Source organism: Eupeodes corollae, chromosome 1 (assembly GCF_945859685.1).
Source record: "Eupeodes corollae chromosome 1, idEupCoro1.1, whole genome shotgun sequence".
NCBI classification, from domain to species: Eukaryota; Metazoa; Arthropoda; class Insecta; order Diptera; family Syrphidae; genus Eupeodes; species Eupeodes corollae.
Window position 1 is genome coordinate 114,560,218 of NC_079147.1, and position 60,501 is coordinate 114,620,718.

Sequence of the window (60,501 nt, forward strand, 5' to 3'; positions counted from 1 at the left end):
GGAAGTTAAAATCTAGTGCAATCCAGCACACCCATCACTTTTTATGTAAAAATGATTTATTTGAATTCGTGTGAGAAATAAAAAACGCGTCTCTTAAATGGTTAACCATTCAGGTAAAACGGTTACTTAATAGAGATTGTTTATTGCTTCTGCAGGAGGTCGGTCTCCCTGCTACAAAACCTGACACAAAATCGGTTGTCAATTTAATTAGATGAAAGTAGTTTGAAGCCCTTAATATTATTATGGCGATCGTGAAGAATCAGGTAAGTTCGATCACCTTTATACTTTATCTGTATTTTATTATTAAATAACAATTATATGAAACATACACACTAGTCCGGTAATCGTATACAACATTTGGTTTGTATGTGGAAGGATTGATCATAGTTACCATGGATATATAAAAGCATTTTTCAGGTATCTGATGGTGCTCTAAGATCATAGATACACTTTACTTCCATGTTACGGAGTAGAGGCCATAATTCTTTTGGAACTTACTATTTAGATCGTTCTGCCAAAAAGCGTTATTTTAAATAAGTTACAAATGTTTTTGAGGCGTGGTGTTAACATTTCCATTTGCTTTAGCAGAAAATTAACGTCGTGTGTGGGTTGAATAAAAATAATTCCTTTAATTGATTCATCGACGAATTTAGAAATAAATAGCTCATAGGTCACTTAGTTAAATTATAATAGATTTAATATTAAAAACCAGCCAAAGAAAGCAAAAGAAAACTGTTTTTTTTTTCGACAGCATCAAAAAGGACAAAATCATACAAGTATTGAATGGCATTTTAAAAAAATTCAATAAAAAATCAAAAAACAGGACAACCGAGGAATGTAATCTCATATTATTGAATCAGAATAAGATTTTCAATTAAAAGCCTTGGGCGCGAACCATGCTGATAAACGTGTAGCAAAAATCCAATGTGTCAATACTAGGTCATGTGGACAGGTTCATGTCGTCTCATCGTATTGTTAAGTTTTCATCCCATCCTCGTAGAAGTAGCGCGGATAGTATCATATCTTAATATACAAAAAAAAAACACTTGCAACTTTTAAAAATAGTTGACGTTTATTTAGCAATTAATAAATAGCAAATTGATAAATCATTCTATAATTGGAGTGAAGGAAGCTATGCTTGTCGATTACATTTGACAATGTCAGCCAAAAGTCATTTTTGCGAATCTCAAATGAGACCAGAAGATGGCCAAATGCATTCGATTATTAACTTCCCATAGGAAGTTATTGTAATGGGCCCGATTTGTCAAATTTAAAGTTTTGACATTTCTCAATGTTTCAAGGTCCCTTCGTCGTCCATAGCTAAAGAACCAGAAGAGATATCGACATAAAATAAATTTTTTTATACATATAATAAGGCATATAAAGTTTCAAATGTTGGTTAACCCTTGATACCTCATAAACCAATGACGCTAGAGACTTGAACTTAATTGTATACTTTAAAACGTGATTCCATACAAGTATACTTTTGAAAAAAAAATCCAACTAACAGTTTTTTTTTATAAATTAAAAAAAATGAAAAAAATGTGTCACCTCCAAAGTCTTACGACTAAATTATGATTTTATCTCCAAAACAATTTTTTGCAACGAAGAATAATGTTTTTGACATCTGATAACATTTTGAAAAAAACTCTAATTGACAGTTTTTTTTTACAAAAAATAAAGACCTAAACAAAAAAATGAATACAAGTTGGTAAAAATTGATTTTCGTCTCAAATATCTTTTCAAAAATTTGAGATTATGGCTTCAAACTTATTTTATCTTGTAAGAAATATTATTTTCAACATTCGGTGAAATGCTGAAAAAAATCGAATGGACAGTTTTTTTTTACAAAAAATAAAAACATAATCAAACAAATTAATTAAAGTTTGTAAAAATGTATTTTCGACTCAAATATGTTTTTAATACTTTGAGATATTGGCTTTACACTTATTTTATCTTATAAAAAATATTGTTTTCAACATTCAGTAACATTTTCAGAAAATAGAATTGATAGTTTTTTTTACAAAACACTAAAAACCTAAAAGGTACAAAAAATGGTAAGAATTGATTTTCGAATCAAATGTCTTTTCTAAAGTTTGAGATTTTGGCTTTCAACTAATTTTCACTTTTAAGAAATGTTGTTTTAAACATTCAGAAAAATGTTGAGGAAAATCGAATTGACAGTTTAAAAAAAAAAACTAGAACTTCGTAAAAGTTTACGTTCGACTCAAAAAGCTTTTAAAAATTAAAAATATTGTTTTCAAACTTTTTATTTCACAAAATATATTGTTCTATATTATTTAATTTTTTTATAAAAATCCAACTGTCCGTTTTTTCATTAAAAAATACGAAAATTTGGTAAAAATTTATGTCGGTTCTTGATATCTCGCAAATTAAATTCATTCATCCAATTTGTTAAAATTTAAGAAATACTACTAAAATAGGCACAAATTTGTTTTCGGCTAAAAACCTTTTAAACAAAACCAGATTTTCAAACAAAACCATTTCTTTATATGAAAAATATTGTTGGTAATTTTACAATGTTTAAGAATAATTCAACTGACAACTTTTTTAACACAACACGAAAACCTACAAACTTTTAAGTAAGACAAACCAACAGACGGGATGGGAAGTTATCAGTGTGGGTCGTATGCCAGCCTCTTTTAGTCTGTTTCCAATTTTGCACGCCACCTGATCCGCAGTCTTCCTCTGCTGCGCTGTCCTGTTTGGCGTGGATTCGAAGCCTCTCCGGGCCGGGGCATTCATTTCCATACGTTTTACGTGACTCAGCTGAGTCCATCTCAGTCATTTTGTCTTTTTGGCTACGTCGCTAAACAGCTTTTTGTCCCTCTACTTACCTTCAAACCTACAGGACCGTAGATCACACGATGAACTTTTCTCTCGAAACGACAAAAGGTGCTTTCATTCAAGCTTCAAGCTTTACTACTCAATTGCTTTCTTAGCCCACGGAAACAGCGGTTAGCAAGAGTAATTCTTGTTTGATCTCAGCTCTGGTGTTATGTTCTGTTCTTATAGCGGAGCCTAGGTGGACAAAGTAATTAACTTCCTCAATGTTACAACTGTCGATGGTGACGTTTTGACCAAGAAGTGCCTCAGTGTTATACGTCATTTCCTGATGACAGCATGTACTTTGTTTTGTTTAAATAACCGCTGAACCCATTTTTGCCACCTCTACCATAAAAATCATCACGCTAAGTTCTTCCGATTATGTTAATGTCATCATCATATTCGAGTAATTGGACCGGCTTTTGAAATATAGGGCCACTGGCGTTGAAATCGAAGCTCTGCACTGCTTCCATCACCTTGTCTAAAGCCTTTTTTACATCAAAAGGTTTGATTAATTTGTTTCCAACCTTAATGGAGCAGCGTGAATTTTTCATGGTCATCCTGCTCATCCTTAGTTGTCTATATTGAATGGATCATCCTGTCTGGTAGTGGAATACGGCAGTCTTAGCAGTTTTACAGTCTGCAGAAATAGTCCTTAAATTACCTTAGCATTGCTGTGGTTCTATTTTCGTCACAAAACTTTCGAACTTTATTTATGTTTTCAAACCTCTCAACATCTTTCACCGCACGCTTCTCATGCTCTAGCTTTTTGCTTCTAAAAGTCGATGTTTTTCTCTTTTTTTCTGCTCATAAAGCTTTTGAAACCAGCGGTTTTTTGTTGGTTACTGTTTGAGGCCTCTCTTATGGTATCTTCAAAAGATGTTACTTATGGATCGGTCAGAGAAGGATCTAGGATACCCTTGCTATTGTAACCGTTCTACGATGGAAAAAAGTTTCATGTCATTTTCAATATCCATATCTCTTCACAAGGTAGTACCCGTGGCATGATGGTTAGTGCGTTGGGCTGTCATGCAAGGGGTCTGTGCCACCTAACTTTTTTCACGGGTACTGCCTCTTGCGAGGAATTGACAAATTCTCCAAAAGCTTTCTCAAATTTGCCATTCGGATTCGGCTTGAAACTGTAGGTCCCCTCCATCCCTGACAACAGTACTAGCACACAGGAATGGTTGAGAGTTGTAAGTCACTATGCCCTAGTTCTTAACGGACTGTTGCGCCACCCAAAAAAAAAATATCTCTTCACAAGATAGTTAAATGGACAATCCATTTTTAACAATTTCAACCAGCTTTTTGTGTTTAATATTAAGTTTTAGAGTCGAAAACCAATATTTAACAATTTTTAGTACATTCCGCTGTTTGTTCGTTCTTATATTTTGGTAAAAAAAATTGCCAATTGGATTTTTTCAATAATGTTACTAAATTTCAAAAACCTTATAATTTGTTGAAATTTTTGCTTAAAAAAACACCCACTTTTTGTTTTAAAGTCCTCTCTGCACATCTTGCTGCCTTTATATGGCCCACAAGAGAAGGTATACCAAAAGGACAATCCATATTTCGGATAAACGTACGAATAATGAAAAGTGCTTCGCGAAAAATCAAATAAACTTGTAGCTTTCTTCTGGAAAGTTAAGTCAGATTTAGCTTTAACTTTGCACATAAAGTTCGTACATAAGTGATTAGTTTCATTGGGGAGAGTAAAGTGGTCAAAAAAGTTAAGATAGTATTTTTTTATGTAAGAATTACTCGCGGGTAAATATATTTAAATATCAAGTGTTTAACAGTTGATCAAGCACGATCTATTAATAACACGTGTCAATGTGCAGACATAATTTAGGTCAGAGAAGAAAACCCTCAAGCTCGTCATAACATAATCTCAAAAATCTTTTCTTATGAAAAAAATCCTAATTAAATATTTCCATTGCCCGAACATAGAAATATATAAAATAAACACATTCTCTTAGGCAATATCAATGTTTGCAAAATGTTTTCTATATAATATACTATAAAAGTAATTAACAACTTCATGCTTTTCGAGGTTGTCGCTTTAGGCTGGCTTAAATCAAATGATGACTAAATTAATATATGTATTTTATTTTGTAAAACTCACCATTCTCTGTTGAAAACACTTGAAATCACTCATAATTATGCTGCGAGCTGCAAAATAGACATTTCGTTTATAATTTCTTAAATCATTTTATTTCATGTTAATATTTTGTACTTATGTTTTACGTAAACATAACACCTTTTTTTTACGGAATCATTTCTAGGTCTTTTCTTGGAAAGATATGGGATTTAAATAAAAAAATCAATGAAGAAGGATTTTATAAAACTTTAGTCGAACATATTACTTCAAGAATCAATAAATCAAAATTCGATCTGATAACACCAAGAAGATCAGTTTTACGACGTCGTAGGCTTTTTGAAATCCAACACCCGTTTCTCCTGCTTTACATAATTGTTTCATTAATTGAAAAATTATCTTTTAGCATGAAATCCATTTAAATTTAACTCTAAAAGGTGGTAGGACGTAATAGAAACCTAAAGAAATTGTTTTATTCTCTGAATGAAATATGTAATACCTTCAACTGCAAAGTGTGCGCCTAACTTTCTGTTATTTTAAAGCTATATAATCTTTCGTTCCATTCACATCACCTACGCTTAATCATGACACAGCGATAAAATGTCGGCAATATAATTTAACAATTAATACCTACTTGAATCGAACAACTCAATAAAATAGGGTACACGACTCAGTCGTTTGAACTTGCTGCTGTTATTCAATTGGCTATAGGTTTAAGTGGTCATATATAGTCTTTACAGATAATAACATCAAAGTAGATAAAAAGGCCTTCCAATAGCATTTTTTTTTTACACTTCAGAAAGTAGTAAGCTTATAGTAAGCGTCAAACTACGATCAAAGGCTCATTATAACTGCATGTGTGAGTTGTTAGTAATACGTTTTATTTTTAACTTTCCAAAGGAAGTTATTGTAATCGATCCGATTTGTAAAATTGAAAATTTTGACAATTATCGACGTTTCAAGGTCTCTAGAGTCGAAATAAAAGATTTTTAAAAAGATGTCTGTACGTGCGTGTATACGATGTACGTTCGCACGTTCGTACGATGCGACGTTTTTTCGTTGCCCATAGCCCAAGGACCAGTAGAGATATAGATTTCAAATAAATTTTGTTATACAGATAAAATGCCAGAAAGATGCAGAAAGGGCACTCAAGAAAATTGCGTGGGCGGTTTGTTTAATCAAATCAGTTTAAAAAAAGGTGAACATTTTGGTTAACCCTAAATATCTTACGAACCAAAAACTCTACAGACTTGAATTAAATTTAATATAATAACGTGATACCAAAGAAGTATATTTTTTGAAAAAAAATCAATTAACGCTTTTTTTATAAATCAACAAAACTGAAAACAAAAATTTGTCGCTTCGAAAATTTTACAATGATTTTATCTCCAAAACAATTTTGTGACACGAAAAATAAAGTTTTTAACATCTAGTATCATTTTGACAAAAATCGAATTGACATTTTTTTTATAAAAAATTAAAACCCTAAAAAAACATTACTCAAAGTTGGTAAACATTGATTTTTGACACAAATATCTTTTCAAAAATTTGAGATAATGGCTTTCAACTATTATCATCTTATAAGAAATATTGTTTTTAATATTCTGCAAAATTTTGAAAAATGTCGAATTGACAGTTTTTTTACAAAAAATAAAAACATAAACAAAAAAATTATAAAAGTTTTTAAAAATTTAATTTCAACTCAAATATCTTTTAAAAACCTTGAGATATTGGCTTTAAACTACTTATATCTTTAAAAAAATATTGTTGTCAATATTCAGTAAAATTTGAGAAAAATCCAATTGACAGTTTTTTTTTGCAAAAAAAAAATCGACTTGAGGTTTTCAAAAATTAAAAATATTGTCTTTAAAATTTTTTTATTTCACAGAAAATTCAATAATCCGCATTTTTTTTATAAAAATACAACAGTCCACTTTTTCATAAAAAAATTAAATCTACAAAAACTAGTAGGCAAATTTTTCTATCATCATTCCTTCTTAAGACCCTGGAAAGATTGATTGATATCCATTTAAGGGCACGTATCGTCTCAACATGCCTACTGTAAGGGTAAATCGGTGGAAACAGCGTTACACACTTTAGTACGCACCATCGAATATTCCCTCCATCATAAAGAGTTCACTTTGGTTGCTTTCCTTGACATGGAAGGTGCCTTTAACAACGTGGACACATCTGCAATCACATCTGCACTGACATCTCTAAATGTAGAGAGTTCGCTTCGGGAGTTAATTCATTTAATGCTCACTAGCAGAATAATTAACTCAAAACTGGGCAACTCTTCTTGCAGACGATTCGTTAGTAGAGGGACACCGCAAGGTAGTGTTCTATCCCCTCTCCTCTTGAACCTAGTGGTGAATGAAATCCTAACTAGTCTGGATGCGGAGGGTTCAGAGTGATAGCTTATGCGGACGACGTTGCTATAGCAGTTTCAGGAAAGCATCTTAATATCCTAAAAGAACTCTTACAAAATGCCTTAGACAGACTAATACTTTGGGCTGATCGGTGTGGACTGAGTGTTAACCCACACAAAACCGATCTGGTCTTATTTTCGAGGAGATACAAAATTCCATTTGTCAACCCTCCTTATATTAAAGGAATCCAATTAAAATTCTCAGACGAGGCTAAATACCTAGGTCTTGTCTTAGACAAAAAACTAAATTGGAAACGCAACGTACAGGAAAGAGTCAAAAAAGCTACTGTAGCTCTCTTTTCTTGCAAAAAAGCTATTGGTAATAAATGGTGTTTACAGCCCAGAATCACGCATTGGCTATACACATCGGTAATCAGACCGATTTTAACGTACGGTGTGGCAGTATGGTGGACTGCTTTAGAGAAAGGTATAAACAGGGATAAGTTAAATAAAGTCCAACGTTCAGCCTGCCTATGTATAAGCGGATCGCTTCGCACGACCCCGTCTGCAGCACTGGACACCTTGCTCTACCTTACACCTCTTGACATATTTAGCAAACAAATAGCTGCAAGCTCGGCTATTCGCCTCAATACTTCGTCGCAGTGGACTAACAACAACATTGGCCACTCCGTAATTCTAAGGTACTTAGAATCAATTCCAAAGCACACAGACTACACCATCCCCCAACTACAATTCGACAGGAATTTCCAGATTTCTATACCTACCAGATCTTTTTGGGAGGATAGGACATTCTTAGAGGATGAGTCAATCCACTTTTACACAGATGGCTCAAAAACCAAAGAAGGGGTTGGTGGTGGTGTGTACTCTGAACGACTGAAATTAAGTCTCTCATTCCGCCTTCCCAATCATTGTAGCGTGTTCCAGGCGGAACTTTTGGCGATTAAGGAAGTCTTGTCTTGGCTCAAAGAAAACGTGATATCAACATCTGATATCCGTATTTTCTCCGACAGCCAGGCCGCTATCAAATCTCTGGACTCTGTCTCTACAAACTCTATAACAGTCCATAACTGTCGATCATCTCTAATGGAGATGGCGCAGCAATTTAATATTCACCTATGCTGGATGCCGGGCCATAGAGACATTCCAGGTAACTGTAAGGCAGATGAACTCGCCAGGAACGGTACAGTACAGCCCATCCTACCACGTTTGGCAAGTACTGGCAAACCAATCGCTACTTGTAAACTGCTACTAATGCAAGACGCTGCGAGGAGGGCAGGCACCAGGTGGACCAACATCACCACGTGTCAAGCCACAAAAAACATCTGGCCAACACTGGATTTAGAACGTTCAAGGTGCTTGCTCTCTCTAAGCAGATCGCATATAAGCTCGATAATAGGTGTTATAACCGGACACTATCTAATAGGAAAGCACGCCACGAGACTAGGCGTATTCTCAAATGACTTTTGCAGAAGCTGTATGGACGAGGAAGAGGAAGAAACGGTTCTTCATCTTCTCTGCACATGCCCTGCTCTAGCTCGAAAACGCAAGAATTACCTAGGAGAATTCTTCTTTAACGATCTAAACGATCTAAATCATATCAGTATAATCAGCCTCTCACGTTTCGTAAGGAACTCTAACTGGTTCCATTGAGCTTAGGAGGAAGCCTCAAGATTCATGTGGTATCACAATGGGCCATTAAACTGGCCTAAGTGTGTCCGTTTCCATCTTGGACAGCCACTATAACCTAACCTATAACCTAACCTAGTACGCAAATTTGTAAAAATTGATATTCGGTGCTTGATATCTCTCAAATTAATTTCATTCATCCAATTTGTAAAAATTTAAGAAATGGTACTAAAATTGGTAAAAATTTGTTTTCGACTAAAAATCTATTTAACAATACCAGATTTTCAAACTTAACTATTTCTTTATATGAAAAATATTTGTTGTACTTTTTTAACCCAACACGAAAACCTACAAACTTTTAAGCAAGACAAATAGACAGCCGGGATGGGAAGTTATCAGTGTGGGTTGCATCCAAGCCTCTTTTTACTTAAGCTATTAAAAAAAAGTGGCACATTTACTGAATCCAATATCTCAAGAACTACAAGCGTTATAGACTTCAAATTAATTTTATATTACACATTGCGATAACTTTCTGTAAAACGTCATACCATACAAATTAATATAGCCACAAGAAATGGTTTTGGATCAAAAATAACTTTTTTGAAAAATATTACTATTTTTTGAAAAATTTGAATGGATGTTTTTTTTTACGAAAAATACCAACCTAAAACAATTTTAATAAGAAACATGAACTTTTAACTGTTAGTCACAAGGATGCGAACCAAAAAAATAATTTGTTCTAGTACCCGTGGCGTGATTATTATTGTATAGGACTCTACGACCTTAAAAACAGAGCCTTACTTCATCACTTTTACCTTCGAAATGATATAACACTATGGCAAAATGACTATCTTACAACAGCGGTATCATTCGGTCCATTGACGACTTCTTGGCAAATACCATAATCACCTAGCAAACGGGACCAAGTCCCTTGTAAATACCGAAGATTGAGCTGCTGCTCATCTTCAACTCAATAAAGAACAAAAAGTCAGTAAATGTCAGTGGTATATCCAAAGGTGTACTGACACATTTATCGATGTTATTTATACCACTTTAATAATGCACTGATTAATGCATATTATCCAGTGCATTGGAAGACCGCTGTGGTTCATCCTCTCCAGAAAAAGGGAAAGGATAACTCTAACCCATCAAATCCTCGGTCGTTAAGTCTTCTTCTCAGCATTAGCAAAAGTCTTCGAGAAGATCATTAATGGGGCTATGACGAAAAGGGTTCCGGACAGCAAAATAATTCCACATTAACAGCTCGGGCTCAAGAGGGTCAAGTCACAATTCACGCTGCGTCTAAACTCGTTTCTGGTATTCATTGGAATAAATCAAAACAACAATGCACAGGTGCCGTTCTGATTGATTTGAAAAAGGCTTTTGTCACCGTATGGTTAGAGGGTCTTTATCTAAAACTCTGCAAGCTTGGCATAAGCAAACCATTGGGGTATATAATTTATGATATGCTTAAGGGTGGAAAGTTTGTTTTCAAAAGTGGCGATGCACCACAAAATTCCAAATTAAAAATCGTATTTAACAGGGAGCGGTGAATTCGCCGATTCTCTTTAGCATTTACACCAGCGATCTGTTAAGTAGGTTCCAAACAGCGGGACTCAAAATAAATGTCGAGAAGTTTGGACATAATTCTGTTTCTGACTCCGTTGGCTAGGGCTACGAGGAAAGGGATACCGACATAATACCCAAGTTCAAAATTTCCAAAAACAAATTCTCAACACTTTAAGAAATCCACAAATCCCTTATTCCCAAGCGTAAAATACCCGAAAACAAAATCCCCAGGATCTAAATCCCCATGCACATAATCTACAAAAAAATCCCCGCCGTCAATAACTGTAGGTTTTTACCATTTGTGTGTAGGCCTTGATAATGTGTGGTGCATTTTCCTAAAAATAATTTTAATTTTAACGAAGTAGATTTACTTTGGTATAGAATCTACTCCGCTTTTCAAGGTCTACTTCTTGTTTTGAACAAAACAATCAATCAATACATGGAAATACAATAGCTAAACTACAGCGTATGGGTAAAATATAGCACTATTGTTTCTAACAAACTTTAAACGTCAGTAATTACGATCTGAAGGAATTTACTTTCTTCGTTTATTAAGTATTAGTTTAAGATTGGGATTAAATTTCATTTTCAATATAATAATTCAATAATGATTTGCCTCTTTTGGAAAAAACTAATTTAAGCTGAGAAACATTTTCTTATAAACCTACCTTTTCTAAAATGATCTGATTAGTTTTTTTTTTTAATTTAATAAGAAGTCCGAACCTTGGTCATCGTTATACTCATTACAAGTCTTTAAACACGGACTCACCAAATATGGTTGATCTGTACTTAAGGAGTTTGATTTTGTAGATTTTGAATTAGGGAGTTTTGGTTTTGGGGTTTTGGTTTTTGAGATTTTAGATTTGGGGATTTTGTTTTGGCGATTTTGTGTTGGGGATTTTTCCTATGGGGCTAGGGTACCCAAGCCACGAGGAAAAGCTGCAAGAATTGGCGCAAGATGGTCGTCGTTGATCTTCACGGGTAGCGATTAACGAGCAAAAGTGTAGTGAAGTACCTCGGCATCTTGGTTGATCAGTATTAATATTTCGACATACAACTTATCGTCAAAACGATTATCATTAACGATATCGTCAATATTTGATACACGTAACTCTATCACTATCGTCTCGTCAATCGTTTTCACTATATTTTAAATATTCTTGTACTATGACTGAAATGTCAAAATAAACTCAACGAAATATAATGTGTGTTTACTAACTTGAAAATGTTATAATACTTCGTTTTTCTCTTTCTAAAATTTTGAAAATTTGCAAAAAAATTATTGTTTCTAAACATGCCAACTATTTTGTGATGTTTGTTGTTATTGTTACTTTTTATGTTTTTATTTGTTGCCGCCAACGATAAAACTAAAATATCAAAATGTTTGTTTCATGTCTGATATTTGTTTAAATCAGCTGCAATAATAAACCCAATTTAGTCCAAGGGAAGGAAGATAAGGGTCCATTTTATTCACAATGAACATAACTTGGCTTCAAAACTACATTTTGCTTAACTACTTTGGATTAGTGCTTTGTGCAAGAGCGATACTTAAATCATTGCCTGTCGAATATACCAATGTACCTCCGCCCCCAAAGTTTCAAAAGTTACAGCAAATTTTAATATTGAAGGTACATACATATGTATGTAGAACGACATCCGCCTGGCGAAGTTATTGTTTCTAATATCATTATAAAGTCCTCTTTTGCAATTCCAAAACCACAATTGTTTTATTTATTTAACAACAATGAAGAGAGATTACTAATGTTTTCTTTATACAAAAAATGCTACATTAGGGTTAGAATAGATAGAAGAATCGATTTATCTCTTAATTTTCTTCGTAATCGAATTAATTGTTTTTTTTTTTGAGTTTTTATTTTCATTTTGTAACAAAACTAAACTACACCGAAATTTTTTTAATTCAATTTGCTTAGTTATCAATGAAAATTAATAGCAGACGATCCCTGCTTAGCTGTCATGCAAACGATATCGTTTTGACGATATCAGTTTGACGATTATCGTTTCACGTGAAGTGAGACTATCGTCGAAACGCTATCTTCTAAAGATTATTGTTTTACGGAATGAACCCCTGATTACTTCAGTAAAAACTAAATTCTTTAATTTGAATAAGAAAATCTTGAGTTTCAAGTACAAACAAAAACTCAATCCATAAATCTTAAAAAGACTGTAAATAAGTAAGAGTTTCTTCATCAATATCGCCTTATAATCTATAAGGTACAGGGTCCGGTAAAAAGATCTCCCATATCCTTCTTGTTGGAACCAGACTTCTATAAGGTTCCTAGTAAACTGATGTAAGTTTGGTTGGAGGAAGGTCTCAATCATGTGACAGAAGCGATCCGCATTAACTGTAACTTTCTGCCCATCTTCTTCGAAAAAATACGGACCTAACAGATCAAATTCAGTAACAGCACACCAAACACATATGGGATGTGAAGCGGTCGTTAATAAATTTCTTGAGGGTTTTCTGTTGCCCAGTATCAACGTATCCCGATTTGGAAATGGAAATGGGAAACGTCAGACGAAATTAAAACAGCACCAATAGGAATGTTTTGAAAAATGTCTTCACAAAACAGCTCTGAAGAACTACCATTGCGGATATATTCCTCTACGACAAATGCGCGATGCTCACCGTGTCACGCCATTATGATTACTAAAAACGGAACGTAGACCTTAATCTATCTATACCCGGAATAAATAGCTTTAAATAGAAACGTCTAAAAATACGGGAGGTTTTTTTTGCCGGACCCTGTATTTGATAAAAATCGTTTAAGAACCTGTAATTTCTCAAGTAATGTTCAATATCAGTTTCATGGCACCTTAATTGTAAAACAAATATTTAATTGTATATCAGATTCCATAAGTCAACTATAGATACTGATGAGCTTTTTAAATAAAAAATTATCTACGATAAAAAAGTACCTGGCGATCTCAATTATCTATTATTAAACTATCTATTATACGAAGCTGAGCCCGACAATCAAAGACGATGAAACGAACATTCTTTATGGCACTTGATGAGAACTTTTATGGTTCCATATTTTACTACCTTGTTTATGTCTTCAATATCTCAATAATACAACGAAATGCTCTCTTTTTAATTTTCTTTAACTCCGCTGAAGATCTTATGCAATCGATACCCAAACTGACCTTTCGGTGATCGTGGCCAAACGTATGTACTTCCCTCATAAATATCTAAAGAAGTTCCGCCATGAAAGGTGGTTAGCACTCTCACAATGTCTGTGTTTATAACATAGGTATATAGTTTGAACAATTTCTGCGTTAAGTGAATGGTCAAAGAGTGGTTTAACTTGGTCGGCTAGTGATGGTACGAGTATGAAGACCAATAGACTTCTTCTCCCTCCCTCTTCAAAAGCAGACATCGCTGTATTTATTTATTTTATTGGTGTGATGATGATGCTCAGCTAAGGAAACATATTATTTAGATTTTACCACTAAAGCAGTGCGAAGGTGCTTTGGAATATAAGTTGTGTTTGAGGTTGTTTATTACATATACATAACATTAACAAATTTGTATCTCGATATAAAAGTTAAGGTCGGAAATTATTAAAGATTTAGTTTGAATTAAGTTGTCAAAGAGTGCGTGCAATTATTTGACCGAGTTTCACAAAAGGAACAAAATATATATTTAAAAAAATGCAATCGTTCTTTGTGAGTTTATAAAAATAATTATAACCTTTAGTCAGCTAGAACCTAAAAACTTTTATTTTAATGTAGATTATTGCCTGTCTTATACCGTTTGCTGCTGCGGTTCCAGCATATAATTATCAGCCCCAAAATTTAAATACAAACACGTTTGGTCTACCGATTTCAAATAATCAGATTGCATCTCATCAAGGACATCAATTTCTGCAAGACGTCTTGCAGAGCTCACAAATTTTCTCAGGATTCTCCGAATCTCCAAGTCAGAACCATCTACAACAATCAATTAATTCAAACACACAATTCCTTGCTCCTAGTAACCAATTTCAACAAAACCAATTTACCCATCAACAAAATGCACCGATTGTAAGCAAGGACATTTTCGTTCATGTTCCGCCTCCAGAGGAGCCCGAGCAAAACCACCATGCTCAAAATGCCCCAATCCTCCCACCTCGAAAACACTATCGAATTGTTTTTATCAAAGCGCCAACAGAAAAATCAAGTGCGGCGTCTTTAAAAATTACTCAAGCACCCATTGAGGAAAAGACCATCATCTATGTTCTGAGTAAAAAAGAAGAACCTTTGGATCTGCAAGCGGTATTCAAGGATGTAGCACCAACTCAACCAAGTAAACCTGAAGTGTATTTCATAAAGTACAAGACACAAGAGGAAGCTGCTCATGCACAACAGTCAATCCAAGGTAAGTAACTAATGGGGCTATAAATGAATCTTTCAAGTTCATCATCATTAACATATCATAAAATAATCCAATAATATAAATTGACAATCACACTTTCGTTATTCAATCAAATTATGAGAATTAGATGTGCAAATTTTGGAACATAATTTATATTCTATTGAGTGGGTTTTAACTGCGTACAAGCTTTGATTTTTATATCCGTTTTTTTCGACCATTAACTGGAGGCGACTACTTAAAAAGCCAATAACTTAACAATTGTAAAAAAGTTATTGGCAAATTGAAGTCATTCATTTTGTTCTTGAAGCTATAGGATACTTTTTCAGTTAAAAGTATTACTTTTTAGAGAAATCATGATTTGAATATTGTTAATAGTCTTGATAAAACTATTTAATATTAGTTATATCATTTGGCTTCCATTTTAGCTGAAGAGCTGGGAACACAAATCACATTTCATATACTTTACCCCTACGCCAAGCTAACACTGATGTTATCATTATTATAGCTTAAGTCATTAACCTAGTTTCCAATTTTGTAGAAAAATCCCAGACTATTGTTTTGAATTTGACCTTGAGCCGACCAACGATTATAAAACGCTCATTCAAAGTTTCTTTTTTATTACCTTTTAGATTATAAAAATTCATTCATTTTTTTTTTCTAAAGACGCCTTCAAAAAATTAACTTGAAAATTATTAAAATTAACTTTAACGTCTCTCTCAGTTTTCAACAGTTCAGAATACTATTTTATAATTCTTTTAAACTGGGTTAACATAAAATTACCATTTTAAGTGGAAAAGGTTGTACAGTTAGTAAAGTTTATGAATAGATATTGGAATGCTTCTCTTGTAGCTTTTGAATGAGATTGAAATATAAAATACTTATTTGATATATTTACGCATGGGCGATTTGTCAAATTGAAAATTTTAAAATTTTTCGAGGTTTCAAAGTGCCTTGAGTCGAAATATTATTATTATTATTGTTATTATCTTTTTTAAGCATATAAAGTACAAATGTTTTAATATAAAAGATTTACGAGCATGGCTTAAAAGCCGTCTGCCGATTATATCTAAAATTATTACATAAAACTTACATTTATACATTAAATAAATAAATAAAATTAAATAAAATGTTGCCAGTTAACATAGACATATTTTAACAAAATATTATTAGAGTTTAAGACTTTATTTTAATCAGATCTAATTAAAACTTATCGAAACTAATATTAATATATTGCAAAAGGTGCATTTAAAAAAAGAACAAAATTAAACTAGTGTATTCAAATTTAAAAGATTGATGAATTAATCAATTAAAGAGTATTGGTAGATTAAGGGATTCAATATTAACTAAGAGATGGGTTTATAGTTTAGCTTAAACAAAATAATAGATTGATTCTAAAAGATATTTACATAAGTATTTCTGTAACAAACCAGATAAGAACTTTCCAACCACAATCACTATTTAGAATTGAGTAACTCTCTTCTGTGGAAAGCAGCTTTTCCTAAGGTATAAACCACGAATTTCTTGGAGTATTGGATATCTTGCTAGGAAGTTATAAACGTTTTCGATTTGATTAAGGTTGCAAAAATTACAATTATGACTTATATACACTATCTTGCTAGGAAGTTATAAACGTTTTCGATTTGATTAAGGTTGCAAAAATTACAATTATGATTTATATCAACCTATGAGGTCTGTAACAGTGATTCAGTTTGCAGTATATCGTTCTTGACATGCACTCTTTAGCACTGTAATTTTGAAATATTTTTTCGTCAATTGCTTAAAAAAGGCTAAATTAAATGTCGTATTATATTTAGCAGCCATTTCTTCCCAATCTTTGAACGGCCGCGTGTAACAACGTTGAAGTGCATTCATGAATACTTTTTTTTGAAGATTATTATCACACCTCTTTAAAGCTTTGACAATATAGTTTTCTTAAGAAAATTGGAGGTATTCCAGATTCGACAAAGGTGTGTTTAAAGGGACCTCAAATGCACGTTTGAAGAAATATCTCTGGATAACTTCAAAGCATAGAAGAGTGAACTTTTAATTGTTGCATCAAATACTTTTTACCATATCGGTTCGATACATTTGTTATTAAAAAAACTTGACCAAATGCGGTTAGTGGCTGATTTCGCAACTGATGTTTTATCTTTTATATGAGGTCCGATGTTTAAATTTTGTGTTATTGTACCTACGAGTAAGTATTTAAATTTTGTATTCTTTCCTCTTTTCTTTCGCCGTTAGGGTTCCAAGAACGGTATTTTCTGACATTATGATTATGAGATCTGTAAACCATAATCTTCGACTTGGAAGTGTTTATATGAAGATCCCAAGAGTTACAATACTGGTTAAGTGTGTTAATTTGCAGTTGAAGAGTTACCGGATTATCAGTAAGAATGACAAGGTCATCCGCATATAAAAGCACTTTAATAAACAAATCACCAAAATATACACCCCCTGGAACACTGTCTCCAATATCGTTAATAAACGTGAGAAGAGCAAAGGACTCAAAATGCAACCTTGGGGGACACCTACTTCTGTCTTAAATTTCTGCGAAGAGGTTCTACCATTAGAAACTACCGCTGTTGTATTTCAAAGAAGTTTCTCATATATTCTTAAAAATTTTGTTGATAATCCAACACCTGCTATTTTGAAAAGTAATAGTTTTCTATATTTATACTATCAAAGGTAGCTTTAGTATCAAAAAAAAAAATCATAAAGATTAATTTTGGTATCCAAAAAACGTTTAGCGACATTAGTTAGAGTAAAAATGTTATCAACTGTAAAGATGTTAGCTCGAAACCCAGCCTGAAAACAACTTATTTTGTTGTTTGTTTCAACCCAAGGTACAAGTCTAAGAATAGAGAACAGTCGTAATGAATAGAGAACAGAGATACCTCTGTAGTTTTCGGGGAGATTAGGATCTCCTTTTTTTATAGATCACTAAAATGGATGACTCTTTGAAATTCTTTGGTATTTCTTCGTTGTTCTAAAAATTGTTAGCTGGCATTTTTTTAAAACTCGGCTGGATACCATCTAAACTCGAAGCCTTATTGTTTTTAATTTTTTCCAAGCCAAAAAATAGTTCTGGTATTGAGAACGGAGTGTCTAGTTCTTCAATGTAAATAAAAGGTAACGCAAAACATATGTATGATTGGATAGGATCTACTTTTATAAGTTTTTCGAAATATATTTAAATACAATGATTATCTATAAAAATACACCTTTACATAAAACAGAAAAAACTTAAGTTTTGAACTGCATATCTACCTACTTCTTTAACTTACAAAAATTGCTCTTAAAATATTATATTAAGACTTTAGTAAACTTGATACGTCGAGAAATCTCGAAATTTTCTATTCGAAAAATCGGACCGATGACAATAACTTCCTATGTGAAGTTAAAAATACCAAAATTAATATAAAAGTGAAATGTTTAAAAACTTCATAAGTTATAAAAGTATTGTAATAAACTGTTAAGTTTATTTAAGAAAATGTGTTAGAAAAAAAGTATTAATTTTGTTATCTTGAATAATATTCTTTTTGTATAGGCGTCAATCAATAAATTAATTTGGTTTAAGCTTGATAACAAGCTTTTCTTATAAATAAAACTAAACAAAGTTTTGTACAATTTTTTTGTTCACAGACACAATATTTTACCAATTGTTTTAACTCTATGTTTTGTTGAATTAGGAATTTGTGAACTCATATATCGTTTTTTTCTTCACGAATGACTAAATAAATAGTATTGATATACTCTAATGCGTAAACTTACGATTTTGTTTTTGAACTCATTTCCCTATTTTTTCGGATCTTTTAATAGTTTATAAAAAAGCAAGAAACGACTAAGAAGCTCCATGCAAGTCAATTTGCTTCTTAAAAGTTTATGGCTTGAAAATTTACGGAACATATAAACAAAATTAAGATGGTGTTGTCTTTTTGTTTATTTATTTGTATTCAATTTAAAATAAATTTATTTCACTAAATTTAAGAAATGTATATTTTTATTTTATATTAAATTGAAGGTATGCCTCTCAATTTTAATTTATTTACAAGATGCTTTTCTTTTTAAATATATATGCTAACAACCTCTATCATACGTTTTTTTTCATTTTAGCACAATACGATAAACTCGGAGGGACTTCCGAAACAATCAATGAAGGTGTTTCTCCAATAACTTCAGTAATAGGATCTTTGTCAAATCAACAAAATATTCCTCAATCAGAAATTCAGCATGGACCAAATGAATCATTATCTTCATACTTGCCGCCAAATCAATGAAAAACAATTAATTTCCTAAAAGGGCTGTGATTTGTTGAAACAAAATTACCTTACGTACGGAAACTAATATATTGTTGGTTATCTTATGTGCACATTTATTGTATTTATCTCATCATTTTTGTTAAGTTTGTTTGTTGTCTATTTTTAAAATTGTTTATTTGTTTGTGTTACATTTATTTTATTATAAATACACATTGATACATACTTGTACGTACTTAAATTAATCATTGTCTTTATTTTTTAATCGTAAATCTTAGATGTGATTTAAGGTACTTTTTACTTTTTTTTACTATTTAGTTTGTTATCTTTAATGTTTAAATGAACAAATATCTATCAACCAAAATTCAAATATTTTCAAACTTGTTTTGAGTTCAACATCCTTCGAAATCTCAGATAAAAGAAATAATCTTCTGGAAAATGGTTGTGGCCGCCTAATAGCTCTGCACGGCCGGCACAGCTTGAAAACATACTTGTGCATTCCCTTTAATAACTCTAGGTCAAAAGTAGTCCTTGTTTTTTTTTCGAAACGTTAGTCAAACAGGACTTGAGTTAGAAACTGGTCACACTAATTCAATGAACTTAAGACGTTAATATCAAATATTAATTTATCTGTCTTGTTGTCTAAAGACTGCACAAGCATGGTTCATAAGCCAGATATCTGCTCTACTTTCGAAATGCTGATTTCAGATTGTACGTCGAAGAAGTGTGACGGGTGCTCACGAAACTTTTTATTTGTGTGACGGGATGTTCCACAAAAGTTTGTTAGACAGTTGATCTACGAAACAATTACGAGCAAAAAGACATTGTTTATATTATTATTATTAATTAAAATTAACATTATTTGTTTATGTTTGGACGAATGGGTCGTTATAAAGTGTGCAGTTGACTTAAGACAGTAAACGAATCCGTTAGTAGAGAATTTCAATTTTGAAAAAATTATTCTTAGATCAACGAAGATATAAAATTGAATATTTTGCTTGCAACTCTAATTCTACGCTTTTAGATTTTTCTTGGTAACTGCTAGAAAGCCCAGAAAGCACTTTTAATAGATTCTCCGCTATTGTAGCAGGCACTTTATTTGCATGACAAAAGTTGTCGTTCAATCAAGTTGGCATTGCGTTGTAATGATCGCGTTTCACTCGCCGCCGCCGGCCGTGTGAAAAATACAACAAAAATGAAATATTATTGCCGGTTTACTTCAACTGAACAACATTGTTGACCCGGCTTGCAAAGTAATTGGGAGTTATAGCTTATAGACCAAATCCATCTTTGGTAAATATGTGCACAATCACCACCATCGAAACACCTGTAACACCAACAAAGCAATTGACAATTTCACCTGAGACGGAAACAGAAACTACTGGCTAAATGGAATCGCCAATAGCAGGACAACATTTCAAAAGTGAAGAATTCGTACAAGGACCACAGCTGGGCTAAATTTTACTCAAATGTTGGAAAATCAAGCCAAAGTGCAAGAGGCTTTGTATCTTGAGGTAAAGCTTTCTTTTAACAAAATTGAAGAGCATCTTAAGCAAAGGGCAAGAAAAAGATTATATCTGGAAGAAGAGAAATTAAAAGTTTTTAAGCTTAAAACAAAACGCGAAGAAAATCAGAAGATGAAAGAAAACGAAATGAGATGATTAACGGAAATTGAGTACAAAAAAAAATAATCTCATGAATCTTAAATGTATTGTATTGTATGAATATAAGTCAACTTAGCTAACTAAAGTCATCTTACCTTAATTTACTACTATATCTAACTTACATTATGTATATCTTTGAATTAAATTATACAAAAAATTACCTTGCCTTACTCGAGCTACCTTACTTTATTTAACTTACTTCAATATTTTTTTTTAAGGATCTTATTTATGTACACATGTATCTATCTTTCCTTATTAAAAAAAGCACTGAATTTGAAATAAAGCCTTTATTTATGTTATCAAAATCTTTTTCATTCTTGTAACAATTGGTTCCTTATGTTCTGATTGTTTTCAACGGGGTTATCATGGTTGGTATCAGATTCCGGAGATATATGCTCTAGAACGTCAGGATTTGTATCTATTGGTGGAATTGTTTTGTACTAAATACAAATGTTGTGAATAGCTGAACATGCATTTATAATTTGGGTCGATTTCCACTGAGTGTAACACAGCAGTCTTGCACCGAGCAGGCATCTGAAGCGATCCCTTAGATTACCAATCGTTTTTTAGATTATATTTCTTGATTCCGAATACCTCATATTAAAGTCGCTGTAGTGTTTCCTTCTTGAGCGGATCTGAACGGTGTAATCTGAAAAGGCTCTAGGGGATAGCCGGAGTCACCTGCAAATTTAGATATCCAAAGTATCTTTCATTTAGTTAATTTTGCTGTATACCTAGTAGCCATGTATTTCTATCTCCACTCTCGAAATTCCTTTGTAAGATCCCCTGAAGCTCACTCGAATTTCATATAAAGGAATCATGACTAGCTCAGGCATGCCTGGCATCCGCATTTTTTGATCACAAACCTTAAATTTAAATTGTATGAAGACACAATTGAATCAATAAGGTAATACTAGTAAAATACAAATATAGTATTGAAGGCTTTTCCATTATAATAATGATGTTGGTCTTGTTTTTTTTTTTTGGTGCTTGAATTCTTATGTGGCAATTATTTAGGCATACAATTACTGCCGGAATCCTAGCCTTTTCATAAAAAAATGCCTTTGCTTCCCTTTTTTCTTGATCCGAATAGTGAGCATTTATCAAACGAGAGCAAAAGTGCACTTCTATAATTTCAAGCATCTCTTCAATGATCAGGCTCATCGTTGGCTACACCCTTTAGGTAGCTGCCTTCAGCAAAGAATCTTAATACAGCTGCAAGCTTTAATATTAGTTGCACCGATACACTCAAAAAATTTTCCTGGTAGGCAAAATCTGGTAGAAAATACCAGCCAAAAAACTGGTACAATAGTCCAGATTTCGTGGTAAATAACTCCAGATTTCATGGTAAAAACCAAAAAACCAGAAATCTGGTAGAATCTAACAAGTACCAGGAGACATTTTTTTTAACCAGATTTCCTGGTAGAAAAAAACCAGGAAAAAATGTGGTAAAATACTCCAGATTTCGTGGTAAATAACTCCAGATTTCCTGGTAAAAAGAAATCTGGTTTTATTTACCAGAAATCTGGTTTCCTGGTAAAATTTTTGACAGAAAATTTTCTGGTAAATACTACCAGCGTCCTGGTAGAAAGTATGTTTTTTCCTGGTAAATTGAAGATTATCTGGAATCTGGTAAATAGAACCAGGACATTTTTTTTTCTGGTATATTTTTCCTGGTACATAAAACCAGTCTTCTGGTTTTAATTACCAGAAATACTGGGAGTTTGGAAATTATCTTTTTTTCTGGTAAATAAAACCAGGAATTTTACTGCCTGGTATATTTTTTCCTGGTAGATAAAACCAGTCTTCTGGTACTTATTACCAGAAATACTGGGAGTCTATAGATTAAATGTTATCTGGAAAATAAAACCAGAATTTTTTCCGTCTGGTATATTTTTTCCTGGTAGATAAAACCATTCTTCTCGTACTTATTACCAGCAATATTGGAAGTCTTAAAATTATCTTTTATCTGGTAAATAAAACCAGGAATGTTATTGTCTGGTATATTTTTTCTTGGTAGATAAAACCAGGCTTCTGATACTTAATACCAGAAATTCTATGAGTTTAAGAACTATCTTTTTTCTGGAATTTTATTGTTTGGTATATATGTTCCACTTAGGTAAAAAACATATTTTAGTACAGTATGCCTATCAAGCCAGGAAAAAAATTCCTGTTATATTTTACCAGAATTCTGGTACCTACATTCTTACCAAAAAAAAAAATATTCCTAGTATATTTTACCAGACTTCTGGTATATTTTTTTTTTTTAGGAAAAAAATATTCCTGGTATATTCTACAAGACTTCTGGTATATTTTTACCAGGAAAAAATATGCCTGATATATTCTACCAGAATTTTGGTACATTTTTACCAGGAAAAAAATATTCCTGGTATATTATACAAGACTTATAATATACTTTTACCAGGAAAAAAAATTTTGCTGGTATATTCTACCAGAATTCTGATACATTTTTACCAGGAAATAAATATTCCTGGTATATTCTACATGACTTCTGGTATATTTTTACCAGGAAAAAAAATATTCTTGGTATATTCTACCAGAATTCTGGTACATTTTTAACAGGAAAAAATATTCCTGATATATTCTACCAGAATTCTGATACATTTTTACCAGGAAATAAATATTCCTGGTATATTCTACAAGACTTCTGGTATATTTTTACCAGGAAAAAATATTCCTGATATATTCTACCAGAATTCTGATACATTTTTACCAGGAAAAAAATATTCCTGGTGTATTCTACCAGAATTCTGGTACACCACGTTTGGCTTGTTTGCTGGTAGTATTCATCATTCCCGCCATAAATACGTACCTAATACAAAATATCCATCCAATAACGGGACATGCATATTCAGAGATGTTGAATGTGCTCTATGCAAGAATGAGTAATGAAATTGTTGACACAGAGATGTTAAATGTAACTTTTTTTGCTAGTTTTTTCAATTTTTATAAAATAAATAAAAGAATTTGCTTAGTTGTCTTTTTAAGTAATTATTTCTGTATTGCTTAAGGCACATTTCATTACTAAATTTGTTTGGCACAGAAATTTAGAAGATTGTATGCAATTTACCTATTATATTTCTTCGTGTTTTTATTTATCAATGGAACCCATACAAAATTCAGATATATAAAAAAGGCAAATCTTGTTTTGGTTTCTTTTTTTCGATTTTGGTTCTTATTTTTCTGTTCCTATGGGCGGAGTTGATTGATTTTCCAACTTAAATTAACCATGCAAACTTTCATGAAAATGGCAAATTTTTGTATGAAATCTAAAACTAATTAGGTGTCATTCAAATCATTGCAAAAAAGCGTTTTTAAATGTAACTTTTTTGAATAAAAACAAAAAAAAAGATGTCTTGAATAACATTACATGATTCCAGCCCAGTTTTTATTTATTTATTTATTTCATCAATTAGAGATCTTAACATCTAGTTTTCATAGAAAACTAACTAATTTATTTCATCAATTAGAGATCTTAACATCTAGTTTTCATAGAATGTTAAGGCCCAAATATAATAAGCATAGGAAAACACAAGCTTATGTCAAAAGCCTCATAAAAAAACTCAAAATGTTCAGACAACCTAAAACGAAAAACTTTTATGAGGTTATCTCAAATGGACTTTGAATACTGTTCAAGCGACCCAAAAAACACATGTTTAACATAATCACACGTAAAGATCAGAATTTTTGTTTTGTTAAGCTGTGACTTTTTTGAGGTTATCTCGAAACCCTGACTCGATGCTTTAAATTGACCTCGGATTCATTTTCAGCAACCCAAAAAAAACTATTAATACAAATATGCCTTTTATTTGGGTCTTTAAGTAATCTGTCGGTGTAAAAGAAAAACTATCCTATAAAATATCTACTCTTTAGTGTAAGCATTAGTTTTTCAACATTTACATAAATTTAGTTTATCAATTATTACTTAAAATTTTTCGAAAAACTACCTACGAATTGTGTATATAAAAAAGATTATTGTAAATTTTGTTGCCATGTAAAAAATATTAGGTATTCTTAAGAAAAATAAGAAAATTTAGAGTCATTCGTGAAAACACATTTTTTGTTGTGCTTAACTTTTATTAAATATAATTATATAATTGAGGAGGTGATTTTCAAAACCAGCTATTGGTAAAAAATGAGAATGGATGTAATCTGTCCGGTAGTATTCATCATTCCCGCCATTAAAACATACTACAAAATATCAATTCGATAACGGGACATGCATATGAATGTCTATGCAAGCACGAGTAAAGAGTTGACCCAGAGATGTTAAATGTAACATTTTTATTGGTATGGTTTTAAGGTTTTAAAAAATTAATAAAAGAGTTTGCTGATATCGTCTCAAAAAACAATTTATCCTGTATTGTATAACAAATTTTACTGTTGAATTTTTCTGCCGCACATATTTAGTAGATATTATGTGAGTTACTTCCTATTTTGCTTCATGTTCTTATTTATCAATAAAACTCATACAAAATTGACAAAATTATTTGCTATACACTCATAAGTATAGTTGACATTACGATGTATAAAAAACAAACCTTTAACGCACTAATTTATAGTTGATCGCTTTTTCAACGCGAATAAATAAAATTAAATTTTTATGAAAATTATATATTTTTTTATGAAAATGACAACTAATTAGGTGTCACTTTAAATTCTCGCAAAAAAGTATTTTTAAATTAATTTATCGTGCATAAAACACAAAAAAAGATATTTTGACTAGCAACTATAACATTATTACGATTCTACCAAGTCCTCAAAGATGTTAGGGCCAAAACATACTCAGCATAACGGCCATTCCAAAGTAACGGAGAAGCCATGTTGACCTTGTTTCCAGTTTATTTCGTCAAAGAAGAAATCATTTCTTTTGAAACCCTGTAGGGCTCATGATAAATTTGTTGTTCTAGAAGTTTCATGAAAAACTTAACAAACGTATCCAAATTATTCACAGATAAAGCGGTAACGGAGAAGACGCTTAGAATTCTTCTCCGTTGTCGTTTAATTTTCTAATTTTCAGTTAAAACATACTAAATAGGTTGTATTACTTTCTCAATTTCCTTTTTTTATTTTCAGTTCTGTCAAATATGTATTCTCTGAATTTAACCGACTACCAGAGAAAAATAAATTTTTGATAGCTCAAAATGTATCTTTTTTTTTCTTAAACAGTGTCGCAAAAGCATTTTAGACTAAATAATTTACCCAATTCAAACAAGCCTAAATATCAAATATAAATTTTTATATTTTAATATATTTTGTTTGTAAAAACTTCATAAAAAACATTCCTACATACCCCTACTAAGTTTGTTACTCATCTCTGTTTTCTTTTCAATGTGCAGGAAGATTTACATTTCTAATTTAACAACCCTGCGCATTGCACAATGTGCTTGGTATTGTAAAATCGAAACTTGTGTGTTATTTCAGTGCAAACATCGAAGAGAGCAGCACGCGGTTTTTATTTGCGGTAACTTATTCGTGATTTTCCAATAAAATTGTTGGCAAAATTGTATTTAATTATTAGCTCAAGTAAAATTAAAGAAAATATTGCAATATTACTTTATTATTAACAATGTAATATTGTAATTTTTTCTTTGTGCACAATTGTTTCTTCTTCAACCCCCATTTTTAAACTCACAAAAAAGCACGCGCTTTTCCTTTAGCGTTCATCTTCTTCGTTTGGCGTCTGCATTAACCAGGTTAGTACATATCTTACGAATATTTTTTTTAAAATCCCCATTTTTAAAACATTTATATTTTCATATTATTTTAATTATCTTCAACAATGAACAAGCTTTAAAACTAATTGTGAGGAAACAAAGCAATATTCTACTTTTTCGGCATTTTACCAGAGCGTTTATTAACAAGGTTTCTACATACATAATCTACATCACCAAGACCAGACATAATTACAAGTAAGTAACACCATTTTATTAGAATTTTATTTTTGTATCGTTTTGAATCAATTCAATCTGACTTTGTGTAGATTATAATTTTCATTCAGTTTGAAATATAGGTATGTATGTATAAATATAGTATAAAAATCCTCAAATAATATCTGTCGGCAAAATAAAAAAAAAACGTATTTTTTAGGTAAAGTGTAACTTATTCGTAATTTTGCATTACACTTGTTGGTAATATGTATCTTTAGAATTGTGTTTATTTGCATACGCATGTTTAATTATGTACAACAGTGAGCAAGCACGCTCCAATTGAAAAAAAGACGCGCTATTCTACTTTTTCGGGCATTTTTATATGACTTTTATCTCCAATCCCAATTTTAAACTTACATTTTCTCATTACCTGCTTAATGGCAAAAAAAAGATGCGGTTTTTTTATGGAGCATGCTTGTCAACAAAATTTCACTGTTTTAGATGGTTAAATATTAGTTTTATTTTTCTAACCCAAGTGCTTCAAAGATTATTAAATCATCTTTAAGAAAACCTAGCTGGTAATTTAGACCAGACAAGTTCAACAGAAAGTTATATCAGTTTTTAAGGATTTCGTTGTTGTATCGTTTAACAGCAAAATTCTAAACGTAGAATGTCATTTGTATAGCTTATATTAATTTGTATTAATTTTGAGATGGACAATCAAACTAACATTAATTATCCCACCCAACAGATTCCAAGATAATTACAAAATTTTAGCAATCACCGGCTATACAACTAAAAAACTAAACTACCAGCGACTACAATTATCGGCTAGACATCTGACAACCTACCAGCTACTACAATCATCAGCCAGACCAAACTAAATTATATTTAAGCAGATAAAAACAGTAAGTAACACCATTTTAATATATACAACAATTATCTTTATACTAACAGAAATAGCCAAAACTTCAAAACTGCAAAAAAGTATCATCCTTTTATTTGAAATTCATTCTTGTATCATTTTAAAGCAAAATTCAAAGTGATACATTTGACTTTATATAGCTTATCTTAATTTTTAAATATACAGGTAGATATAGGTAATTAAACTTACATTAATTCAGTATATATACCTTCCTATTTTTTGATATTTTTTAATCAATAATACTCATTTGCTTGGCGTTAATAGCTTATAAGCAAAATTTCTTGCTGTACTCAAACACCTAGCAAAATTGATAAAAAAATGGAAGAATCAGAACCACTTTCACCGTCACCTCTGGAGAAAAATAAGATAAGTGAATTAAAAGAAACAGAAACACCGGTCAACATTATCCCATCTAGTCAAGTACTTCTATCGACTACAAATTATGTTTTGGTTCGAGATGACGGTAAATTATTACAAAAGGATTTGTCATCGCCGAATGACAACTCAATAAGTATTCAAGAGCAATCAGATGATCAATCAACGGTAGGTGGGGAAAATATTTCATTCTCAGAATTGATAAGTTCTTATTGCTCCAATGATGATGACAATGAGGTGGAAGCTCTCATAACTCTTTTGAATGAATGGAAAATTCCAAAATTTGTTCACCAATTTTTTATTGGTAAATATAGAATATTGATTTAAAGTAGAAATATTTCAATAAAAACCAAAAATTACGTTAACAGATGAAAATCTTTTTGTACCGGTGTTGAAAGTGGCAAACGAATTTTTCATGGAGAGGTTTTTACAAACTTTAAATATAACAACCGCAAGTAGGATTGTTTTCTTTGATAAGTGGTATCAATGGAAAACCGAACGGTATACATCTTTATCTAATACTCCGTCTTTCGATGAGCGAAATGTTTCTACACCAACGACTAGTGTAGCGTCACCTTCATCTACCACCGCATTAGTGAGCAAAAGTTTGATAGACATTTTAAACTGTAAAGATGGACAAACAATTAAAGATTATTATGAAGAAAATAAAAACATCGACAATAAATCTGTTCGTAAGTTGCTCACCGATACAATTTTGTGTTACGCCAGAACAAACAATGTACATTTCTCGTCGAACGATTTAATAAAGCTCTCAGAAGAAATACAGTTGGTGTTTAATGAGGATCCAGTAAGAAATTAGAAACTGTTACCATTTACTTTTTTTAATTTTTAATTTTTTATGTTTTAATTTTAATTAATTCATAGTTGGATTACTACTGCACAAAAAAAGGCATGAAAAATCCTAAAGGTAAACTTGCAAACAAGTTTCATAATTATCGAGGAAAAAGTCGTTCAATGAATCGCTTGTTTACGGAACACAATAATAAAAAGAAGAAACTCGATGATTTGCCAGTGGAACAAAATACTTTTGAACAAGAAAAGCTGCTTCTAAAAATGAAGCACGATCATCATACAATGAACGCTCAAGAAAAAAGTGATGCATGGGCAAAAACTTTTAATATTCGCCAATTAGATCTCCAAAAGGCTAACAATAAGGCAATTAAATGGGAAAAATTCTATGAAAAATGGCACTTCATGAACTTTCCAAATGGCTATGAATATGTAAGAAAATAATTGGTCCTAATTTATTTTTTAATACCACGCCATTTTAAATTTTTGATTTATCATTAACTAAACAATGTTTTTTTTTTTATTTAATATTTAGTTAAATAACATTATTTCAATGAAATGGTTTTTATTAATTCCAACTTCAGAATTTGATTTGATTTTCCTCTACTCGAATCCTAATTATCAAATACTTCCTTTTCGGTCGTGTGTTTTCTGTAAAATTATTCAATGAAAGCCATAATTCATAAATCAAGTTTTAGAATGCATTGATAACGTATCTAAGTTGTCTTTTCTTGCATGACCCTTCCAGCAATTAATATTTCATTTAATTTTATTATTAGTTTTCAACTTAGGTACTTTAGCAAGTATTGAATTAAAAAAGTGCTTTTTTTAATTTATCTTTAAAAATAAACTTTCTTTTTAGATCGAATCAGACTTTAACAGAATGTTCGCAAATAAAAACGATGTTCTAGTGGGTACCAAAATAGCCAATTTTTGTAATTTAATGCTGCAATATGCGTTCCCAAAATTATTAACCAACATCGAGTTAAAAACCATGCTGTACGATTTCAATCAACAATGTCAAGCAGATGTGTGCGAAGTATCTCAGAGTAACTATAATTAACTCTAGCTATACATATATTACATACGGAGCCTTATCGCCAAATAGTCTTGTTTTGTTCAAGATTTTTGACTTTGCCACTTACGATTATATGGCAATAAGGCTTAGATAACAGGTTCTTATTCTTTTTAATTATTGTAAAACGTAGAAAACATTCAAATTAATCTTAAGTTAAAAATAAAACTCAAAAATTATTAATTTTTCTATTTTCTTCAAATAATATTTTCTTCTTTTTAATATAAAAAGAAATATGTAAACAGTTAACAAGTTTGTTTATTGCAATTCTTGATTGCACACAAATTCAAAGCTTGGTTTAGGTACTTCATTGAATTGTGAAGCTTTGTTTTACAATATCTGTTTATGTTTAAGTTAACAACTTGAGAACCTATTTAACAAAAAAGGAAAAAGTTGTATTAAATTAAATAATAAAAAAAATATTATAAGCAACACTGAAAAATTATTGTTCTTTTCATAAATTTAACAATTTTTCATTTAATACAGCATAAAACATAAAATCAAAACTACCTATTTTCTCATAACAACATTCTCAATTCTTTAACAGATACTATGATTGTGATGGTATTCATGCACTTGCACTATCTACTGCCACCAACCGCACGTGATAACAATAAACGCTACACCGTAAAAGATAGCCAAGAAGCATCGATAAGATTGTTTGCGCTCCCTCAAGACTACAAGGAGTATCAAAATGCTATAGCTGCAAACAGTTCAAATTCCCAGCCACCGTTAATATCAATTATTGGTTCATTGACAAAAATCGAAGAAATCCACGTAGATTTCGATAACATGCATTTCAAGATGTTAACTATGGAACGTGCTATTGATATTTGCCTGAAAACATTCTTCACCTTTAACATGGCGTATCCGAAGCAATGTGAAAACTTTTGGCAATTCATAGATATTTATTTCTACCAAATCGAAAAATCAGCCACAAACGCCAAAGCTCGCAACCTTTTGCGATTCCTCAACTCAAATGAATGTCCTAATACGTAATATATCAGAGTGAGATAACTTTTATTATTCTGTATGTTATAAACATATTTTATATTATTTAATTTGAGTTAACTATTTTATAATATTTAATTTAAGTAATCTTTTTGATGTTATTTAATTTATTTGAATAAAATAAGTTATTGTTTTTTTAAGTTATAAAAAGGCTTATGTTTCTTTTATTTTATGGATTTTTATATTGCAACTTTATGGAAATTTTAGTAATGGGCTTTTTTTTAGCTTTTTTTCAGAGTTTCATGAATCTAATGGTAAGCAAAACAGAAAACTTCTAAATAACCATTTTCCCCCTAAGAAGTAACAAAGTTCTGGTGGATTTTACCAATGTACAAAATACTCCTGATATAATCTACCAAAGTTCTGGTGGATTCTACCAGGAAAAAAATAATTTCCTGGTATATTCTACCAGCATTCTTGTACATTTTACCAGGAAAAAAAAATATTCCTGGTATAATCTACCAGAATTCTGGTATATTTTTACCAGGAAAAAAAAATATTCCTGGTATATTCTACCAGAACTCTGGTACATTTTACCAGGAAACAAAATATTCCTGGTATATTCTACCAGAACTCTGGTACATTTTACCAGGAAAAAAAATATTCCTGGTGTATTCTACCAGAATTCTGGTATATTTTTACCAGGAAAAAAAATATTCCTGGTATATTCTACCAGAATTCTGGTAGATTTTACCAGGAAAAAAAATATTCCTGGTGTATTCTACCAGAATTCTGGTACATTTTACCAGGAAAAAAAATATTCCTGGTGTATTCTACCAGAATTCTGGTATATTTTTACCAGGAAAAATGATATTCCTGGTATATTCTACCAGAATTCTGGTATATTTTTACCAGGAAAAAAAATATTCCTGGTATATTCTACCAGAATTCTGGTAGATTTTACCAGGAAAAAAAATATTCCTGGTGTATTCTACCAGAATTCTTATATATTTTTACCAGGAAAAAAAATATTCCTGGTATATTGTACCAGAATTCTGGTATATTTTTACCATTAAAAAAAATATTCCTGGTATATTCTACCAGAATTCTGGTATATTTTTACCAGGAATACTGGGGAAAATGTAACCAGGGAAAAAAAATATTCCTCGTATATTCTACCAGAATACTGGGTTTATTCCCATTATAATTTTTACCAGGAAAAATTATTCTCCTGGTATATTCTAACAGAAATCTGGTGTATTTTACCAGGAATTCTTCGAAAAATCTCCTGGTAAAATTTACCACGATTTTCTGGAAAATTTTACCAAGACGCCTGGTAGGAATCTAAAAACCACTTTTTCTGGATAAATTTAGCGGGAAATCTGGTCACCGGTACCAGTTTTTTTTTTTGAGTGTAACATGCTTTGTATCTTCGGTACCTTATCTTACAGTTCATTCAATAGATAAAAAAAGGCGTCTTTATTCAACCTTAAGTACATTGCGAATCTGGAAATCAACTTAATAGAATAATTTGTCCAAGAAATTATACTTTAATGTGAGTACATCATGTTTAGATATCAGGAACTTACTTCGAATCTGGTAAATCAAAAAGATTTTATGTCGATGTTATTTTTCGCCTTTCTCTTATTAAATTTAGTTTCCTACATTCGTCCACCCTGTTCTGCACATTGCTGACGTCAGCAGTGTTATTCAACTAAATAAACAGCCAATGCTATTTTCTATTATTTGTGTCCTTTTATTATAATTTTGCTTCAAACGAAATTTTATTTGAATTCAAAAATCTAAATTTGTTCTTGTCTTTATCAATTTGTCATAGTCAGCTGTTTATGTGGAATGTGTGTGGATTCAAAATAATATCGTTTAAGCATCTTGCACATGAACTATGAACTACGAACTGCGAACTGTGGATGTTCCTTTTACATGAGCTTTATTTCTATTCCCGGACAGCGATGAATTGTCAATTTATAGTTCCCGTTTTCAACAAACGAAACAAGAGTTGTATAATTTCGAGGTTAAGTTGAGCGCGAACAATTTATTCGTTGCAGTGTTTATGGTATGTGGAACGCGAATAGGGGTTGACGACATTGACAGTTCGTACCAACCACACTGCAATTCGTTACTACTAAATTGTTTTTACAAAATTGTCTTGTTTTAGAGAACAAAAAGGAAATTTTATTATCCAAAAATTAGTGTCAGTTGGTTTGTTACATTTTAAATGTGTTTTTGTTTGAAATTGACCTTTTGAAATGTGTAAAATCAAGTTTGTTCGTCTATTCGTTCATTTGTTATTCGCTCTCATGTGCAAGGCCCCTAAGTAACGCAATACCGACTCTTAAACGCCAACAAAGTGACTCGCCACTAAATGTGACAAATGTCGTTCACGTAAATCGCCTGTTATAATAAGGGTAATTGACTTCAAGTTATTTATCCCACATTAAATATTGTTATGAATATTTTATTAAAATCTAAAGAAAGATAAATCGACAGACAGGGGGTGGGCAATTATTAGTAGTTCAGTCTTATCCTTCATGAATTTTATCGAATTGACGCCACAAGAGCGGTTCAATCGCTGCAACACTTTGCAAACGCCAAACACAAGTCATACTTGCAAACAATATTTTTTAAAGAGTCTTAAATAGCAAGACAGTTTTGTATGAGTTCTTCATCAAGTCCAAAAGTAGAGAAAAGCAGTGCTCATCGTCCGCCATCAAGTTCTTCATCCTCTTTCAAAATTATTGTCTCACTACCACCAAACAAGAGTAAACTATAGAATCCAGATCTTTGATGCCTCCATTGGCCACCGGTTTTAGGTTTTCTATCGGCTGGTTAGTTATATGTCCCAATGTCTAAGGCCGCGTTTCCATTTGCAAGAAAACTTCTGCAATAAATGTCCGATACTCTGTCCGACAGTGAATTGCAAGTGGAAACTACCAAGCAATTTCTATCGCGACAGTACTTTCATAACTTCTTGCGAGTATTTGCAAGTGCAATTAATTGCTAGTTTAAACACATTTGTATCGACTCGCGACAGTTCTTGCAGCTTATCGAAACAGTTTCGTATATCTCGCGCAAGTAGCTGGTTGACGTCTTTGCTTTACACATACAAAATGAGTAAAATAAAAGGTCGTGAATGGCCTCGCGAATAAGTTATGCGTTTAATTGAAGTTTACAAGTGTAATCCATGTTTATGGAATAACCGGGACGAAAATTACAAGGACCGAATTAAAAAAAATTCTGTTCTTAATAAGATCGCGGAAGAGTTTCAAATATGTATGTACTGTACTTACCAGTTGCTAAGAATCGCAGAGTCAACAAGAGTCTTTCCTTCGGTGATTTTGACTCACGGAATCGATTGTCTTGTTTTTTTATAATAGGACCCACTTTTAACAGCAAAACTTCCAAATCCATTGCGGTCATCCGAGTGAAATTGAAGTATTGCTGAACATCTTCTATATTCAATTCATTTAATAAATAATAGAAGGCACCAGCTTCCCGTCTTTTTAATCTCGAACCCAAGTTGATCTCTTTTTCTTTTTTAATAATAAAATTATCATCGCAGCTGCTACTCTTTGACGTTTTCTCGCCATGACTTCACAATTTTAAGTAAACAACCAGATTTCTTGCGACATTAATTGCTCTACTGGTGTAAATACATCTGCATTAAATTGCGACAGTATGTTGCGCGAGCTTCTAGCAAGACATTTATTGCAGAAGAAATTGCAAGAATTCACATGACAATGTAAACGCGACTGCAAGAAACTTCTGCAAGACTTCCGCGAGTTGACTTGCAAGTGGAAACGCGGCCAGCTTGTGTGTTTCATAGGAAGAGGAAGCGAGCATCATCAGAACCAGAAGAACTATTAAAAATTCTCCAATAGATGATTAAATCTTGATCAGTCAGAGTTGTCCAGCCAGCAAGAAGGGAGCACAGATGCTGCAATATTTCAGATTACCAAGCTTGGAAGAGTCTGATATATTCCAAAACAATGGGATAAAAAAGGAGAAGTTTGGATTGTCTCTTCAAGCATTGGTACACTGAAACGGTTGAGAGGTTTGCACTCTAGACTCTAGTGGCTTGCAACGAGGGCGGAACCAGGTCAAAGCAAACCGTATTTTAAGGGGAAGACGTATACCAAAATGCCATCTTCTGACAACTGCAAGAGAACCTATCATCGATCTGTTTTCTTCAAAAGGCACAGCTGTTCCCTAATCATATGTGTCTAAGAGACCGTTAGTAGATTTTCTTAACCAATTCAGTCGCCTTTGGAGGATCAACTGGGCTGGATATTTCCGCCACCAAATCTGATTCCGAGAATTTAGCTCATTTGAAGCAGTCACAAAGAACATATCTAATTGAATGCCTGACCTAAGAGCTTAAGTAACAACCTATACCAAAGGTGTTAATGGTCATGTTAACCAGACAGCAACCTCCACTGACCGATCTTTTGAACTAAATGCGTGTATAGTTGTTGTTGAATGTGGTGATCATATAGAGTTGAAAGTTTCAACTTTTATGACATACTTACCTGCTAAGAGGAATTCAGAGGCCTGGCATCCACGAATAGTGACAGACTGGCTGATATCGACGCACAGCAATGAAGCTTTTTTGGGGTATGAAGAGCAGTCGGCCGGCGTTTACCTTACTTCTTTCAGCTGAACGAAGAGTTCATGATTTAACTTAACTTAAAATTTCGTTTTATGTGTGTTACATTAATTATTTGTCTCAAAGACTGACTCACCCACATAAAGCATCAAAACCTGAGTATATGCCCGAAGTATAAAACGTTTAACGTGTTTTCTGTCAGCAAATAATATCGGATTTATGTTTATGTAAAATTAGCATGTTAATTCAATCCTTTTAAACAAATTTAGAACCAGTGTAATTAAAAGTTCATTTCACATATGGCCAAAGTTTGTTTCATTCTAACTTTTAACAACATAAATAATATAACAAATACAGGTAAAGGCGCACGAGAATTGTATCAAAACCAAAACCTAACAGCGCTATCAATTAATCAATCGAAACAAATTAAATCAAAAACATTCCATCCGACTCAGCTGCTGTTATCCACCATTTCTTTTCATAATCAAAGCCTCATATTGCATCTCCCTTTAGTATAACGCCCTACACCAAAACAGTGTGAATTTTGTGCTGTCAAAACAATAAATAATAATTGGGAATACAAAAACTCCTAACGTTTAACGATATGCTTTGCTTTGGTCTACCTTAGGTATGCATAAATATGTTTGGTGAGCCTGAGTCCCCATCTATCTTTGCTCACGTGCTTTAAATTTATAACATCATACATATCGTTCATTTAAATTATGTGCATAAATTACAAATGCTTTTATTAAAATTTTTAAGTCCAAAAATATTAAAATATATATAAAAAATGTGTAACCAAACATTTCCAATCGATGCGACGACATGTTATAGAAATAAGTTTAGTCATGGAAGATGAGGTTCGAATTTGAAGGGATTTCACAAGCCTCTATCGTATTATGGTTGCGCTATATGAAGTTGTATAACGGTTAAAGATGCATTTAAGGTTTGATTATGGAAAAAATAAGATTTTCGACGTAACATATTATATTATAGCAGTAGCTATAAAAGCATCTTGAATGCGGACAACTTGTATCAGTTTAACGGTTTGACTTGCTGAATCAACAGAGCGGAGAAAGGCAATGATGGAGTCTCATTTAAAATCAAAAGTGTTTATGGTAAGAATTGTAATATCTTTGCCGTCTTATATTTTAATTTCATGCAATTCTCAGGTCTATTTGATGATTGGATTAGTTACTTCACGACCACAGTATAACTATGCAAGTTCAAGTTCTTATGGTCAGTCATTCAATTTGGCTTCCAATTCAAATAACAACCAGATAACGCAAATTGTCGCATCTCAGCCCTTGACGCATACGTATATACCACCAGTTCAACAAATTCAGTCTTCAGTCCAGTCTCAGTACCCACCAGTACCACAATACCTTCCACCATCACAATCTTTTTCATCATCTGTCCCCTCGGGACAGCAAATTTTTGGGGATATTTCACAACTACCCTTGCAGAACACTAACATTCAAGGATTTGCAGGACAATCGAACTTAATAGGCCAATCATCTTCTGTTAATGCTGGACAATCCCTATCAAGTGGTTTCAATGGACAATCTCAGGGATTCTCAGGTGGAGTAATACGGCAATCTCAAGGCTTTTCTGGTGGGGTAAATGGTCAAGGCTCATCAGTTTCCATAAATCAGCAAGCTCCTTTGCGACCACAGCAACGAACTATTGTAACTAAGGATATTTTTGTTCACACTGCTCCTCCAGATGCGGAGGAAGAATTAGCTTTCAACAAACAACTTGAATCGATTCCAATTCGCAAAAACTATCGTATCATCTTCATCAAAGCTCCAACACAGAACCTCAGAATTGCAGCCGAAGCTCTGAAACAAGCGCAAGCGATCAACGAAGAAAAAACTGTTATCTACGTCCTCTCCAAAAAATCTGACGTTGCAGACCTTCAAAGGCAAATTAGCCAAATCCAAGCTCCTCAAACAATTAATCAAAAACCAGAGGTTTACTTCATCAAGTACAAAACAAACGAAGAAGCCCAGAGAGCTCAGCAAGAGATTCAGGCTCAATATGATAAATTGGGCGGATCGACAAGTATATCTAACGAGGGAATTGCTCCAGTTGTTGGTGCTTTGAATTCTGGAAGTATTTTAACAAGTGGTAGTGGGCAAAAGGAAGCAATTACTGCCCCATCTCAAAAATACCTGCCAGCTAAGGTTTAATTGATAAACGAAATTCATATTCATTTGTGCTTTGAACATAGTCATTTCTTATAGTCATAAATTATTTAAAGAAAAATATTAAATGCATTTGTTTTAAATTGCAATTATATTGTAAATATTTTTTTGGTAACTAGCAATGGGAAACTTATATTGGCTGCCATGCTCCTTTCCTTTAAATTCATATAATTTCATTAAATTCAACGAATGGGGTGCTTATATTATATTATGATCTGATCTGTAGTGTTCAAAAATAGATATCTATAGAAAAGTACTCGTATCACTCAAATACTTAGCCCATGAATATTAAGGCAAAATAATCAGGAATCAGGACGATGACTGCAGTTACATTCCCAGTTATCAAATAAACAAATCAATTTTTAGACGCTAAAACAATTTTCATTAAAATTGGGCAAGCTAGAAGAACTTCAAGCTATTTACAGGTGAAATGTAAACTGTAGGATTATTACATTCAATATGACGGTTTTATATGAACATGTTTGAAAAATTAAAAGTTAGACAAATTTGTAGAATTTGAAAAATAATTGTGTATTAAATTCTAGATAGCTTCGCTGCTTGACTTTATAAAGGATGATTTTGTAGCTATTATCTTTTTGGCAAAACTGGTTTAAACAGTTGTAGCACGTTCCGTGTTTTGTTTCAAATTATATGGACCGTACTATTGATTCAAATAAATATTCATGCATTTTTCTGAATTTTGTGTGTTTGTGAAAAAAACTTTTCTATAGCTTTCAAAAAATTACCTTTATATACAATCACTTTATATACAGATTTTCTTGAAGGTTTTTACTCAATTTGTCATAATATTCTTATAAATAAGCTCGAAGTTTTTGGTTTTCGTGGTTTGCAGTTGAAATAGATATCCAGCAAGCATTGGATGCAATTTGTTAAACTTGAAAATTTTGTCTCCAGTTCCATAAAAGTTTCATCTGGAGTTTCTCAAGGAAGTCAACTTGGGCAACTTTTTTAACATATTCGTTAATAATATCCCATTGCTTTTCTCGGTTGGCTTTCTCGTTCTGCCAAACGGTTCTTTTTGGAGCTCTTTCTTTAACTGAATTTGTTTGACACGAGAAATTAGCAGAAATGACACTGTGGTCCGATGTGCCTAGAGGCGTCAATACACTGATTGTGTACTCATCAGGATCAGAAGTGAGAAACAAGTCAAGGGTATTTTCTGCTCGGCCGTTAACGTCTGATATACGAGTAGGCTCATTGACAAGCTAAGTAAGATGGTTAAACTCAGCAAAAATCTCAGCGCACATTCCTTCGGGCATTGTCTGGCCCGAATGGCGAAGCCACGAAGAATTGTGAACATTGAAATCGCCCGTAATAACGATTTCAGTGTGAGGATACAGGGAGACAATTCCTTGTATGGAGTCAGACAGAGCATCAAATTCCTGAGAAGTTGAAACTCTGTCCAGGTTTGGGCTGCGATAAAGAAAACAATAGTGAATGATGTGCTTATTCACGGAAAGTTTTAACCACATGAAATTAAAAAGGGAGTTGGTACAATGACCGTATTGTGGTAAAAGTTGATATGCAACATCGAATGGGGTCTTTCTGAAGTTGATTCTTTTGAGAAGCAAAAACAATAAAACTCATATCTAAACTCAAAAATATTTAAGAATCTTACCAACTTCTCCCACAATCTCGAAACACATTTTTTGTAATAAAATTTCATCCGTAACATTTAAATCGTTAATTTCATCCCTATCCTCTTCAATTAATGGGTTTAAATTCGGTTGTTCTAGAATTATACAAGTAGTTTATTATGTTACAAGATCAAAGATACATTCAAATGAAAAATATAAGCTACCTGTGAAACTAAGCCGACTTGGCGAGGTACTGTCAACACTTCTAGACACCTGATGCTCAATTTCACAAGATGGTAATGTAATTTCAAGCGTATCTGGGTCCGAAGGAACTTTTAATAATTCGCCGCTAACATTAACTTCGTAAGTGCCTTCAATATCAATAACATTATCTAGGCTGACCGTATTCACAGAACATACTCGTAATATCATATTCTCCCTCCTTTGGCTTTGTTGAGCTTGTTTGATTATATTTAAAATAATGTCGTGGTCAATATTATTCACTTTCAATTCATCTTTTACCGATCAGAGTAGTGATTGCTTCCAAATAACTTTCATCGGAAATGGTTTCTAAAACATCGACGAAATTGTCAGCCTGACCAACCATCACCAAAGTGTTTTGGACGCATTTGGAGTAGTCCACAGCGTCAGGATTAAATGGGTAGAGCCCGCATTTTTTGAACGCATTTTGTACTATTGTAGTCCTGTCCTTGTACTGCAGGACCCTGCCCAAAACTTCACAAAAGTTGTCCTTTTTAATACAATGCCCGGGATTGTTCCTGCTGAATTCGGACAAAATGTTTCGATAATCCGATTTTAGGCCTTTAAACGCACCGACATCGGCTGGTTGCATTATGTGTGTAGTATTGAGAGGGAGAGCATATAAAATAATTTTGTTTGAATTGCAAAAATCGCTAAGTTCCATGGACATACGTGATTTATGCCTATCGACAAGAAATAAAACTGGTAGTTTAATTTTTTATTCTATCAACCAAGGGTATAGCCCCTCCTTTACATATTGGAGGAATGTTTCGTTTCGCATCCAACCACTTTCAGTTTTCCCAAAAACCCAATCTGTTTGGGCGGCCTCGATTGTTTTCAACCAAGCAGCTGACCTTTTATAGGGAAAAATTACCATGGGAGGAAGTGTCTTTCCACATGCAGAAAAAGTTAAGAGAACTGTCAGGGTCTCTTTTTCATTTGCTGTTTTGACTTGGTAGACGTTCTTATGCCCCTTTGGGGCAAGAACGTTTCCCGTTTTTGGAGCCAGACTAAAACCAGTCTCATCGCTATTCAAAATTCGTTTTGGGTCTTGAAGGATATCTTCCTAGTTTTCACTTTTTAAATAAACATCGAGCTCTCGAAACCACTTTCGGATACCCTGCTCAGTTATTGCAGCCCGAGATTTTAAAATTGATTCAGGGCTACGAATACTCAAAGAAGGATGGCGCTTTAAGAATGTGTAGTACCATTTCTTTCCTGGCTTGTTTTCTTTAAACGGAGTTTTCCGACCATTATCGTTTAAAATTTTTTGTACTGTGCTAAGAAGATCTTCCGATCTTTGCGGAAAACCACATTTAGCCAGAGTGATAAGCCAGTTCACAAGTTTGGTCTCTTCTTCGAATGACAGAACAGTAGTTGGACCTTTCTTGCCGGACTTATCTAATGCTCTGCCATGAATGCGGTCTTGAAGAGTGCTTCTAGGAATAGAAAACCTCCTTACAGCTTCTCTTATGGGAATTTTATTTACCCTAATCTCGAATAATTTTTCATTTTTCTTTATTTCTTTCTTGAGTACCGAAATATGTTTAAAATATTTTAATACATATATAATTTAATATATCAAAATAGGTAAATATTTTATAAGACATAATAACCTATACCAAAATTGACTTAAGTTTTCTTCTGTTTGAAAAGGGCCGAAATAAGGAGACAAGTTTCAAGTATTCGACCACCTATTATCTTTATTGTAAAACGGTGGCCGAATACTGGAATTTTACTGTAAAACACGATTTTATCTGCTCAGAGAGCCTTATGATAACCCAGTCATTCATTTTGTATCATTTACTGAAAAAAAGTAATAATAATAAAGTTTCCTATCTCCGGCCGGAGTGGCCGAATAAAGGCAACTGAAGTTTTTTGTGTGTCCTATTTCCGGCCCCTTAAAAAAATGGAAAAAATCCTTTTTTTTTTTGTCTTTTTAAGTAAATTTGACTAAAATATAACATAATAAACAAATATAAATGCATACAATGTACTTACCTTAATTTTTTTAAAACAAATATGTACTTCTGTTGGAACAGTATCTCACTAACAATTTTTCAACCAAAACTTAGCACATCCTAGTCCCAACAAGATAGCACAACTAATGACTTAAAAACTGACCAAGGATACTTGTCTAACGAATCTGAATCTGTTGTAACTAGTAAGAAAGAGATGACAGAGCCTTTAAAAACTCTAACCAAAGTAGTATCAATACAATATTCACTAATAACAGCAAATTTCTTGGTAGGCGGCCAAATATATAGGTACAATTTTGGTTGCATTAAATCCTTTCTTAGATGTATTAAACTTTTCAATTCTATTTGTAATGAGATTGATCAATCTATAGACAGACTGGAATATAATATTATTTCAACTGTTAGTAATGTGTAAGATCAATACCAGTAGATATGCAAATCAGTTTGACCTTGACGAGAACGATGGATTTTTCTTTATATTTCTTCATATGTTAACATCTAATTTTTAATAATTGTTTACCACGTAACATAACCTCTTTAAGTGATGATATTTAACATCTAAATTAGCTCTTATTTTATGGAATACCACTTTAAGCTTTTTGTTAGGTATAAGAGAAAGAAACATATGTACAAACAACATTCACTGGCACTGCATCTTCAGTCAAATAAATTTAACCAAACACTTAATTATAATATCTTCAAAAATGAAAACAAAATTATCATAATATGGTAGTGTATATTCGTAGAAAACAAAAATCAACAATAAAGTTCAGTCAAAATAAATACTCGTAATTATAATAGGGTTAAACTCATTTCTTCACAGCTGGGGGTAGGTATTCATGGCTTGACTTAATAGCAGCATTATTAGAAGACGATCCAATATTTCCCAAGTCAATACTTTGTGAACTTTGTTCTGATGAAGAACCAATGTTAGCAACAGCTGGAGAACTAGATATGGAAGAGCTGATTGATGAACCCGATGGAATCAAACTGGAACCACTTCCGATGGCGTGGTCATGGTGAGTGGTGATGGCGGGAGAAGCAAAGTTTAAAACGGGGGCAACACCTTCATTGGAACTCTGTGAAGATCCACCCAAGGCGTCATACTGTTGCTGAATGCTAAGTTGGGCATTGAGAGCATCTTGAGGTGTCCTGTACTTAATGAATCGGACCTCTGGCTTAGCACGAACATTTTCACTAATTTGTTGGACTTGGTTGGCAATTTCTGATACATCAGGTTCCTTGCTAAGGACATAGATAGCAGTTCTGTCTTCAGTTGCTTGTTTGGCTATTTGGAGAGCAGCATTGTGGATTCCGTTGTTCTCTGGAGCCTTGATGAAGATAACACGAAGATTCTTTTTCAATAATGTGGTTATACTTTGGGTGTTGTAACCTTGTTGGGCTTGTTCCTCTGGAGCAGAAAAAATAAAGTATTCCTTGCTGAGTCCACCGTCAATGACACGGTTGGTAACAGGTTGATAACTGACTCCACCTCCAATCGAACCAGCTGACCCATAGTTGATTGCAGATCCTAATCCACTACCAAAACCTGATCCAATTCCAGATCCGTAGTTAATCCCACTTCCAAGACCTGATCCGATAGATCCACCGCTTATGCCATACCTAATACCAGATCCTTGGGCTTGTCCACCAAAGTCACTTCCGAAACCTGAATTTCCAGAACCAAAACTGGAACCTTGTCCACTTCCAACGGCCAATACGGGGTTGAAACCCGATCCTGAAGAAATGAAATCATTGGATCCAGATACTCCTGGTTGGTAGTTGTATCCTAATCGTCCTGCAGACGCAACTGCGATGACACTTAAAATCTGAATTATGAAAAAAAAACAATACAAAATTATCTTATTAATAATAAGGTTTATTGAGCTTACCAAAAAGGCGCGCATTATTTCTCTTGTCTTCTCTTATTGAACCTTCTCGGAACTATACTAACTGACTTAGAATGGTTGTGTATTTATACCCCATCACAAATTTGAACTTGGTTAAACTTAATAGTTGCAAATAAAAACACTTAATAAGGTCACCGCCTTGATGATATATGGATATATCTAATATTGTTCCATTATGCAGGGCGTTAGCAATCTCTATACGGATTTTATAAAATTCGGTGATCAAAATATGCAGTGTTTTTCTTCCGTAAACGATAATATTTACGAATATAAATATAAAACACTAACTGTGTTAGTCATTCATTTTATTTATGTGGATTCGCTAAATTGAATAACATAATATTTGTGCATATTTGAAACAACTGACATTGATAAAATTGAATGAAATAAATTTATTTAAATATTGCGGTTTCATCCGTGTTGTCAGCTTATTGGGTTAGCAGCAATCTGATTTGGATTAAATAATAAAATTTAAGCTTTTTGACACAATATAAGGATCAAAGTAACAAGCTTGATGCCGAACGAACTTCATCCTGTCAAATATTAAGCAAATATAAAATTTAAAAAGGAGCTTGAATGCAACCCACACTGATAACTTCCCATAGGTGGCCATTGTCTTTTAAAGAACTTCGAAAAATTGTTGTTAAAATTTTGGAAACGTTAAAAATGCTGTATAGAATATTTTTTTCCTAAATTCTCAATCCACTAAGTGTGAAAAGCGAGATTCTCGGACGTACATATAATAGATTTTATTGATTGAATTTTTTTTCTGTTTTACAAAAAGCGCACACTCAAGGGAATATTCCTACCCTTATTATGCAGAGACACAGTGTGAGCACTAAGAAGAGGAGAGAGGGTTTGAATTTTGAATTCCTAATTATTGCAATGACTTGACACATTCGCGTAGTACGGCTAAAGAACGCATCTCTGTATTTGACAGTATGGCCGAAGTTTGACTCGAGGGTATACTGATGTGTATTCCTAGATGCGCGAGTATTACGGTTAAACTGTTTAAAGGAAGGAATGCAGCTGGCTATTTCACTAGAGAATTAACCGGTAAAATAACGGTAAAAAAGGGTTAGACAAGAAACATTTCGACGATGTTCAAGGTGATATTATTACCTATCAATTTAAATGCTCTGCGTTCAATTCTATCCAAGAGGCTTAAATAAGATGCAGGAGCACCAGCCCAGATATGGGAGTTATACTCAAGTATATAAGTCTTGTAGATAACCACAAGAGGTGGTTGGTGACACACATACCGAGAATATCGAGATGTTCAGTCTCATTGATGCAAGTGCCATCCATGAGACATAATGGCATAGGGGTTATATCTCGCTTTAAAGATACAAGACAGCATTGGGTTTTCGAAGCATTAAATTCCACGCGGGTTTTTATTCCCCATTGTACGATGCGGAAGTTAATGAGCTTATCATATTTTTTCGTTGGAGTTCCACATCCGAAGAAGAGGGATGTGAATCGGAAAAGGAATATAAAAAGCTAAGAGTACTATCGCCAGCGAAACAATGTATTGGATTAGAAGTTGCAGACAGGAGATCATTAATAAAAAAGAGAAAGAGTGTTCGAGATAGAACAGAGCCCTGGGGCACAACAGCATTTATTTTGAGGTTTTCAGACTTGAATCCAATACTACTTGTATCGAACGACCCAAAAGGTAATTTCTAATTCAATGAAGCAGGGATTTATGCAAACTGAAAGCACGCATTATCGATAAAAAAGCTTGATGCCAACCCCTATCAAATGCTTTTGAAATATGAAGTGCAATAATCTCACTTTCTCCAAAGCAATATAAAGATTTGCTCCATTGTTCGGCGATATGAATCATGAGATCACCAGTGGACATATTACTTCGAAAGCCGTACTGCCGGTCATTTCGAAGCTTTCAATCTTCAAGATATTTCCTAAGCTGATAATTAATCATCGTTTCCATGACCTTGGAAAGAAAGGACATACGTGCAATCGGTCGGTAGTTAGAGCGTGAGGAAGATTCGCCTTTTTTGGGAATGGGCGGGATAAATGCAGTTTTCGATCCGCTTGAAGAACACCTCTTCAGTACAATAGCAGGGATACCATCCTAAAAAATTGGTCTCATATGATCATTAACTCGCTCAAGTACAGGTGGAGTCATAACACTTTTTGGCAGCGTAGAATTGGCGGCGAACTGCTTAGCAAAGAGATATGCTTTCTCTAAAGAGCTAACAAAAGGAGTGCCATTTACAACGAGCGTAGGAACCAAGGAGGTGGAAAAATCCTCATGTTTTTTTACAAATGACCAAAAATTTGTACTGCATTTGGGACGTTGCAGTATTTGCTGCCGTAATTTTTGGTCATGTATAAATTTGGTCCCTCGAGTATGGGCGTTGCGGGCCTTTGTGGCTTGTTCGAACTCTTTTTGGCTTTGCATAAAGTAGCGGAAACTTACTTCTTTTGCGCTAATAACCTCGTGACAGCTAGCAACAAACCATGCCTTTTCCTTAGGTCTGAGAATTAAACTTGTGCTGGCGTCAACCAAAGTATTAGAGATTATTTTTAATTTAATTTGTCTTTATTTACAATTTTTTTCAAATTGCAACTGAATATTTTTTCAGCTATTATCGGTGAAACTAAATATACCTGAAGGTTTGTTGAATTCTTTTTGTTCTATTTAAGTTTCATCATTAAAAATTCACAAAAGTTTATGAAATATCTTACTCCCATCTTTCTAATTTATTTATTTCTAAATTATTTATATTATATATAATAATATATAATCTTGTAGACTAATTAAAAAAAGACAAAATAGCAACAATATGTGATGCTTTATAGTTAAGAAAATACTAACCACCAAGATAAAGAAAGTTTAATTGATACATTATATTTCTTTTAATAAATCACGACTTATATTATTTCGAAAGTCAATATAACTTCAAACTTCAAACCGGGTTATCGGCTCATTGAGTCTGAAGTTTGCTCTATGAAATGGTTTAAAAAATAAAAACGGAAGAGGTAAAAAGAGGATCAATTTCATCAGCAAGAGTATCACGAATGAGAACTTTGAGATATCAAAGTATCGTCTTCGAGTTTTAATTGTTGAGGGTCAAGAAGATTACATCTTGTATTGGTATTCGTTGTTCCATTTTAATCTACATAATGCTATTCTAATAACTCGTTTTTTGGTTTCAGTTTTTGGAAGGTTTTAAGTTTTTAATTCGATTACAGAAAATAGTACGGGTTCCATTTTATACAGCAATACTCAAGTACTGACTTAACATAGCCATAATATGACGACTTCAGCCTAGAAGGCATAGAAAATTCTTTGGAATCACGATAGACATAAAACCAAGTTAGGAGTAAGCTTTCGCTTTCGAAGACGAAGTGGATAAAAAAAAACAAGTTTCGGATCAAAGATGAAGACACTTCTTTTGGAGAACATTTGGAGATTGACACCATTTATTGAATAAGTACAATTTGATAATTCAAAAATACGCCGAAAGATTATATAATCACATGTAAGTGTTTCACCAGATCATTTTTGCAACCTCTGCCTTAATATTCACAAAAGCCCCATTGATTTAAAACTGAGTTCTTCCGATTATGTCAATGTAATCAGCATATGTAATTAATTCGACAGAATTTCGAAAGATAGAGGGTCTAGTGTTGATGTGGGAGCTCTGCACTTTTCTTTTACGGATAATGTTAAAGAAATCGCATGACAGCGCATCATCATGTCTAAGGTCTTTTTTGATATCGAAAGGTTCTATTAAGTTGTTTTCAGAAGCTCGAATTCTCCATAATCATCTTGCACGAACGGTTTAGTTTGGCAGGAATGCCAAAACTAGACATGGCTCTCTACAGTTCGCCCCTGTAGATAATGTCATATGCGGCCTTGAAATCGATGAAGAGACGGTGGTTGTCGATTTGATGTCCATAGGTTTGTTCCACGATCTGTCATATTGTGAATATTTGATGGACTGTGTACCTTCCTGAGCCAACCAAATTGGTTTCCTTTCACTTTTAATGGTGTGGTTTGTCATTAATACAAAGAAACTTTGCATACACTCATCCTTCCACCTACCCCAAATCCTATAGTATGCCCAGACAGGGGAGTTGCAGGATGGAAGCATGCTCTCTAAAAAAAAAAAAACAGAAGGACAGAGGAGAAAGAACAACAAACAGAAAGAACACGTAACAACAGCAAGCGGTAGGCTTCGAGACGGTCCACCATCTGTCTACTAACCACGCTCACTGATGCTTGATTTCGGTAATCGATGGGAACCGAAGCTTTATCAGTGACTAGGCCGTTTTCTTATTTCACTTTGTCAAAATGCAATAAGGCCACGTTTTAAAAGTTGGTTCTATTTCAATTGGCGTGAAACTTGAGCTTAGGTATAACAATGTTTGTTCGTCTTGGTTGGGAAGACGGAACTGTTGCCATTCGTCATCTACATTAAAATGATGAAATTTAAAATGCTGTAATGTTTCTACTCTCTTCTTGAGGTTTATGTACTTGTGAGCTTCGTTTTACCAAATATGTTTATACACCTCATAAAGAATTGTTTGTAATTACAAAAACAGACCAAATATCGTTCTGATTTACCTACAAGCTTAAAGTGCTTACCTGAACTTAAATGAACAAGTTACTTGTAACAATTGGCTTATAAGGGAAAATTAATTAAATCTGATTCAGAATTTCAGGATTATAAATTAAATAGGGCTGGCACCAAGATGAGACTAGTCTCGCTTCCTGTCTTTTCTCGCCCCTACACCTCAAACCATTGGGTCGATTGGGTTCAAACTTGGATATTAAAGTTTTAAGCCGATACATATTAGGCAGAGTATCATTTTTTTTATGAAAATTTAATGTAAAACGTATGTTATTAAGCTCTAACCAACTTAATACTAAAAATTATTCTTCTAACGATTTTCAAATATTCTATGACGTTTAAATTTTTGAAAACGTACTTTGTTTGCAGGTACATTTTTAAATTTAAAACAGACAACGGCCTAGTCACTGATAAAGCTTCGGTTCCCATCGATCACCGAAATCAAGCATCAGTGAGCGTGGTTAGTAGAAAGATGGGGGACCGTCTCGAAACCTACCGCGTGCTGTTGTCATGTGTTCTTTCTTTCTGTTGTTCTTTCTCTTCTGTCCTTCTGTCTTATATTAATGTCTTGTGTTGTTATCACCTTTCATAGCCTTAGTTGCTCAAGGTGCTGTGTTCTCTACTCTGCACATTTATGTGCAGAGTAGTGTGAAATGTAATGTAATGTAAATTTAAAACATTTTTGAACAGAATCTTTGGGTACATGAGCAAGTTTGTTCTTTCTATTTTATTAAATTAAATTGAACTCTTTTATTTCTATAGTGTGCCCTCATCATAACAGACAAATATTTTAGAATATATACCTCATGCATTTTTCTTAAGCTTAAGAAGTTCATGTAGATTTTACTTTAATAATAAAAACCAAATATCATAAGTTCATAATTTTTATTCGTAGCAGTATATTTCAACCTCAACAATTCATAATTCAAATAGACAACAAAAGTTTATACTCATTTCTTAACAGCAGGGGGCAAGTATTCTTTTTCGGATTTTACAGCGATATTATTAGAAGACGAACCAATGTTTCCCAAATTAAGGCCTTGGGAACCTTGTGCTGATGGAGAAGCAAAGTTCAGAGCGAGAGATGATGTTGAAGGGCTGACTGATGAGCCGGACGCAATCAAATTGGAACCTTGTCCATTATGGTGCACGGCAGCAGCGGGAGAAGCAAAGTTCAAAACGGGGGCAATACCTTCATTGGAGCTTTGTGAAGATCCACCCAATTCTTCATACTGTTGCTGAATAGTACGTTGAGCATTAATGGCATCTTGAGGTGTCCTGTACTTAATGAATCGGACCTCTGGCTTAGCACGAACATTTTCACTAATTTGTTGGACTTGGTTGGCAATTTCTGATACATCAGGTTCCTTGCTAAGGACATAGATGGCAGTTCTGTCTTCAGTTGCTTGTTTGGCTATTTGGAGAGCAGCATTGTGGATTCCGTTGTTCTCTGGAGCCTTGATGAAGATAACACGAAGATTCTTTTTCAATAAAGTGGTTACACTTTGGGTGTTGTAACCTTGTTGGGCTTGTTCCTCTGGAGCAGAAAAGATAAAGTATTCCTTACTGAGTCCACCGTCAATGACACGGTTGGTAACAGGTTGATAACTGACTCCACCTCCAATCGAACCAGCTGATCCATAGTTGATTCCAGATCCTAATCCACTACCAAAACCTGATCCAATTGAACCACCTCCAACGTTCAGTCCAGATCCGTAGTTAATTCCACTTCCCAGACCTGATCCACCGCTTATGCCATAACTAATACCAGATCCTTGGGCTTGTCCACCAAAGCCACTTCCGAGTCCTGAGTTTCCAGAACCAAAACTGGAACCTTGTCCACTGCCAAGGGACAATACAGGATTGTAACCCGATCCGGAAGAAATGAAATCATTGGATCCAGATACTCCCGGTTGGTAGTTGTATCCTAATCGTCCTGCAGACGCAACAGCGATGACACTTAAAATCTTGAATAAAAAATAGATTTACTTATTTTATAACTCTATCAAAAGCTTTTTTCTTACCACAAAAGCACGCATTTTTCCTTGTCTTCTCTTAGAGAATCCTCGTAAAACTATACTCTGTGGTGCGAATTGAATGGCTTTTTATATCTCAAATAATTTTTGAATCTATTCATATTTTTCCAAATTTATATTAAAACAAAAATAATACAGAAAGGTCATTGCCATAATGCTGCATATCGAAGTATCTTTGGTATAATGACATTTATTAAAAATATGTTCTTCTAACATGTGGACATAACTATTTCCTCTCTTAGCAGATCGAAATAGCGGATATAAGATATACCACCCAAATTATTATTGCGGTTTCTTTTATTGTTTTTTGTGTTTCTTCATGAGATAAACAAAGCAGCTGACATTGGTAAAATAATATAATTTATTTATGAAAATCTTCCCATTTCAATAAAGCTGGCTCTTTTTTATTGTTTTATAATAAACATGCCCTTTCAACCTTTGATAATCAATCCATCGGTTAAATTACTTTTTCATTTAAATATTTATGTTTCATATTTACTCAGCAATCAAAATACAATAAAATAATACAGTTTCTAACCATTATCAGAGCACAGCAATCTGATGGAATTTAACTCTTATCTTGATTATTTTAAATAAAATTTATAATATAAACAAACACATTGGTCAAATATACAGAATCTGATATGTATTTGCAAAAACGAAAATGTAATTCCAAAATGAATAAAGAATGAGTCAGTGAATTTTGTTTTACAGATAATAGAATCATGATTAAGTCACGAGACAATAAGCATACCGACTTCAGTTAATTTTTTAACTAGGCAAAACATTGTGACGTCTTAGCAAAAAGTTTGATGTTCAAAACAAAATTAACTATGTCACAAAAAAATTGACAATATATACAGTCTTGTTTTTTAATACAATGAAGAACAACGTTTTTGACATCTAATTTTGAGAAAAGTCAAATTGGCTTTTCACAAAGTAGTATAATTGATTTTCAACCTGAATATCTTTAAAAGAAGTATTGATTTCAGAAGCATTTCATATAATTTAATAAAAAAAAAGTGCTAAGGACCGTTTTTTTTAATAAAGAACAATAAAAATAAAATCGCTAACACAATTTTTAGCATTTGATACAATTTTTATCAAAATCCAACTGACGGATTTTTTTACAAAATGAAAAACTAATACAAATTTCTAAAATTGATTTTCAACTCAATTATCTTGAGAACATTTAAAGATCTTGACTTCAGACTTATTCCATCTTAAAAAACGATACTTTTGTTAACTTCTGATAAAATTAAAAAATCAATTAACATTTTTGTTTACAAACAAAAATAAATCCTAAAAATGAATAACCTACATTGATTTAACGTCTTGAGTATTTTAAATACTTTACGAAGTTAATAAAATGACAATTTAAATAGCAAAAACAATAATCATTTTAAGGGTCATCAATATTAAGTTATCAGTGTGTATATCAGCTATGGCCCGACATTCACGACACTGCTTTGGGCTTCGCCCGTAAATTATTTATATTTTGTTCGCCCAAATTTTGCTCGGCCGATCGAAACAAACATATATAAAGGAAAGAGAGCACGTACGCTAATGAAAGCGGCATCGTCCTATGACGCCAGATGAGACTCCCGATTATATCCGATCAACGGACATAATCAAGTTTGGATTTTTCGTCAGTTGTCGGATCAATTCGTACCATAAAGTAAAATGAAATATATATACCGAAAAATTAATTAGCTATATTCACAGCAGGCCACCTCTAAGGAATAAATTTTCAAAAACTTGTAACAACAGAGAAATCGCTAAACAACAACAAAAGAAAAAAAAGGAGTAATTTAAGGGACCAATTCCGAAAAGAGTACACCAAGTGCAATGAAGCTGGAAGATCTGGTGCTGCTGCCGAAAACTAAAACTCTTGTTGAGCTTACCACGACTCACTTTTATTTTTAGCAAAACAAATTGTTCCAAATCAATTTAGTGGAAACTTGTCTGAAATAGGAAGCCCAGCCAAGAAGATGATACGGATCCGCAACCGGTTACAGGTATTTTAAAACCTCAGCCAGCGGTATTACAGACTGCGACAACAGCAGGGGGAACTTCAACAGAATCCCAACGTGAGGTACACAAGTCACAACAACATAAGTAACCCTATGAAAAATCGGTGTCTATAACTCAAAATCAACGTTTTACTTCTCAAAGATCTGGAAGTTTCATTAAAAGAAACAATTGGAACGTCAATCAGGAATATCTTCATATTGAAAAAAGAAAACTTCAGTTATATAAGAGTAGGTCCAATGATAAATCCTCAGAAGACCCAGATTGAAATTTGTCGCTGAATTAACTTCCATATCTAAAAGAAGTGCCACGTAACAGAAAGATCTCTGTTCAATGAAAATTATTAGTGTTCCTAAAAGAAGAAAATCCTCAACCGCAATACTCTCATGTTAAGAGGAATTTAGTCGATCCGACTCTCTACACATATCTTGTTAATATTGAGGACAACTTGCCACTAACTACAAATCAAATGACCCATTCACAAACTTCAACATATGGCCAGGAGTTTGGATTATATGCAGAGGAGGATGAAGATGACGGTAAAGAAAGTGCCCAGGAGAATCAATAATTTCGGCTCTCAGCTTCAGTTATTGTCATTTTCTAATCATTTTTCGTTTAAAGAATGACCAGTTTCATATATGTATTTTACAATAGTTTCGGCATTGTCTGTAGTAGTTTCTATGCATTTGAGCCAAAATGCACTTTTGTGTTATTATACCAAAAGCGCATTCCATTACAACTCGTGCATTTGACAAACGTTCATTGTAAAGCGTTTCTTCTTCTCCAAGGATACGTCTTGCAAATAGCCTCATAATGTACCTTATAAGAGGATAGGCTTCATCAGTGAGTAGTACCAACCGCTTGCAGTCCAGACGACGACGAGCGACGTCTTCTACGTTGAAGCATTAAATGACGGTATGAATTTTCTAAAATATACATTTCTTCGAAATCTTCCATAGCAAAAATTATTATTTTTACATCCACGCTTCACAAATTCAAACTCCTAGGCGGTATCGTCCGCGGTCGGAAGCAATGTATGGAGTAGAACGCCCGAATTGTTCCGACCCGATATCGGCCGATAATTTGGTTTTAGTGTACGCGAGCAATAAGACATTTTTTATTTCGAATTTTGTAGTCTGAGATTTTAATTTTAATTTATGCCTAGGGTGCCCTGTCCATTCATAGTGAAAAATGAAATTATTGTATCGAAAGTGCTTAGCTCCAGTTCTAATAATTTTTTTCGTTGGATTTCGTAGTTTTAAATTGATTTAAGTCTAAAAACATACAAAATAAATATTGGAGTATCTAGTGATCTATCCTACCTCTTAAAGTTTTTTTCTTTTGATCTCTAGCCTAAAAGCTCTAACCCTTATCAAAAATTTTGTCAAAAACTTCGCAGGGTATTTGGGTTTTCCTACGGAATGGAAGAAGTTTTGCTCCCGCTTCTTCGGATCTAGACATTATTTATAAACGTTATATACGTCCAATTTTTAAGTACAACGCCCATCTCTTGGCTAGTCTTTCAGTATTTTATCAAGTCTCTTGAATATTTCATTACTAAGAAGAGTACAAAACCTCCCATCAAAGTCACTCTTGTGTCCTTGAAATATATAAGGTTACGAAATTTTCTTAAGTGTGCTTAGTATAAAAAAACAGAATTTTGAATAAGTTTTTAGGGCCAAGTTGGGTACTCTAAATGTTATTCTCCTGCTTTTGAAAATCTGTGCTAGCGACACTATAAAGAAAAATTTTAATTTTCATGCAATTATGCTAGAAATGCAATGCTGGAAATTATGCTTAAAACGTTTGATCTTTTTTACGAAGAGAGGGTGAATTTATTAAAGGGATATCTTTAAACATAAAAACAATAATTACAAATATCAATAAGACAGGCGAAAGCTTTTTTTTTTAAATATTTACGAATTTTAATTCCAATTCTAATTGGATCTTGCATCTAATAAAATGAAGAACTTCATTACGTTGGGGTTTGGCGACATACGCTTTCTATTATATATTTTTATAAGATTTCACTTGAAAAAAAGACCAAGTTAATTCAAAGGACAGTGAACCTACCATATCCATACTCTTACTATTTAGTTCTGGAAGTTTTACTGATACCAAATTTAAACTAAATCGAATAATCAACAGTTTTACGAAAGAAATTGTTAAGACATTGCCAATGTCTTAACTGTGGTAAGACCTAAAGAACCGACAGAAATAGAATTAAGTATCGACTTCAATATTAATAGCTTTGAATAGAAAAAAAAAATGTTTCTAAAATTTGAATGCATTTTTTATTCAAAGTACTTGAATCGAAAGTTACCTTAATAAAGTCATATTAAATGAAATACAAATAAATCTGTAGTTTTTTTATAAATAATATTTTTTATTTCGACCTAAATAATGGAAAATCCTTATAATATCAAATATTGAAAACTTATTTTTTTACTGCCGGGGGAAGGTATTCATTATTTGACTTAACATCTGCATTACTCGACGATCCTAAGCTTCCCAAATTAATACTTTGTGAAATTTGCTCTGATGAAGAACCAACGTTAAGAGTTGAAACACCAATACTCGATCCTGAAGAGTTGATTACTGAGGCCGATGATACCAAATTTGAAGCACTACCTGTAGTCTGACCTTGACTACTTTGTTGAGCAGCAGGAGAAGCAAAATTCAAAACGGGAGCAACACCTTCGTTTGAACTCTGTGACGATCCACCTAATGCTTCATATTGTTGCTGAATAGTGCGCTGAGCATTGAGAGCATCCTCGGCAGTTCTATATTTAATGAAACGGACCTCTGGCTTAGCACGAACATTTTCACTAATCTGTTGGGCTTGGTTTGCAATTTCTGATACATCAGGTTCCTTGCTAAGGACATAGATGGCAGTTCTGTCTTCAGTTGCTTGTTTGGCTATTTGGAGAGCAGCATTGTGGATTCCGTTGTTCTCTGGAGCCTTGATGAATATAACACGAAGATTCTTTTTCAGCAATGTGCTTACACTTTGGGTGTTTGAACCTTGATGAACTTGTTCTTCGGGAGCAGAGTATATGAAGTATTCCTTACTGAGTCCACCATCGATTATTTGGCTTGAACCGGATCCACCAAAGCTGGCAGAGCCTCCTAGTCCAACTGACCCAGACGATCCTATACTAGATCCAGTGGCAATAGACTGTGCATTTCCAAAGCCTATTCCGCTACTAAGACCCGAACCGATTGAACCACCGTTTATTCCATAGCTAATGCCAGATTGCTGTCCTAGCCCATTAAATCCTCCAGTGGTACTACTGATGCTTGATCCCGTAATCCCACCTTGTCCACCTCCAAGTGCCAACACTGGATTGAAGCTCGATGTGGAAGAAATGAATTCATTAGATCCAGATGCTCCTGGTTGGTAGTTGTAACCCAAACGTCCTGCAGTTGAAACTGCGATGAAACTCAAAATCTAAAAGTAAAGGTGAATTGATTTAAACTCAGAAGTTTATAAAATAAAAAATCTGACTGAACCTACCATAAAAGCACGCATTGTGTCTTGGCGGATTCTCTTGAAACTATGCGGATAATTGTAATAGGTTTGACTATTTATAATAAATCTTAAGGTCCGAAAACCAGCAGGTCTGTGTCTTCTAATACCGAAGACACTAAAAGAAGATATCGCCACAAAAGCCATCAATGAAGGTCTCACGAGTAGATGCAGGTTTAAATCACCCAAGCACTTAATAATTCTTAACGGTTCCACCAAATGTAATATTGTTAAGGCCCAAGGCATATTTCAAATTCGTTATTGTAGGCTTCTTTAAGGCGTCCTCCTTCAGATACATGTTTAAGCTGACATTGGTGTCAAATTAATTTAATTTATTAAAATCTTAGTGGCAACACATCATCATTGTTTTATTCAAAATTCAATATTGTATTTTTAATCAGTACCTATATATTCTATAATGTTGCACTTTTTGCATAGATTTAAAACAGACAACTAAGGGGGCCAATAAACTATGAAATACTCGTGAGCTTATACGTAGATGGTAATTATTTTAAATAAACATCCATAATATAAATATGTTTATTTTGTTTTAATTAATTAAATGATGATTTCATTCAATAAAACTGAAGAGTCTTTTCATGCGTTAGCATTCACCATGAACTTGACTAAAGTTACGCAAGATGCTATGGATTTAAGTTTTATGTAAATGGGTTTGATTGGAAAATCAAAACATAATACAAATCTTTACGAGTCTTAAGTTTATCTACATACTTCCGGAAATTCTATGAGTTATGACCTCATCCGGAGATGAAAAATGATGCAAGTATTTACTTGTCTTTCGATAACCGAAAAAACAACTAGGGTTGCGTATTTCAATTTCATATATTTAGTTAGAATATGTTTAACTACTAAAATTGCTAGATTTTGATCATATTTTTATATTTAATTTTCCACTAAAGTTCGATGTACATGCCTTGTACCTAACACAAAGCAATCGTGCGTTGATGAAGAAATGAGAGTAGTCTACAAGTAGATGCAGCGCTTATTAAAATAGGAATTAACATTTGTACATGCTACATTCTAAGAACTATATATGACAAGTACGTATTGCATTCGCAAAAATGTTAAACGAGAGATTTTAATCAAACATGAAAATACGGTAGAGAAGTCGAAAATAGTTTGGGCCAATTTTATAATCAAGTGTATGAATAGCATAGCTCTTGAATTTAAATTTGGTTTAAATCGCTAGGATATTTGTGTTTTAAATAGAATGATGTCCTGTAATATTATAATGCAACAGTTTCCACTCCATAGTTATTTATTCTTACCGAAGCCATCAATCTTGGATGAAGAACCAAACTGGTTAAAGAAATCGACAGGATTGTCCCAATGGGGAATTATTAACTGTGAAGAATTCAATGTTCCAAAAACTCAATGCTGTCTTTTTTAAATTCCCTTAGGAAGTTATTGTAATGGGTCCCATTTGTTAAATTGAAAATTTTGACATTTGTCGACGTTTCAAGGCTCCTGAGTCGAAATAAAAGTTTTTTAGAAAGTTGTCTGTGTGTGCGTGTCCGTACGTCTGTACGTCCGTTTTTTTCGTTGTCCATAGAAGATATTGACTTCAAATTCATTTAATTCATCCAATTTGATAGTATAGTAATTAATAATTATTTGACTTGATAAACGACGGAAAGACTAAACAGATGGATTGAAAAGAAAATAATTTTGGTTGCACCTTACCTTATAGATAACAATGTTGTAATGCAATGCGATCTTTATTATTCTCTATAGCTTTAAACATTTGTATGGGTAAATACTAAACACTGTGTCACAAATATAATTGTTGGAAATCAGTAATGAATATATCAAACAGTGGTGGACCTAAATGTCTACCTTCAAGAATACCGGAATGACTGTTATGGATTTTGGTTCCAAATCACAAATGTTCACTACTGTTTGGACTAAACCAGTTTAGTATTTTATTATCAAAAAATTATAATTTTAATTTCTTCACTGAAGTTAGGTGAATTACTCTACTGAAAGCTTTCACGAAATAAGTGTAGGCAACGTCTGAACTGAAAACTGGAGATATGAAATTTAATACAAGATATGATTCATTTTTTACTATTTTAGAAGCTTTGGAATCGTTGCCTTGTTTACGATTTGGAAGGTAATTAATCTCTTTTTGCCTAATGATTTAAAAATTGGAATTATAAATAAATACATTGGGTGGCGCAACAGTCCGTTGAGAACTAGGCCCTAGTGACTTCCAATTCTCAACCATTCTGTTGTCAGGGATGGAGGGGGCCTACAGAGAAGAATACGAAGTATAATACAAATTGTGTTTATTAGTTTTCAATAATTGAGTTATACCTGCTATGCTAAAACAATTTTCAGGTTTATGAATGAGACTAATGTGTAATCTAAAGTTTTATTTTATATATATATACCTGACAAAATTACAGTAATGGTTGAGAGTTGTAATTCACTATGCCCTAGTTTTAAATGGACTGGTGCGCCACCTATTTTTGGTATTTATTATAGTTTTTACTTAAACTTTTGATTTTTTTTATGCTCCTTTTGTAAATTCGACTGTTAAAGGCAATTTGCTTGCAGCATGCTATTAAGCGATACTGCCAATGAAAGACATGACTCCCCCTGTACCTAAAAGCGTAAACGTTTCTATGGGATAATTCTTCTTTCGCACTCGTACAGTTGTAAGAGTACTTAACAATCTTGATATTCACAGATCCGTTGGGTGGGGTATCATCCCCGATACTGTTCTCAAGAGTTGTTCTTCAACGCTGGTAAAACCACTGCGTAAGCTTTTACGACGCTCGAATGGCTAGCAACATACAACCGAGTCCGAAATAGAAAATAAATCGGGCCCTTCATGCCATTTCAATGAAAAGCCAATTTAATTATTAAAATTTGCTAGTAACACATAACGCCTTAAAGGCAATTTTCAGGTCTTTACTTAAGCTAATTAATAATTTCCAATACTGACTATGAGTTCAAGTGGTTTAACGAACCAGCAGTAAGCTTTTGATTTGCCGTTTATGATACAATTTATTTTGGCTCTTACGATAAATTGGCGGTAAGCGCTCGAAATGTTCAAACTTGCTGCTGTTGTTATTCTCGTTTTAAGTAGTTCTTAGGTAGGATATTTAGTATTAGTTAGCTTTAGGTTGTATTAAAAGGTAATTATTTTAATTAGTATTTTAATAAATTAAAAAAGATGTAGATTTTTTTTTAATTTTTCTAATAAAATAAAAAATAAATGAAATCAAAATAAAGTTAAATAAATCTTGGGGCGCAAAGTTATTAGTATTAATTATTTTAGAGTGTCCGTATGGGGCCTGTAAGTTAGCTGTAAGTTATTGTGAATTAGGCTAGTTTGATGAAGTTTTATCTAGCTTTAAAATAGTTTGAAGAATGAATTACTAAAAACGAATTTTAAAACAAAAATTGCGTAGGATCGACATGTCAGAGGTCTTGGGTTCAATTTCCCTCTATGCAACATACATTTTTTTCATGATAACTCTTCCCCAGAATTTATAAATTATCGCCGAGTAGTTATCAGTGATGGGACTTTCACCACTTAAGTGGTATTTCTACCACTAATTTTTTGTTTCTGAAATTCTACCACCTCCAACTCAAAATCTACCACCTTTTACCATTCGCTGGTTATAAAATATTTTTTCTATTATATCATTGTATTGCTGTATTGGCATATTGAAAAATCGTTGAGGGATATATATTTTTCCTTCTGTCATACATTAAAAAAAAAAAAAAAGATTTCATAAACTTTCAGAAGGCACTTGGTGTCGACGAACATTTTTAAAGTTTGTCAAACTTGTTGGCTTTCTTTAGAAATGGTATATAGAGCAGTGGATTTGATTTTTTTTCTTTTTAAGTTCATTTGAAAAGCCTAATCCAGGCTACCAGTGTTTTCAATTTTCAAAAAAATTATTTGTTTTATTGCCTTAAATTTAAAAATAATAAACAACTTGAACAGAATATTTCAATCATAGACAACACAAATCCACCTCTTAGTCGAAAGTATGAAATCTTTTAAGTTGAACTCAATGAAAATTTCCATAAAACAGGAAAATATTGACATAAATACGGATGCAAAAAATCCTGAAAACTATATGACATACTCTCAAATGTATTTTGGGCTACATTTTGAAGAATATGTACAAGAAAATGAAATTGATGAAAATAAAATCATGGAATTAAGAAAAGTTATGTGAAACTATTATGTGGAGTTATGTGATCAAATTCAACAACGATTTACTTTTTGTAATGATAAAGTTAATGTATTAAAATATTTACATCCGAAAAAAGTAATTGCTGGAACAATGCCAACAGTCATATTTTCCGGTAGACGCTGCAAGCATTGAATTGCTCAATGATGAGTGGAGAAAACTCATAGGCGAGTTTAAAATAATAAATAATAAGCTGATTTTTTTTAAAATTTTTCAAAAACCCTCCATTGTACATGTTTAAACTTTGTTGTTTACCACATAGGTAGTACAGCTGAACGTTAATTTTCACAATTTAATACTATCAAAAAAGATAAAATAAATAAATTGAACACAACAGTACTCAACATTTTAGCTGAAAGAGAAATTTTGGGCAACGGGAACATTTTGATCCCCCATAGGTGTTAGTTAAATATGCTTCGATATACCAATTCAAAGATGGTTTTCATATAAAATAATTATTTTATCGTTTGTGAACAAGATATGTGATTATAAAACTAAATTGAATTGACTGATTTTGTTTTGTTTTTTTTTTATCACCTTTCTACCACCTTTTTGCTGGGATATTTACCAGCACTTTGATTTTTCCAAGTCCCATCACTGAGTTATTGTCATAAAAACATAAATCGTTTGGAT

At 33.0% G+C, this 60,501-nt stretch overlaps 6 protein-coding genes across 6 annotated transcripts; 3 read left to right on the top strand and 3 right to left on the bottom strand.

Moving 5' to 3' along the window:
* Positions 1-14,008: 14,008 nt before the first annotated feature.
* On the top strand, positions 14,009-19,408 carry LOC129940835 (uncharacterized). The gene is made up of 3 exons (XM_056049332.1): positions 14,009-14,216; positions 14,283-14,907; positions 19,021-19,408. The coding sequence occupies exons 1-3, from the start codon at positions 14,202-14,204 to the stop codon at positions 19,182-19,184; spliced, it is 804 nt and encodes a 267-aa protein (XP_055905307.1). The 5' UTR covers positions 14,009-14,201; the 3' UTR covers positions 19,185-19,408.
* Positions 19,409-26,239: 6,831 nt separating this feature from the next.
* Positions 26,240-30,902, top strand: LOC129942928 (uncharacterized). The gene is made up of 8 exons (XM_056052086.1): positions 26,240-26,544; positions 26,640-26,760; positions 27,470-27,626; positions 27,908-28,322; positions 28,387-28,826; positions 28,904-29,260; positions 29,691-29,877; positions 30,451-30,902. The coding sequence occupies exons 4-8, from the start codon at positions 27,962-27,964 to the stop codon at positions 30,900-30,902; spliced, it is 1,797 nt and encodes a 598-aa protein (XP_055908061.1). The 5' UTR covers positions 26,240-26,544; positions 26,640-26,760; positions 27,470-27,626; positions 27,908-27,961.
* Positions 30,903-36,482: 5,580 nt separating this feature from the next.
* LOC129940963 (uncharacterized) lies at positions 36,483-37,774 on the top strand. Its single transcript, XM_056049495.1, has 2 exons — positions 36,483-36,596; positions 36,651-37,774. Exons 1-2 carry the CDS (start codon positions 36,561-36,563, stop codon positions 37,668-37,670), a joined length of 1,056 nt encoding a protein of 351 aa, XP_055905470.1. The 5' UTR covers positions 36,483-36,560; the 3' UTR covers positions 37,671-37,774.
* A 4,465-nt stretch (positions 37,775-42,239) lies between these two features.
* Positions 42,240-43,580, bottom strand: LOC129940837 (keratin, type II cytoskeletal 1b-like). The gene is made up of 2 exons (XM_056049335.1): positions 43,416-43,580; positions 42,240-43,352 (listed from the first exon to the last, which is right to left on the bottom strand). Exons 1-2 carry the CDS (start codon positions 43,428-43,430, stop codon positions 42,333-42,335), a joined length of 1,035 nt encoding a protein of 344 aa, XP_055905310.1. The 5' UTR covers positions 43,431-43,580; the 3' UTR covers positions 42,240-42,332.
* A 5,328-nt stretch (positions 43,581-48,908) lies between these two features.
* LOC129940752 (glycine, alanine and asparagine-rich protein-like) lies at positions 48,909-50,155 on the bottom strand. Its single transcript, XM_056049197.1, has 2 exons — positions 50,062-50,155; positions 48,909-50,004 (listed from the first exon to the last, which is right to left on the bottom strand). The coding sequence occupies exons 1-2, from the start codon at positions 50,074-50,076 to the stop codon at positions 48,988-48,990; spliced, it is 1,032 nt and encodes a 343-aa protein (XP_055905172.1). The 5' UTR covers positions 50,077-50,155; the 3' UTR covers positions 48,909-48,987.
* A 4,309-nt stretch (positions 50,156-54,464) lies between these two features.
* On the bottom strand, positions 54,465-55,756 carry LOC129940596 (uncharacterized). Its single transcript, XM_056048979.1, has 2 exons — positions 55,622-55,756; positions 54,465-55,555 (listed from the first exon to the last, which is right to left on the bottom strand). Exons 1-2 carry the CDS (start codon positions 55,634-55,636, stop codon positions 54,542-54,544), a joined length of 1,029 nt encoding a protein of 342 aa, XP_055904954.1. The 5' UTR covers positions 55,637-55,756; the 3' UTR covers positions 54,465-54,541.
* Between the last annotated feature and the right edge of the window lie 4,745 nt (positions 55,757-60,501).

What these genes read in the sequence shown, in the direction of transcription:
- LOC129940835 (XM_056049332.1), top strand. An exon ending in TGCACAACAGTCAATCCAAG is followed by an intron (nt 14,908 to 19,020) that starts GTAAGTAACTAA and finishes TTTTCATTTTAG; the next exon opens with CACAATACGATAAACTCGGA.
- LOC129942928 (XM_056052086.1), top strand. Translation starts at nt 27,962, where the DNA reads ATGGAAGAATCAGAACCACTTTCACCGTCACCTCTGGAGAAAAATAAG. An exon ending in TGGTGTTTAATGAGGATCCA is followed by an intron (nt 28,827 to 28,903) that starts GTAAGAAATTAG and finishes ATTAATTCATAG; the next exon opens with TTGGATTACTACTGCACAAA. An exon ending in TTCCAAATGGCTATGAATAT is followed by an intron (nt 29,261 to 29,690) that starts GTAAGAAAATAA and finishes CTTTCTTTTTAG; the next exon opens with ATCGAATCAGACTTTAACAG.
- LOC129940963 (XM_056049495.1), top strand. Translation starts at nt 36,561, where the DNA reads ATGATGGAGTCTCATTTAAAATCAAAAGTGTTTATG. An exon ending in TAAAATCAAAAGTGTTTATG is followed by an intron (nt 36,597 to 36,650) that starts GTAAGAATTGTA and finishes TGCAATTCTCAG; the next exon opens with GTCTATTTGATGATTGGATT.